This window comes from Dermacentor variabilis, chromosome 4, assembly GCF_050947875.1.
Source record: "Dermacentor variabilis isolate Ectoservices chromosome 4, ASM5094787v1, whole genome shotgun sequence".
Taxonomy (NCBI): domain Eukaryota; kingdom Metazoa; phylum Arthropoda; class Arachnida; order Ixodida; family Ixodidae; genus Dermacentor; species Dermacentor variabilis.
In genome coordinates, this window is record NC_134571.1 from 164,082,932 (window position 1) to 164,155,020 (window position 72,089).

At 45.8% G+C, this 72,089-nt stretch overlaps 1 protein-coding gene across 1 annotated transcript; it reads left to right on the top strand.

The window, feature by feature from the left end:
- The first annotated feature begins 28,651 nt into the window (after nucleotides 1-28,651).
- LOC142578404 (uncharacterized) lies at nucleotides 28,652-60,322 on the top strand. Its single transcript, XM_075687794.1, has 7 exons — nucleotides 28,652-29,030; nucleotides 30,778-30,952; nucleotides 37,573-37,688; nucleotides 42,600-42,744; nucleotides 53,324-53,530; nucleotides 55,585-55,710; nucleotides 60,311-60,322. The coding sequence occupies exons 1-7, from the start codon at nucleotides 28,894-28,896 to the stop codon at nucleotides 60,320-60,322; spliced, it is 918 nt and encodes a 305-aa protein (XP_075543909.1). The 5' UTR covers nucleotides 28,652-28,893.
- Nucleotides 60,323-72,089: the final 11,767 nt, after the last annotated feature.

A 72,089-nucleotide genomic window follows, 5' to 3' on the forward strand; every position in this document is an offset into this window, starting at 1 on the left:
ATGCAACCAGCGTAGCTAAATACATAGCTTCCTGCTCGCACTGCCAGCGCCGCAACAGAGTCACCTGACCTCAAGCTACACTGTGCCAACTTGTACCATGGCCTGAAGTGGCTTTTGCAATCGTTGGTATCAACCTGTTTGGAACGCAACCCATATCAGCCAGCGGTAACCGACGGATAGTCACAGCGGTCGACCACTTGGCAGGGTACGCTGAAACACCCGCACTACCTTCAGTATCCGGCGCGCAGGATGCGGACTGTTTGTTGGAAACCATACTTTTACGTCACGGAGGCCCACGTGTCCTTTTGAGTGACCACGATAAGAGTTTTCTATCCGCGCTCCTCGATGATGTCCTCGATGCGTCCAAGACCATCCTCCAGACAACTTCTAGCTCACAGGACGCCTTCATCGCAAGCTGTCCGACTAAATATCAGTGTAAATCAACCCTGACTCCACCAGTTCGCCTACTATCCTGCCATTCGTCACTTTCGCATACAACACCGTTGTGCAACGCACTACGGGGTACTCGCCATTTTTTCTCGTCTACACTCGTCCACTGACGTCTTCTCGACGTTTCCTTTTTTTGAATCCCCGTGCCCTGATCATGATCATTGTGTCAGCAGTTCGATTCGCACATCGTGCAGTGTCGCCACCACGCCCGCGTTAACACCGACTCCAGTCAACGAGATAAAAAGCTTGCTATTAAGTATCCGACTGTTTTGTTTCCTTCCATCCTGGAGACGAAGGGTTTTCGTGGACCAGTGCGCGTTCCTTTGAATGTGTGACAAATTTCAATCCCATTTCATTGGGTCCTACATTGTTCGGGAACAAACTTCGCCTCTGACTTGATGCGTCGCTTTCGTTGTCGTGCCCTTTGACGGCCGCTGCCTGTGCACGGTGATTATGCCTGTATTGCGCTTAAAGCCTTTATACGTCGTTCACTGCCATATGCAGCCGACAGGTTGGCCGCTTTCACGCGTGGGGAAGTGCTGTCAGCATATTTCCCCTTCAACTTCTTCTGCTACGTATATTCATCACTATAGCCAGCCTCATGCGCTTGGGCGCGTGTCTATGCTTAAGAATACGTTGAGGTTGAACAGCGGCTTCGCAATTTATATATAAATATATATATATATATATATATATATATATGTCGAGTACGGTTGTTCAATGGGCCAGATATTAAGGGGGTGATTTTTCCAATTTGGTTTTTCCAATTTCGTGGTAATCGGCTGTACTCCCCGAGACCTACCACAACCTCAACGACTTGACCGGCTTTCGGCACTTCACCCACGTACTCGTTTTGCCAATTTGACGCTCCCAATAATAATCAATTAAATATGCAGGACTACTTATTTTCTGAAGCAATGCATGCTACAGCAGAAGCAGCCGCCGCTGAGCACCAGAGCAGCACTGGAAGCATTCACAAATAGGCTTGCGAGTGTAGGGCATTAAAATGTGTGTTAGCACGTAGCCACCGATCTGCATAGTTTCAGGTACCTATCCGACTCCAGTGTGCTTTGCTCTTATGGAAGCTGCTATATTATTGTACGCCATTCGCTTTCTCTGGCGGGGCGACCCAGACCACCCACTGAATTGTTAGCAAACGATGAAGCCTTCTCCCATCATCGAAGCGTACAGGCTTGTCACACACGTCACCGAGGCACGTATTTTAGCCACGAGAAGCTCAAGAATGTACGATGCCACCCCCCCAATAAGGGTCTATAAAGCATTACGAAAATCGATTTCCGAAGTCGGAGCATTTATACATCACTGAGGGGCTAGTAAATGCCAGCTTACGCTGACTGAATCAATGCCAATCCGACGCAAATCGCGTGCACTTGTCAGCTGCATCAATAAGGATTTATCCGCAATTGAAGCCATGCGCTAATGTCATCGCGCGGCGGGTTTTGCGTCCCTTTTATTCTGCCGTAGCAGTGACAGATAGCGCCACTGTTCCAGTGTGGTAAAATAGCGAGCTCCCTGTGAGCGACATCAGACTAGGCCGGAATGCCTTGGTATTGATAATCAATCTCAAGACCACCGACATGACACCTGAACCTTGATGCCGAGATTAGAGAAAGCCTACTGGACGACTGCTGCACAATTGCCTTCCGTCAAGGGGCGCACACGCGTTTCAAACTGATACCCATTCGGTCCGAAGTGGCTGAAATGCTAGCATGTCAGGCGTGAGTAATGCTGCTGAATCCGGTAGTCTGCGGGAAAAATTCGAGAAGAGTTTCAACTGAACAAAATTATATGCGTCCAAGCTGGACGCAGACTCAGGCCATGACTTGCCAAGAGAACAACTCTACTGCAAAACATTTTGAGTACCCCGCGATTTATGAAGCCCCCTCTTCAATTATCATCATCGTCATCATCAGCCTAGCTACACCCACTGCAGGGTAAAGGGCTCTCCCATTCTTCTCAAACCACGGCGGTCATGTGCTAATTGTGGCCATGTTGTACCTGTCAACTTCCTAATCTCATCCCTCCAGCTAACCTTCTGCCACGCCCTGCTACGCTTCCCTTCTCGTGAAACCCAGGCCGAAACCTTTAATGACCGTCAGTTATCTTCCCTCCTAATTACATGCCATGACCATTTCTTATTCTTGATTTCAACTAAGCTGTCAATAACTTGCGTTTGTTCCCTCACCCAATCTGCACTTTTCTTATCCCCCTTTTCATCGTTCTTCTCATCATAACTTTCCATCATCCTTCACTCCATAGCACCTAGCGTCATCCTTAATTTAAGTAGAACCCTTTCGTAAGCCTCCGGGTTTCTGCCCCGCAGTTGAGTACTGGTAAGACACAGCTGTTATACGCTTGTCTCTTGAGGGATAGTGGCAACCTGCTGTTCACGATCTGAGAATTCCTGCCAAACACAACCCAACCCTTTCTTATTCTTCTGATTATTTCAGTCTCATGATCAGGATCCACGGTCACTACCTGCCCTAAGTAGATGTATTTTCTTACCACTTCCCTTACCTCGCTACCAATCGTAAACTGCTGTTCTCTTCCGCGACTGTTAAACATTACTTTGGTTTTCTGCAGAGTCCCCGCAGGGGCGTCTGCGTCAGCCGGCATTTGGTGTGTTGCGACACCACGTACCCGAGCACACGAGGGTTGGATCCTCCCGCGTATAGCCATGCGCGGCTTAGCGTGTCTGGGGAAAGGGGGATCCTGGGGGTTGAGCCGATGCTGGGTGTTTGGACCTTTAAGGCCTCCCGGCGGAGGCAACACACCTCTTCGGCCTCGGCTTCACATAGACGACGCCTTCAGACTGACCCACCTGGAGGAAACCGGCAGTCGCCTTTTCCTGTCCTCCTCTCCAATCTTCGTCTTTCTCTCCCACTTTTCCATCTTTCCTGTCGTCTCTTCACTTCTTAATACTTCCGTATTTCCTGGCGGCAAAGGTTGACGCTGTTTAATATATCCTGCCTGGGATATATATATATATATATATATATATATATATATATATTAGGTTATAGTGGCAATGCATGGCTGGCGTCTGCAACCTTCTTCCAACCTTATAGCGTCTTGTTGGGTTCGGTGGTGGGTGGCCACCATCGCTGCGGAATTTTCCTGCTCTATATGGCAAATAACTTTCCTCCGCTACCTGATCGCTCCCTGAAGAGGGGGCGCACCGATGAAACATTCACTTTCTTCATGCAACCAAAACAATCTTTTCCAAAGTACCACGTTGTACATAGTCAGAACGATAAGAAAACAGTCAGAATGATCTCACCATTTGTTGCAGCGAAATCTCTCACTGAAGCAATTGGCCCAGGCTATAAGGTAACGAAGACGGGAAGTGACGATCTTCTTCTCGAACTCCACGACAAAGTGCAGTATGAAAAACTGTCGAAAGATGTAGCATTTGGGGCTATTCCCGTCTCAGTGGGCCCACACAGATCAATGAACACAGTGCGCGGGGTTGTCTCAGAAGATGACCTCCTCGAACTGAGCGAAAGTGAACTGCTTGAAAAATGGCAAGACCAAACGTAATCAAAGTTCCCAGAATAACACTGAGGCGAGATGACAAGCAAATACCTACCAAACACATAATAATTACTTTCGGAACCTGCAACCTACATGAAACGATAGAAACTGGTTACTGTGCGCTTCGCGTGAGACCATATATCCCAAATCCGCGTGGATGCTTCAAGTGTCAGCGCTTTCGGCATGGGTCGCAGAACTGCAGAGGACGTGCTACTTGTGCCAAGTGTAATTCTTCTGAACACGCTTCTGACATCTGTACATCAACAAACCACTGTGCCAACTGTGAAGGAGACCACCCCACCTACTCGCGATCGTGCCCTACTTGGAAAAAAGAGAAACAAAGCATAGAACGGAAAGTAAAACTCAACGTATCATTTCCAGAGGCACGTAAGCATTTCTCATTCCAAAATCAGTCTAGTCCTTCCTACACCGATGTAGTGCGCCGGGGGGCAGCGCTACATCTTAAGGCGGCCGCGCAAGTCGCACGGAGTGTGACGGCGGTTACGCCATCAGCCCCCCTGGCGGGAGCAGCCACGGCTCTTCCGCCCCCTACCACGAAGGTCCAGCAGACCTCCGAGCCGGGTACCAGGGCCACTGCTCGTGCAGACAGGCCCGAAAAACCCCCGCGCGTGCCCGCTGAGCGGGCGTCATCTAGCGCCTCTGACGAGGCGATAGATGTAACAAAAACTTCTCCGGCGTCGCAGACGCCGAAACCCCCGCGCGTGCCCGCTGAGCGGGCGTCATGTAGCGCCTCTGACGAGGCGATGGATGTAACAAAAACTTATCCGGCGTCTCAGACGCCGAAGGAACGGCGTTGCTCCCTGGAGCGCGCCAACAAAAAAGAAATACCCCGCATCAAGGAGCCAACCTAAGTGATATCTCTTGACACGCAGCACATAAACACAAACAATATGGATACACAAATATTACACAGGAACGTGAGAGGTCTGATCCAGGACCTCGATGATATCAAAGAACTCTTACACAAATACAGTCCAAAGGTGCTGTTTGTTCAGGAGACACATCTGAAATCTACGCAAACAAACTTTCTTAGGCAGTACGCTATTTTCCGGACGGGTAGCAATAATACCAGACAGAGGCGTTGCTTGTCGGCAACTCCAACTCGGAACTCCTCTTGACGCAGTTGCTATCCAAGCAGTACTATTCAATAAACTAGTTGCTATCACGTCCGTATGCATCCCCCCAAGTTATAAACTCTCTAGCACAACATTTCAAAGCTTTATTGATGAGCTGCATCACCCTTACATAGTCGTAGGTGATCTAAACGCGCATTGCACACTGTGGAGCGACTCTCGCTGTGATGCGAGAAGACGGCTTGTAGAAAACCTCCTGTCCTCTTCAAGTTCCTGCTTGCTGAACAAGAAAATGCCAACATTTTACAGCTCTACAGACAAAAAATTTTCTTCAATAGATCAAAGCATAGCGTCTAGTACAATTGTGCCCTATCTGGAGTGGGATGTCATTAATAACCCTTATGGAAGTGATCACTTCCCCATCGTTCTAAACCTTAAAAAAACAGAGTGAATGTCATGCGCATCTTCCTCGATGGAAATTTGACTCAGCCGACTGGACAAAGTTCCACGAACTAACACAGCTACCCTGGAATGATATCTCTGAACTTAGCTTAGACGACGCAGTAGCATACATAACAGCGTTCATTATTGAGGCTGCATCAGTACGCATTCCCCTAACAAATGGGTCGCCGTCGAAACGACGTATTCCATGGTGGAATGAGGAGTGCAGAGAAGCCAGAAAAAAGCAGAACAAGGCTTGGAACCTCCTTCGTAACTCCCTCACCACAGAGAATCTGATTAATTTCATGGCGATCAAGTCACAAGGTAGAAGAACGCACTGCCGCGCTAAACGCGAAAGTTGGAAAAACTACATTAGCAGCATCAATTCATATACAGACGAGCGAAAAGCCTGGAACAGGGTGAACAAAATAAAAGCCCGCGAAACTCATCCCATACCTTTGTTAAGTACACAAGGAGACACTCTTGAGGATCAGGCAGATTGTCCAGGAACATATTTTGAGCACTTTTCCAGTACATCTCACTACACAGATACATTTCTAAAATACCAACAACTTGCAGAACAGATGAAATTGGGTCGAAGCAACTCATCCCATGAGGTATACAATCGTCCAATTGGAATGGCTGAGTTCTAAGCTTCACTGAACTGTTCCAACAAGTTCGCCCCAGGAAGTGACAAAATAATGTATGAGATGATCAGACACCTACACCCTGAAACCCAAGAAACACTACTGTCACTCTTCAATTCTATCTGCTCCGCAGGCTACATTCCGTTTGTCTGGAAAGAAGCAATCGTAATCCCTATTCTCAAAGAGGGCAAGGACCCTTCTTCACCCAGCAGTTATAGGCCTATAGCTCTGACAAGTTGTATATGCACATTATTTGAGAAAATGATTAACCGTCGCCTCATCCATTTTCTTGAAAGCAACAAGATACTCGATCCCTTACAGTGCGGTTTTAGAGAGGCTCGATCCACAACAGATCACCTTGTTCGCATCGAGACAAATATCCGTGATGCCTTTGTCCACAAACAGTTTTTCCTGTCGGTATTTTTAGATACGGAGAAGGCATACGACACAACCTGGCACTTTGGAATCCTCCGTTATCTGTCTGAAATGGGAGTTCGAGGCAACTTGCTATGCGTCATTCAGAGTTATCTCTCCGATCGCACGTTCCGTGTTAGAGTTGGTAACGTTCTGTCTCGTCCATTTACGCAAGAGGCTGGTGTTCCACAAGGAGGTGTGCTGAGCTGCACTCTTTTTATTGTCAATATGAACTCGATCCAGACTGCCATACCACGTAGCATGTTTTATTCTGTACATATAGACGACATCCAGATAGGTTTTAAATCATGTAATCTAAGTATCTGTGGGCGACATGTCCAGCTTTGTATAAATAAATTGTCCAAGTGGGCGGACGAAAATGGTTTTAATCTAAATCCGAAAAAAAGTACGTGCGTCCTGTTCTTTAATAAGAGAGGTATACTGGCGGAACCCGTAATCAATCTCAATGAAGAACGGTTATCTGTGAGCTGTGCGCACAAACTCTTAGGGATCCTTCTGTACAGTAAGCTAACTTTTCTGCTACACCTGATGTATCTTAAGGGAAAGTGCCGCAAGACTATGAATCTGCTGAAGCTGTTGTCACGCCCACCTTGGGGAAGCGACAGGAGATGCCTAATAAAGTTGTACAAAAGTCTAATATTAACACGCCTTGACTATGGCGCCATAGTCTATAATTCTGCTGGACCTAGTACTCTAAAAATTCGAGGTCTTGTCCACCACTTGGGCATCCGCCTTGCAACAGGCGCCTTTAGAACTAGGCCTGTGCAAAGCCTTTACGTCGAATCCTATGAATGGTCCCTATACTACCAATGGACATATTTAAGTCTTTCGTGTGCTTTGAAGGTAAAATCAGGTGTGGATCATCCATGTCATTCAATTATTCACGACTCCTCCACGGCCAGCCTGTTCCGTAACCGCCCAGGTGTCCGGCCTACTCTGTATCTCCGGTTGGAAGCACTCCCAGAAAAAACAGGGGTCTCTTTTGGAGAATGTCTTAATGGCGCCCTCTCGGCTTCCACCGCCTTGGGAGTGGCAAACTGTCCAATGTGACATCTCTTTCTTAGAATTATCGAAACAAGCACCTGAGGCTCACACACAATCACATTTTATTGAACTTAAAGAGAAGTATTCCTGTGACGAATATTACACAGATGCTTCGAAGTCTCCTGCTGGTGTTGCTTACGCAGCTCTCGGACTCTCATTTTCACCATCTGGGCCGCTAAACCCTCACACCAGTATCTTTACGGCAGAAGCATACGGTATACTCCGCATATATGTGCAACCAAGCGATTATCCTATGCTGGGTACCTGGCCATAAAGGTATACAACACAACGTAGCTGCTGACGAAAACGCTACGTCAGTGAGTTTTAGCGACACAGATGGAAATATCCCCATTCCTGCCACAGACCTAAAGCCCTTTCTGCGCCGTAAATTGAGGAATCATTGGCAAGCAGAGGGGGATACAGAAGCATTGAATAAGCTACACATCATAAAACCAAAACTGCGGAATTGGATAAGTGAGAAAATAGCACGGTACAAAGAAGTACTTCTTTGCCGATTAAGAATAGGACACACTTACAGTACTCACTCCTACCTCTTGACAGGCAGGGGTTCTCCTACTTGCAGGAGGTGCGGCGATAGCTTGACAGTGCTCCATGTTTTTATCCAGTGCCCTGCAACAGAAAAACAGAGGAAAAAGTAATTCCCTTCTGCATATCGGGAAAATATACCACTTCACCCTGCATTTTTTCTTAGTGATGAACCGCTTTTTAAACTGCAAATAGTCTTAAATTTCTTAGCCGAAACCCACATTCTGAAAATAATTTGGCCAGAAAGTTTTAACATGTGATTACCAGCGCTTGTATTCCAGGGCCGTCTTGATGCTCTAGTGTAACTTGTTTTGTTTTCGTATGTCTTTTTTTCAAAACACAACTGGTATCGTCGACGTCCCCAACTAATCAGTGTCAATATTTTAATAGCTATATATTTACGTCATTTACGGCGAAAGTTTTTAGACCCTTATACAGCCATGTCGCACCTACCATAATAAATTCACTGTCCATGCCATTCAGAATAAATCCTTTAAATTACCATTTGTCATGGCGCTCTTTGGCCATAACTGCCCCTTGCACCATTAAAAACCACATATCATCATGGTTTTCTGCAGAGTCATTTTTAGACCTTCCGTTGTGCTTTGCCTCTCAGGTCAGTGACCATGTATTGCAATTGGTCCCCTGAGTTACAAAGCAAGGCCATATCATCAGTGAATCGCTATTTACTAAGGTATTCTCCGTTAACTCATGTCCCCAATTCGTCTGAATCCAAATCTCTGAATACCTCCTGTAGACACGCTGTGAATAGCATTAGAGAGATCGCATCTCCCTGCCGGACGCCCTTCTTAGTTGGGATTTGGTTACTCTCTTTATGGGGGACTACGGTGCCTGTGGGGCCACTATCAATATGTTTCACAATTTTACATACGGCTCGTCTACACCCTGATTCCGTAATACCGGCATGGCTGCTGAGGTTTCCACTGAATCAAACGCTCTCTCGTAATCAATGAAAGCTACAGGTTTGGTTATATTCCGCAGATTTCTCTATCACCTGATTGAAAGTGGGAATTTGATCTATTGTCGAGTAGCTTTTACGAAATCCTCCCTGGTACTTTGGTTGACGGAAGTCTAACGTGTTCATGATTCTGTTTGCGATTATCTTAGTAAATACTTTGTAGGCAACGCACAGTAAGCAGATCGGTCAATAATTTCCAAGTCTTTGGCGTCCCCTTTCTTATGGATTAAGAATATGTTGGCGTTCTTCCAAGATTCCGGTACGTCCGAGGCCATAGGTCATTACGTATACAGGGTGGCCAGTTTTTCTAGAACAATCTTCCCACCATCCTTTAACAAATGTGCTGTTACCAGATCCTTCCCAGCTGGCTTCCCCCTTTGCAAGCTCCCAAGGCTATCTTTAGTTCCTCCGGCGCTATTTGTGCGATGTGAAATTACTCTAGACTATTCCCTCTTTCCTCAGTCACTTGAACCATCTTATCCATATTAGTAATGGTATTGCCGGCTTTGTCTCTGATACATCTGATTCTTACCAATCTGTAGTTTCTTCTTCACTGCTTCTAGGCTTCCTCCGTTCCTGAGAGCATGCTCAATTTTATCCATATTATTCTTCCTTATGTCAGCTATCGTATGCTTGCTGATTAACTTGGAAAGTTGCACCAGTTCTATTCTAGCTCTAGGGTTAGAGGCTTTCATACATCACTAGAGGCGTTTCTTAATCAGATCTTTAGTCTCCTGCGATAGCTTACCCGTATGCTTTCTACCGAAGTTATCACCGACTTTATTACAAACTCCTTAGTGATGCCCATAAGATTGTCATTCATTGCTGCAACACTAAGGTCATCTTTCTGAGGTAAAGCCGATTACCTGTTCTGTAGCATGATCCGGAATTCCTCTATTTTACTTCTTACCGCTAAATAATTGATCGGCTTCTTATGTACCAGTTTCTTCCGTTCCCTCAAGTATAGGCAAATTCGACATCGTACCATCCTATGGCCACTGAAGTGCACCTTGCCGACCACGTCCGTATTTTGAATGATGCAAGGGTTAGAGCAGGGTATGAGGTTCATTTCATTTCTTGTCACGCCATTCGGGCTTCTGCACGTCCACTTTCGGTTATCCCGCTGTCGGAACAAGGTATTCATTATCCTCAAATTATTCCGTTCTGCAAGCTCTACTAATAAATCTCCCCTGCTATTCCTAGAACATGTGCCATATTCCCCCACTGATATGTCTCCAACCTGCTTTTTGCCTACCCTGGCATTGAAGTCGCCCATCAGTATAGTGCATTTTATTTTGACTTTACCAATCACCGATTCCACTTCCTCATAGCAGCTTTAGACTTGGTGGTCATCGTCACTGGATGTAGGCGCGAAGGCCTGTACGACCTTCAATTTGTACATCTCATTAGGTTTAACAAGACCTGCCACCGCCTCCTTAACGCTACAGTATTCCTGTATGTTGCCAGCTATATCCTTATTATTCAAGAATCCGACTCCTAGTTTTCGTCTCTCCGCCAAGCCCCGGTAGCACAGGACGTGCTGGCTTTTTAGCAATGCATATGCTTTATTTGTCATCCTAACCTCACTGAGCCCGATTATATCCCATTTAATGCCCGCTAATTCGACCAATACCAGTGCTAGACTCGCCTCACTAGATAACGTTCTAGCGATAATCGTTGCCATGTTCAGATTTCAATGGCGGCCTGTCCGGATCCAGAGATTCTTAGCACCCTCTGCTGCGCCGCAGGTCTCACCGCCGCCGTGGTCAGTTGCTTCACAGCTGCTGGGGACAGAGGGCTGGGGTTTGATTGTTGTATTCATATAGGAGGTTATGGCCAAGTACTGCATCAGGGTGGTCAATCCTGCTCTGAGGAGGGAGTACGTTACATGTTCAGGTCACGGGTATCATGCCGCACTCCAGGCCTGCTTATGCAATTTTAGCAACACGCGGATTTTTTTTAAATTGGGTGGAAAATTAAGCGCCACCGGCTTTTGATCCACGGTCCCCTTCCACGCGAAGCGGATGCTCTACCTCTACGCCATCGCTGCACCTTCAATTATACATTGGGGCTATGAGAATGTAGTAATGGATGTCGCGGCTTGCTCCTGCCTAAATACAGCCTTGCAGCTGCCATGTATGCAATCAGCAAATTGTAAGAACAGCTTGGTCTTCCTGAACGAAAGGGTCATACGATGGATAAAACTGGAACCAAAGACATAGTACATAGTGACGCCTGCTCTACGTAGACATGGAGACAACGATGAGGATAGTGCTTTAACGGACTCCGTATAGTGAGACTGGGGAAATGCAGAGATGAAGACGTCTTTGTTCTGGTGGTTTTGAAATGCGCTGTACCGCCGTCTTGCTTAACGCATTATTGTCTCGTGTTCGCCTTAAACCGCGAAACTGGTGTAGGTGCGGGCTACATGACCTTGCCTGATGCTCTATCTTTAATTTATATAAATGATATTCATCAGGGTATAGACTCAGAAATCCGGTTATATGCCGACGATTGCGTTCTGTATCCGCCATTAATATGTAAGGGTGATTGTTATAAATTACAAAATGACTTGAACAGGATTGAAAGATGGTGCTCAGACTGGCAAATAAGCGTAAATGCCTCGAAAACTAAACTTATGAGATTTACTACTTGCAGTGAAATTACGAAACATACATACTTTCTTAATGGTGAGGCTCTAGAAACTACAGAATCATTTAAATATCTAGGTGTTCATCTTTCTGCGACTTTGTCTTGGCATAATCACGTGGGTTGTATTGTTTCCGCTGCATGCAGATCTCTTGGCTTCATTCGTCGAACGCTTCGTCAGGGTAATTGTGATACTAAGCTTCTTGCATATACCACCGTACTTCGGTCAAAGATTGAGTATGCCTCATTTATATGGAACCCGCACCAAACGCATCTCATTAACAAATTTAGAATCTTTTCAGAACAAGGCAGCGCGATTTATTATAGGTAACTATTCACAACATTCAAGTATCGCCAAAATAAAACATGACCTAGGACTCATCCCGTTGCAGACTAGAAGAAAGATATCTCGGCTAACTTTCTTCCATCAGCTTTTTCATAACCCAAATATATTCTCTCAGGCACACATCTTACCAGCCAAAAGAAAATTCTCACGAATTGATCACGAATTTAAGGTCGAACAGCCATTTGCACGTACTAAAGTATTGCAGTTTTCGTGTCTGCACTTAGCCATTTCGGAATGGAATCATCTCCCAAGTAATATAGCTGAAATAACTGACCATATTATAGTCAAACAAGCACTTAATGAAACATTCGTGAATTAATAACATTAACATTTCTTCCTGCCTTTCTTCAGATGTCATATTATTGTTTGTATAATTTAATAATTCTTGGCGTATGATGTCGAATTAGTAGTGATGTAAAGGTTGTATAGCATGTATTACTTCATATAAGGATATTCGACTTACAATGTATTTTGTATATCATTGCATATTGTATATCAATTGTTCTCCCCCCCCCCTATGTAATGCCCAAGCTGGGCCTTTAGGGTAAATAAATGAAAAATGAAATTCTCCTGGGAGCTGTTCATCCAGGCCATCTCTCCTTACAATGCCTGTGCGTCACTTGAGTCACCAGTTCTAGCCCTTACTCCCGAGCTGCACACCCTACAGGAGCTTTTGACCGGGGTTCTCTAACTCTGCCAATGGTGGCCGCTAGCCCGGCACAGGTTCCACGAGTTCTACAATACAGCTCTACACACAGTTAGTCCCACGTAACCCTGCTGCAACCACTGCTTCCCGATCGCTTTCACGATGGTACAAATGAAGACGTTGAAGAATGACTTGAGTAGTGCGAACGTGTTGCCAACCTCAATGCGTTTCCTGTCCAACAGGAGCTCACCCACGTGTATCTAGCCCTTGACCGTAGTGCTTGCACGTGGCTTGAAAACCGGGAGAGCAACATCACTTCATAAATAGATTTCCATCGTCAACTGATTGAAACATTCACGAGTGTTGATCGACGGGACCGCCTCCAGCAACAACTTGAGTTACGCATCCAAACACCGAACGAAACCCTACCAATGTTTGCCGTAGACATGACCCGCCTATGTCGTAGAGTTGACCCTCACATGCCTTAGGGAAAGAAGTTGCGATACGTTATGTGTGGCGGCAAAGAAGAAATACTCGCCCGACTTCTGCGCAATCACCGAGTACCGTGGTTGATTTTATAAAGGAAGCCACTGGTATTGAACGCGCAGTGCATCTAAAGTGCAGGCAGTAGGATCGCTTGCCCATTAGCACTTCAATCAACGCCGCGCAACAGCCATTAACAATCACAGCTCCCTCCCTGTTCTAATTCGGGAGATTCGCGAAGAACGTCAGAAGCTCTGGACACCGGTAGTGAGCACACCGGTGACGTTAGTCGCTGAAGTCGTCCGTAATGAAATTAGGCAAGCGTTCTCGGCAGGCGATCTTAGTCACTAGCAGCGTGCCATAGGTTACGCCGACGCTCTCCGACGTCAACCCTCTGGGACGCCCATGCGGTGGAACCATCAGCCGCCGAGAGCATAGTCTTGGTCCCCACCAACAGAGAAAACTTTGAGACGTCCGCCCGTTGTTGCCATTCCCTCCTACCGCCAGCCGCAGCCAGCTGCATTCTGGTAACCGCCACACGACGAGACTTCGAGGCCTCCGCAGATTCGAAAAACGGACGTATGCCACGCTTTCGATAGGCTACGGATAGACTGGCGATAACTGCGGAGGCTTCGGCCTATTGCCCGCCTTTTACTGGCACCGCGACACCTCTTTCCGACCTCGTCAATTCCGACCTGACGGTCGACGCAGCCATGACCACATGCTACGACGTGACGATACTGCTTTGGAAGGCCCGGCCATAGCGCGCGCTCTAAACGAGGCCTCTCTGCCTAATCACCAGACTGATTTCGGCCGACGGTCACGTGGTCCGTCCACTGCTCATTCATTGTCACCGAAAGAACGTCCTTCTGCTGACCTTTCGGGAAGGAGTTCGCCCAGCCCACGCCGAGAAAGCAAAAGCGGCGTCCTCTTGGGGTATGGTTGCGGGCCGACATCAAGGCGATTAAAAGCCCCCTATAACGCCCCTGCATGACGCCGTGAAACCGACAAACCCCGATACCGACGAAATTGTGAGCGCAAATTTCATTGTGTCCGTTGACGCACAGCAAGTGACAGCATGAGTCGACAGGGTGCCGATATTTTAAAATGAGGACAGGTATAGTCGTTCGCCTTAAGAACGTAAAAATGCCCTAAACGGAGCCTCATGCAAGGGCTGCAAAATTGAAATGGATAATCGACTATTTAACGAGACATCCGTAATTATATTTCTAACTAATTACCTTAAGCTACATATTGCAATTTACACCTTATAACGGGTGAGACTGCAAGGCATATCCCCTTGGAAAGGATTGTGCGGATGACACCATTTACGAGATATGCGCCTTCGAACTTGCGGTAAAAACGCACTCTTGTTCGACTTAGTTTTTTAATAAGACGTCGTTTATGCTTTAAAGCACAAAAGTAAATGGAAATGTATTTTTCCGCAAAGTTAACAAATGAGTATCTCGAAACTGGTGTCACCCTGAGTACTCGTTCCAAGTGGATCCGCCTTGCGAACTGCCGAGCTAGAATGTTCAAATTGCAATATGTGCAATGAGGTAATTAGTTAAAACCTAATAATTGATTTCTTGCTAATTAGACGATTATGTATTTCCATTTACTGTGCGAGTAATGTCCGCCTCTTCAAGTACGCCAGTTAATGAAATAGAAAACATTTTGAAACCGTTCGGTGAAACGCATGGCAAAGGAAGTGTTTTTAAACGGTATAGATTGTTTGTAAAACATAATGAGCCCCGCGAACATGGCAGTGTTGCGGACGCGTTCCTGCGCCTGGCGAACATACTTTGCTTCTATTAGCCTAAGCCTTAGAAGAATAATTAACGAGAATGTATAACTACCATTTTTATTTCTGCCTTATGGGCAGTCGTCATAATGACTAATTTAAGACAGTGACATCTTCATCTACACCAATATTTTAAAAATCTTGAAAAGGGCACCTAATTGGAAATATTTTCAAGAAAATTCGCAAGCTGAATTGAGACAATAGTGTTTCAGTTAGGACTCCGCAATAGTTCTGCGCACGCAGGAAACCGGCGGTGACGACAGCGCGCACGCGCAGCAAGCAGTCGCACGCACGGTCTCTTGCGTGCGCCCGCCCGCAGCACCTCAAAAGCTTGCGTAGCGTCCTCTGCAAGATTTGCGGGACGATCTCGCGTGTTCACGCGAGCGCATTTCTTTATATGTCGCTTGCCGAAGAAATGAATCCGGCTTGTGATTTGAGATGGTGGCGGGTGATATTGGCTACACAGTTTGAGAAGCTTGTCATACGGTGTCGCTGAATAGCACACTGCTGGTTCCTTCGCGTGCAAGTCATCAATCCAGACCTCACATTTTGCTTCCGGCCAACTATCGCCGTTTCGTGAGCGTGCCCTTCTGTAGGTACGACCTCGCGCGCTGCGTACGTGGCTGGTTTCAGACGCCCAACTTAAACGGTCTGTCAGCGAGACTGAGCGCGTCCCGCTGCGTGTTAGATGGCAAGACGCCGGAAAGGAAGCGTGGGGCGAACTTTTAGTGACAGCACGTCGCAGCCACTCCTGACCCGACACACTACACACGCATGCGAAGCGAAGCGTGTCATATCAGTAGGACCCGCGACTGGCCATGACGGGCAGTTACAAACTTTCCTCGCGCTAATATGCACGGGGAGTTTACGACCGATATGACAGCAGGGCCGCCTTTTATGCACTCTTACGGCACTCAGTTTCGATGTTGTCAGTGTTTACCCTTGAAAGCTGATGACAACTATCTTGAATCTGGTGCGAAGGTTTCTTTTGAACATTGAGGTTGCACGAAAATGTGACGGCTTTCTCTTCTTCTATTTGTACAACAGCCGCTAAGGCACTTACAAAGAGAAATTGATGCAGTTCTGTTTATTAGACTTCCGAAGCTCACGTTATTAACGGCATGGTATGTCCGCCTCTTCTAGGAAATTGCGTGGCAAAATGCCCTGTTTGCTGCACTTATGCTTTACAGCGAAGCTGTCTATGGCTACTTGATCTACCCGTTCTCTGTATGCCGGAAACTCTTCCTGCGCGACCCTATACGCCTGCGCGAAAAGAAATTAAAACGAGAGGCGTGCGATTAGCCAACGCCACCTAGATCGCCCAAGACCTGTTTACGCCGATCCATAACGACACGCTTCCTGGCCCGAAATTTCCATTGACAAGGCTGGCGTGATGAAAGTGGTGATGTCACAAATACTGTTGCCCAATCGGGAGCATCCCCACTATATTCTATGGTAGTCCGGCAAGGTAAGCTGACTTAGAGGATCGGAGTGAAGAGGCCTTCAGCTATCTAGACAGCTTTAAAATATTTGGGCTAGAAGTGACGTTATTGTTCTCCGTCGTAGCCGAGTGCGCACGCAGCATTTCTCTCCGGCTCTGAATTGGATAGGCCACGCATCATACGTACTCCTTAGGAGCAGGCAGCTTTCGATCAGCAAAGCCTCGAGCAGAACCGGGAGGGAACTCGTCTATGCCGTGCCGATATTGCAGCCCGGACACAAGAGCAGGATAGGGCAGCCAGGTACAGTCGCGATCAATTTAAACGTGATCGCGCGAGCATCGTCCGGCTGGCCTTCCAAGCAGCATAGCGGCCGATTTAGGAACTGCGAAGATAAAAATTGCGCGGCCTTCTTCCCCTATTATGCTTTTCCAGGCTGCAACCATCACCCCCAAGACCAACTCGCTACATTTTTTGTGTTTCTTTCCCTTTCATGGCAATGATCTGTGTGCGTCGCTTCCTCACGCATATTTTGGCTAACAATGACGCCTCAGCGAAAAAGCTCATAACGCAATCGAAACGAATTCGCAGGTTATGCCGTGAACGGTGACGGGAGTGACAGCTTTTCAGGGAACACGAAAAGGGAGAGAGAGGAGCTATCTGATGTTTCCCTCTCGACCCACGGTGATGACGTAACGTGGCGCTGCTCCTAGTTTTCGTCGCCGCTCGAGCGGTCACCTTCAAATTGATTGCGACTGTACATAAATAACTGCGTACCGAGGACACCACAGCCTACCAAGCCCTCGTTCAATGAATCGGCGGGATTAACCAGAGAAAACCGGGACCACACTTTTCAGTTTCTCCGGTTTACCTAGAGCGCGGAGTGCTTGGGCGGTGATCTTTTTAATAAAATGTCTGCACAAAAGCAAAAAAAAAAAACTTTATATTGGAAGTAGCGGTAGTTTGAGCATCATTAGTAGCATTTGCGTAGGTCGCGGGATCGAATCCCGGCCACGGCGGCCGCATTTCGAGGGGGGCGTAATGCGAAAACACCCGTGTGCTTAGATTTAAGTGCACGTTAAAGAACCCCAGGTGGTCAAAATTTCCGGAGTCCTCCACTACGGCGTGCCTCATAATCAGAAAGTGGTTTTGGCACGTAAAACCCCAAATATAAAAAAATAGCATTTGCGCTTCGCTGCTTGAAATGGTAGTACGTGCGTCGCTTGAGCTTCTGAGCAACAACTTTTCGCATGGTAAGCACAATTCAAATCATGGATCCGGGACCTCTGAGAGGTGCAACGTAATGCGAATGTTCTTCTGTCGCATTTACCTCTAAATCGCAACTGCATTGGTTATTTATTTGTTAATCAGTAGCAATCCCTTCTCCGGCGATATAAGCAGATTGGTTTACAAGACTACAACAGCAAACAATCGCATAAAGCATGAAATTATCAGTTGGAATTTTTCTTATGTTGATATTTAATATTTATATACCGGTATATTTTGGTATATACGCGTATTTCAGTTATTTATGTGAACGAGTTTAGTTGATAGTCGCCAGTGTGTCTGCCTTTTCTTCTGCGTAACAGCCTTTTTCTTTTTCGTTTTTGAGCGAAGCTTGCCACAAGACAAGAATACCAATCCAACCACTAAAGCATGATTGAGCAAAACGCTCGAATTTGCAAGTATCAATCTTGGCGAATCTCAGGATATGTCAGAAGCCGCTAGTTAACAGGAATCGCATATATTTATTGCAATTCTCTGGCACGTAAGCCCGAGGTCTACGGAAGGTAAACATGTGAAATACCTTACACGATAAATCTATCTTTGTGTTAAACCCCGTATGAGATATGTTCAAAAGCCGCGCTACATTATCAGAGAGAGTCTCACATCTTGTGTCTAAGCATTGAGTCTGACGGACGGTGATTACAGAAAAGGGTTCGGCCGTACGAGCAAACAATACCTGACAGAATTTTTATTGGTCTCTGAGGAATTATTGGCTAGAACTACGCTGCTCATAGATGACTGCTGCAATTATATCGAAGTAGCTACGTGAAATTTCAAGCACCTTCCTTACTGGTAAGATTCGTTAATGTAGTAGTTGCTCTATTTAAAACTGATAACTGCATATGTATAACGTATGTGAACCAATGGGTAAGTATTGAGCGGTGTGGTAATCATTTTGATGTATTCCTTTGGGCAGGTGTCTATAAATTGTTCTCAAAATTTACCATGTAGACTCGTACCAGCACTATTTCTATCAACTGTTACAGTGAGAATTGGCAAATACAGACTCACATAATTTCGAGCGAACTACGTAAATGTCACAAAAAGGCCACAGTAGAGGAAAAGACAACAAATTAAATGGCTAGCCTTGCGCCGTATGCACAGAATATTTGTCAATTTGGGTCATTTGTCCAGCTTACGCAAAACTTTTGTCAGGACAGTGCGGTCAACGATATTTCAGTAACAGTAAATATAGCAATTTCGAAAACAACATTCGGGGTTGACATTGCGAAATCCTACCTGAACGCGATGGAAATGTTGACGCGGTATCTTTAATATATAGCGGAGTCAAGACAAGATGAAAGGAGGGGACATGTAATAACGCAAACGCACGGCCTTGACCTGTTGCTAAAATGTATCCTGGGCTGTTTGAGAAATATAACGACATTGCAACGCGATAATGCAATGAGAAGGCCTCATATTAAGTTTTATGGTATATATACCCCATTCTCACTCCGAAAACGCTCAAGACAGCATTGTCTTCGATGGTCGAAAACTAAAGGCTGAATCGCATTACAAAGTTTCCTTTTTTTGCTTGTTTTTGACACGAACAGGAGATCAGACGAAGACAGTTCCACGAAGACAGGCACGCCCTGGAATACCAGCAGGTCCTGTAGTACCGGCCACCCCTGGAATGCCCCTAAGCCCGGGAGCAGCGACAAAACCTGGAAGAACGGCAGGCACTGGAGTACCCGCAGGCACTGGAGTACAGGAAGACCCTGGGGTAACGACGGGTACTCGACCACCAGCCCGTCCTGGAGTACCGATAACCACCCCGCCCCCGACCACTAGTCGAATGTTAACAAGCAAACCTACAAGCTCGCCTACCACGCCGACTACAACATCTACTCCAAAAATTACGACTACAAGGTCTACTCCAAAAATAACGACTACAGCATCTACTCGAAAAATTATGACTACAACATCTACTCCAAAAATTACGACTACAAGATCTACTCCAAAAATTACGACTACAACATCTACTCCAAAAATTACGACTACAAGATCTACTCCAAAAATTACGACTACAAGATCTACTCCAAAAATTACGACTACAAGATCTACTCCAAAAATTACGACTACAAGATCTACTGCAAAAATTACGACTACAACATCGACTCCAAAAATTACGACTACGTCAATACCAACAACGACAACGAAGATGGAGCCTAGTGAGTTGCGGTTTGACTTTAAGCTGCTTGCGTCTATTTCGTTCCAAATAAGTGACAAACAATGCTGCATATCGTGGTGCGTTGTTTCCACCCTGAGCGTACTGCCCAATGGCATTTCACAGTCCAAACAATTAGATGCGGAGAAAAGAAAACATTCATTAGGTATTACAGACGCAATTGTGATGGTATATAACATGAGCTAGCTAAAACTCATTATTTACTGCCTAAAAATTTTAATTGCTTCGCCTTTGCATAAGTGTCCTAAACTACATTCCAAGGGTTGAAGTAAATTCCCAACTTTCAAATAAAGCATCGACTATTGCGCGATTTCATTGAGTCTTAGAATTGATTAGTCTTTAATCGTAGATACGAATATTGGGGAGCTATAACGTTAAGGTATTCCAGACTTCCACAATTGGTCAAGAAAATTTCGGGCTACTCTCCTCACCCCTTCGCTTGTGTGTCACGCGACGTCATGCAAACAGTAATAACGCCCCACGCTGATTATGTATGATTAGACCGAACGAAAAAAAAATAGTTACTTATGATTTGATGCCTTTCTTCGACATTAGCGCTCTGCTATTGGTCAAATATTATGGTGCTACACCCACATCACCTTCTGTCACGCGACGTCACAAAACAGCCGAACACATCGCGGTAAAGTGACGTGTACAGGCTAAAGACATAATTTTGCCAAACTAATCTTTTTTAATAGTTGTAGACTGCCCCGTTACGAAAGAAGTAGGAGATAGCTGCACGTCGATCGCGCCGGGGAGATGTCGGGGAGCATGATTTACTTGCGCAAAATAAGTGATTTTGATTGTCGGTGTGACGTTATCAAGCCCTGTCGGCCCGTATACGAGGTTGCTTTGCCAACTCTTTGCTGTGGATCCATTCTGGCGGCATTTTTGATGTTTCGGTGCATGCCGCCGTGATTTTACACCAGACATCGCATGCTAAGGGGAAGAGGACCAGTCGAAGGAGTCAGCACCACCCATTATCTATTATCACTGTGCTGACTCGGCCCCATCGAAACCCTCCCCAATTGAGCGTGCCCCTCACCTCTTGGCAGCAAATCAGATAAAGAAACTGCTCAATGTAGGCAATGCTATTCCCTTTGAAAGCAAAAAAGTGGTCTCCTATAAACGAGAAGCGTGCTTGATTTGACTTTTCAAACAACGCTGTTGGTTACCAGCCGATCCTTGCGTCGATGATTACGTATATTTGACATAAGGAGATTGGAATAATAACAGATTGGAATAGTTTTACATTGTAGGACCGATGTTTGCATAGTTTTCAAATGTGTCAATGAACGCGCTGTGATCCAGCATAAAACTTAAGCGAAATTCTCACAAATTTATTCTCGGCGGCCACAATTCAGGTAAAATATGAGAAACTATCTATTGGAGATAAAATCATTGGAGATAACGTAGAAGGCACGTAGTGATGCGTGCTAGGTCACTTTGTCCATTTACCTTTGATTAGACCAGTACACATAAACCACCAGCATTCCCACTCAACCGTGCGCAAATAATGGCACTGTTTGCTCCTAATGCTCCATCTGCACGTGTTCATAAACAACGCCTCATAACTTGTAATCTAATGAACGAAACTGCTAGCGCTTTGAATATACTAGCATGCGTGATGCATTCACGTAAATTAGAAAACAGCTCCTCACTACCCGGCACCAATTCCAAATTATTCGATATTCGATGGGATTCGCTTATACGATTTGTATCCCATTTAGCCTAAAGAAACACTTCCCCTACACCTACAGGTCTCATTCTTCCTATTCCGAAGCGAAATACAAATGCGGGCTTGCCTGTGGATCTGCATGGTATTAGGCGATCGAGATGTATTTTCTTACACTGCAATACCTAGGAACGTTTGGAGCAAATAAATTTTGAAGCAAATAAATTTTGGAGCAAATAAATTTCATAGTAAACTTCCCAAGGTTAACACGAATCTTCCTACTCCTGAGACACTCGGTAAACATGGAAACAATATTCCTCTCAATTCGTGCATGCTATGGAATTTCTCAGCACCAACAATGCTTGCAGTGAAGTAATCTTTGTGCTAGCAGGCAGGGGGATGTTCCGAGAATTTAACAGCTCGGTGTGTTATGTTGCACCTTTAGGGGTCCCTTGAACTCAATGAATAAATGTAGTTATTTCACGGAGGTTGCTTAAAGTAGAACTATATCCAGGTGGCATGTCTGATTTCTCTAAAAAAATACAAGTGAAACCCGACAAATCTGATTTTTACAATATTTATTGTATCTGGAATAAGACTTAATGTGTAGCGGCTCTAGTAAGCCAGGTTATTTATTTGAAACAGCCCATTTAATACAGAAATTAGGTATGTCAAGAAAATAGATGCAGGAAGTTTGAAATCCGTAATTGGGCATCAATATCATATACAGCATTTCCTTCAGCTTCTTTTATCACTGGATCTAAAGTGGACGAGTTTGATTTGTGCGTCTGCCTCATGGAAGCCGGGCCTGCATCGTGTATCGGCCGGGCCGAGTTAAACATGCCTCACGCTGATAGATATAAGTAGTCGAGTTTGTCGACGCTGCGTAGGTTAGGCACAAAAAGACAGCACTAGCTTGGACAACCCGAGCGCTTTTCCAATTAATCATGTGTAATGCACCCACAAGCTTTCTTGAACCCTTCGGCGTTGCGCAATATGACCTCACTGGCTATTTCTTGCGTACCTTTTCTAGGTTGGAAACATTGCGTAATCACCGCTGAAGTGCAAAGAAGCAGTGCACGTTAAAAAATGTAGACGGCCGCGCTTCGCTCATTTCCGGCGTTTCGCTCGAAATTTCGCACCGAAACTATCACTCTTCGCGCAACTGCTTCGTGGCGCCAAAACCTCTTATCTTGGTCCCGTGCCTGCGACCTTGCGCCGTTTTCTCACGACGGCACCTTTTCGTTATTTTGACCCTCAAACTCCTACCGACGTACTGTCGGCCAAAAAAGTAAACGGACCACGGCTTAGGTGGCCGTAGCGGCTGCGGGGCCACACCGGGGCGCTGATATCTCGCTCCGCGCGCTGACGGCGAGAGTGCCCCGAGTGACGCCAGACTTCGCCCTCACTCACACGCGGGGCCCTGTCACGCTTGATAAATTTCTAGTGCACCGTTTGTTTGCTCTGGTGCTGACGGTTGCGACGAAAGGGGCAGTGCATTGACGGTAGTCTTGCACACTGCGCTGTACGAACGAATACGAGTTACAATTCTTGTTTTGCTCATATTCACCTTAATTTTCATATTAGTGCATGTCGCTGGCATCCACTGCTGCTCGATTTTAGGCTACCATAACGCAGGTATCCACATGGGCGGGTACGGTGACGCGCGCCCTTTCACGCCGGTGCGATAAGTTACAGGCGCCAAGCTTCACTTAGGGCGCGGCTTCTCTGTCGAGATTACTTTTCCATCATTGTCTACAGCAGTGGATTTATGATTATATCAACGACGCCTATGAAAACGGCTTTAATTAGCTGGTACAATGCCTAGGCCGTTATGAAACTTTTCAACAGTACATCCAGGTAGAGATAATTGGGAAGACGAATCGAAATAGCTAGTAAGTCGTGAAAGTTTATTCACAGAAGCATTCCATGCTTTAAAGGGGTTCTCACTGGGACGAAAAGGTGCCGTCGACCTTGATGACTTGGCTTACTCGCTCTGGCATTGAGTCGTAGAGCGTCGCTGCTATAGCTTCGGACGTCAGCGCAGCGCTTCCCACCAGCTCATCGCGCCGACGTGACAAAGTGCGCGTCACCCTACACTATGAGACAAACGTACACCATTTGGGGTGTATATCTGCCACAAAACAATGATCGTCATCTGCCTTGCTTGCATTTCCTTTCTTGAAAACGCTGCGCCCGCTATTTTCCTGTCGGGAATGCTATGTCATGCTGACGACGCGCATGCCGTTCGTTACTGGGAAGTACCGGGCATGCAGCGTTAAAGAAAGGAAATGTGGACAGGAGAGGTGACGTTTATTGTGTGGCAAGATACAACCCAAAGGGTGTGGTTTAGTTGCGGCTACTTGCTTAATGTTCCCTAAAATTGAGCAGCGGTGGACGCCAGCGACATGCACTAATATGAAAGATTAGGCGAATAAAAGCGAAACAACAATCAGAACGGGTCTTCTTTCCTTGTCAGTGCCGCCGTTTGATACCCCGCGGCCACCCGCTACTGCACGAGAGCGCCATGTGCCGGACCACCGGTGAAGCACGGTCCCCTTCGTCGCGATTGTCAGCAGCAGAACAACCGAATGGTGCACTATAAATTTATCAAGCAAGATGAGGCCCCTCAAGAGAGTGAGGACGAAGTCTGGCGTCACTCGTGACACTCTCGTCGTCAGCGCGCGGAGCGAGATAGCAGCGCCCCGGTGTGGCGCCGCATCCGCTCCTGCCACCTAAGGCGATGTCCGTTTACTTTTCTGGTCGATAGTACATACCGAAGCAAGTGGTGTAGTCCTAGGTGCTGTTCGCGCATAGCGTCATCCTGGCCAGGCAGAATACGTCGTGGCTTATGCGAGCCGCGCGCTACCAAGGCGGAGGGCAACTACAGCGTCAGGCAAAGGAGTGCTTTGTCATCGCCTCGCCACTTGACAAGTGTCGCCCTTATTTATAAGGTCGCCCTTTTGACGTAGTAACCAACCACTATGCGCAGTATTTGATTTTGTATTTCAAAGATCCATCTGGCCGCCTCGTTTGCTAGACTCGGGAATGCAGGAGTTCGAGATAAGCGTGGTGTATCGGTCCAGGTGGAAGTATTCCGACGCTGGTCGCTCTTTCCCGCTCTCCACTTTCGCTAGAGGCCACTGTCCCCCTGTGAGACCACGTTTTCTTCTCTTGACTTTGACACTATTGCTATCGAACTATATAATGACCCCAGAATTATATCCTTTTCGACCTTCTCTCGGATACCTCAGCAGCTCCGGTCTTTTCAGCACTTCAGCGCCAAGTTCCTCATTTTGCGATCCGTAGTAAGCTTCTGAGGGAGACACGTGGTTGTTCGTCATCCCGGGAGCCTTGAGATCAGAAATTTCTTCCTCTTTCCATCCCGACCCCCCGTGTGGCCACGCTGACATTTTCAAAACGTATGAGCGACTTGGGCACTACTACTACTGGCGGGGGATGTACACCTTCCTTCGGAACTTCCTCCACTCTTGCCGTGAACGTCAGCAATGCAAATCTTCGCCTCATCTCCTAGCCGGTGAACTCCATTACCTGCCATGGCCATCTCAACCTTATGATCGTTTCGGTGTCGATCTATATGGCCCACAAACCTTGAATACGTCCGGCAAGCGGTAGATTACAGTTGCCGTCGACCACCCACTTAACACGCTATGCAGCGACTGCTGCTCTCCCAGCTGCTACTGCGTAGGAAATCGCCAGTTTTATGCTACACCGAGTTGTGTTTCGTCATGGTGACCCTCGTGAACTTGGCAACCGAGGCCGCACCTTCCTCTCTGAAATCATTGAAAAATTGCTTGCTGAATGCGCTATTGTTCATCACACATTTACCACCTACCACCTGCAAAGCAGTGGTGCCATGGAACGCCTTAATTACACCCTTGGCGACATGCTCGCTATGTACATCGCATCCGACCACTCCAATTGTGACCTAGTTTTGCCATGCATCAGCCACGCTTACAATGCCACAACGCAAGCCACTACCAGCTTCTCCCCATCCTATCTTTTTTGTGGTCGTCATGTTCTAAAAGAATCGATACCATTCAGGTCTACTACTCAGACCCATCAGAATTCCTGCCAATTTTGGACACCGCAAGGCAAGCTATAGAATGTCGTCAGTTGGCCCGCCGCTTCACTTCGGACTAAAAATCAAAACACGATGCTCGCAACTTCACTCCAACTCTTCTACGGGAAACTGTCGTTTGAGTGTCCGTATCGACCCGCACACGAGGACTCAATTCAAAACTTCTTCTTGAGTACGATCAACCATACCGAGTTGTGCAGCGAACTTCTCCTGTCAACTACCTCACAGAGCTACTTAGAGCCATCGGACGTGCGTCGTCGTAACCGCGAAGTCGCCAAAGTCCGGCGTCACAAGTCCTAACATGATTCTGCGGCCTCATCTTGAGACGAAGTAGCCAGGATGGCTCCTTTTTCCCAGGGGTCATTGTAATGAAGAACGGCTGGACGTAGGCAGCAGGATTGCCAACAGCATCGCCTGCCGCAGATATCAGAGCTTAAGAGACCGTTCTCAGTGAAGCGCTCTACCCGTCATTAGCACGTCGCGTATTGCACTTCCTTTACAATATATATATATATATATATATATATATATATATATATATATATATATATATATATATATATATATATATATATATATATATATATATATATATGTACAAGGTGTCCCAGCTAATGTGGACCAAGATAATAAATGTACGCAAGAGCTCTATACAGCCATCGTACCGACTGCATAGTAGGCGTAGTCGTATGTACGCACGGCCTGGATTTTTTTCATCATGAAGTATTGCTTTATTATTTATTTTTCATTAGTCAACATTTATTTTATTGCTTGAATCGCAAGCATATCGATTACAAAGTTGTAGGGCACCTTAAATAACCTCTGAATCAAGCATTTATTTCGTGCTGAAATGGTCCTGGTTGTTTTTTTTTTCCAAGAAAAAAAATATCCCGCAAAATACGCGAGATACGAAATAGATGCGCACTCGCACGCCGATACTCAAGTTGCCTACAAGCTACCATTGAGATATGTACGGCTGCATTCTCTTATTAGCGCATCGTACAAGGCTCCACTACGCTTATCAATGCGTCAGCGGCGTGTTCTCTTGATGCCGCGACCATGACATAGCGTAAATCATACAACGAGCTGCCGCCGCTAGTAAAGCCGTGTATCCGCGGCTAATCGCTTGGGAACGCTTGAGTAGCGGCCCGCTAGCGCATAGCTATTTCGTGTTTTCAATTTTTCGCGCGCTTTTGCGTTTCTCGTTAAAACCAACGAGACAAAGCTGAGCACTAAACAAATGCTTGATTCGGAGGTTGTTTGAGGTGCCCTACAACTTTGTAATTGATATGTTTGCGATTCAAGAAATAAGGAAACAAGTTCACTAATTAAAATTAATTAAGTAAGCAATGCTTCGTGATGAAAGAAATACTGGCCGTAAGTACATACGACTACGGCTACTATGCAGTCGGCACGATTTCTCTAGAGGTCTTGGGTATTTTTAAAATTTTGTTCCAAGTTAGCTAGGACAACGTATATAAAGCGTGTGTGGGCGTGTGCACCAGAGAGTGCGTGCGTGTGTGTAAGGGTTTGAGGAAATCTACAGATTGGGAATAGACGAAAAGAAATGTATACGTTCTCATCTGTTGTCTATATAGACAGTCTATACATGAACGGTCAGCAAGAGTAAATAGAGACTGTATCGACTTTGGTCTTGAGGTAGTCTTGAGAGTAGGCAAAAAGAAACGAACATGTTATCGACTTTCTTCTATAAGAGACCTATAAACGGGAGCATCTATAAACTGGGAGTACGCAAAAAGTATGAACACCTTATCGACTGTCGTCCATAGACAGCCTATAAACGAAGAACGAACGATAATTAATATACACAATATCGACTTTTGTCTATATCTAGTGTATATAATGGAAGTAGACAAAAAGAACTAAACATCTTATCGGATTTCTTCTGTAGACAATCTTAGACAAAAATGAACAATAAATGGAGAATTTATCGACTTTCGTCTATAGCGAGTCTATAGAGGAAAAGTGCACAAAAAGAAACAAACACCTTGTCGAATTTTTCCTATGGACCGACTATATAGAGAGTACGAGTAGACAAAATTAGATACAAACATCATCACCTTTTCTAACAGTCCAAATACCTTGTATTAACAAAGAAGTAAGTCTATAGAATAGCAAAATTGTCTACAAGAAGTTGATGTACACTCTATCGACCGCCTAAGCTAATTTTTGTAAGGGCTCAGCGACATTCAAGTGGAGCTCGGTGATTTTTCTTTTATACGCTCATTATATACACTAATGACGTGGCTCCACCTCCTTTCCATTGGCTGCACCGTCACGTGCCCAACGACGTACGCTCTAGGCCAAACGTTCAATCAGCCAGATGGCTTCGGCGTGACGTGTGCAGTGACGTACGCACGAGGCACACGTTTAGGCAACCAGAACCGTGGAGCCGACCTGGAGTCATGCAAGCGTGCCCTTCTCGCCCCTCGAAATACTAGGGTCACTATCCCACCCAGAGCGACATTTAACGAATAGTCTTTTCAATGACATCAACTTGGTGTGTTTACATGAACATCCCTTAGGAATTTGACGTCAATTCGAGCACTTGTGCCAGCAGCCATTTTTGGTGCCATTATTCGGTCGCGCGGCCGGCTACAACGGCAGATTTTCGCGTATTGGGCATATAGTGTTTTTGCCTTGTGTGGACATTTCCGATATCTGTTCGAACAGATGTCTCTATTCGCGCCACGCTTCGACGCGTGCCATCTGTTCTGCACCCTCTTCGCACGAGTAGGCATACCGGCAAGCGAACGTGTAGTTTGGCGTTAAGAGTTTATGTGCATGACAAATAGCGACTGGCTCAATAGGGCAGGGGAATGATGCCGATCAGGGTCATAAATAGTTTCTAAATTCTTTTACTGGAAGCATAAACACGCAAGTGAAGTTGTAGAATAGTTGTCAAATCTGCTGTTAACTATCGCACTAGCGCGCGCTCTAGACCAGATGTTTCTTCTCCCGCAGAGAGGCCACTGCCGCTCGGCTCACTCATTTGCACGCTAGAATCTCCATTTCGAAGAGATCTTTTGGGTGTCCCACCGGACGGGCTTTGCTCGATTGTGATGGCCTACCCGTTCTACGAACCTTTTGACTTGGAACTCTTCCCAACAAAGTATTACTCGTTCAAAGGGTTTGACACCATCGTGGAGAACGCCGCAAAGCAGAAGAAGACGGAGTTTGGAATCGGCATCACTTACAAGTACGTGCTGTGATTGCCTTAGCAGTGTAATGTGAACTGTTATACCTTAGCCAATACTTACTACACTTCGGCGTGCGGTATTACTGAACTGCACGATTAGAGACATGAGAGTATACGTCAGAAGGAAAAAAAAAATTCGAGACTATTCGTACAACCTCATCCATCAGCCAGTCCATTATCCTCAACAATTGTTAAGCCGCTTAAAGTGAAAACCGGCCTGAAGGCATGCACGTTTTACAGCACCTTTCCTCACGTGGCATGGACATCAAAAATTTCCATCCCACACGTTTTCCCACAATTGGCCACGTGCTTCTATGCGGCCAGTGAATGAAAGAACCTCGCCACAGACTAGTAGTTACTATAACCACTACAGTGTCTGCAAGCTAACATACATAGGCTCCTAAATGATTTGAAATACAGCTTGCACAAATCAATTTGGTATAATAATATATTTGGAATATTCCGCCGTACTCTTAATTTAACTTTAAATCTACAAACACGACTACATTGTTGACAAGGCTTCTACAAAACTGATGAACGACCACCGATAAGCAGGGTTTACCGTGAAATCATAGCTGGCATATTGCATTTGCAAAGATTTTTCTCATCCGACTTAATACTTCAAGCTGTATCAAACAGAACGCATGTATTATGAATGCCTAGCCGCACTGTTGGAGACACTGACTAAGTCTAGCAGTTTTTCTAATCACCAAACTTTTGAGTGTGGTGCGGTGCCAACACGTCAGATGGGCGATGCAAACATAATGTCTTGCTTTCGCGATTTCTTGTTCTCACGTGCGCAAAGACTAAAACTTGTAAGTGTAAGCAGTTCGAAATAATATTTCATACGTGATCTTTCATTCGGGATGTATTTGGAATGTCTCATTTACCAACTGATTTGAGCACGTTAGGACAAAAAACGCATGCAACAGAATGGTTAGGTGACTAAATAATCAGAGTACGACTGCTGACAATGTCTTGGATAAGGTGAACGGACATGCCATATGAACTTGCCGAGGCTTATATAATTTAAGAATGTGGCTAGCATTAGCTAAAACGTCTGACCATATCCAAAGGTTATTTCACAAGCACGCATTGAGAATATCGCACGTGTTACTGTAATGCATTTAAATTTTCACTGTCGAAGCCGGTACATGGAAATACAAAGAAGCGTTTACCCTAAATCGAGGTCGGTGCTAGAGACACTTTGAACTGGAAACTCTAATGAACGATCCCACAAGTATTTGACCGTACAAGTTGTTGCCTGGAGTCGATTTCAATGCTTCGGATGAGTAATTGAAGTGTTCCAATTAAACACAGCAATTCCTGTCACTTACAACTTGGCAAAGGAAAACTAAAATTTCGAACGTCAAATCACCTTAGAGTATATTTAAAAAATTTGACTCCCCTGATTTATTTCACAAATATATTTCTTCTTTGATGTACTTCACTAAATCGAATGATCAATTATTTCGACCAATTTCATTCAAATGCATGAATTGAAATGCATAGTTAGAGGCAGACATTATATCCAATCCCTCGCAGTGAACCGCTCCTGCTTGAGTGAAGCTATGGGAGTCGCAAGATGTCGGTAGAGCTGTGTCACGACTGTTGTAAAGGATAACATGCTTATACAAAGAAACTTCAACGAGCTATGCCGGATACTTACTTAGATCACAAGGATAATGTAGCCTTCGTGAGATCGGTGACAGCAAGATTTATGTCTATTCATGTTTTCCACGTTTAGGTTTTGTAAGAGCGTTGCCAACATGACAGCACTTGCCAAAAATCCCATGACCAAGACAACATTGGACTATTTGTGGACTAAGCGGTTTTACCACTACGGACAAGTTAACCCTCCTCTATCAAATTATGGCGGATCCATAAAACAAGTCAACTTCGACTGTGCCAGTGGACTACAGGTTAGTGTTCTGAAAACTTAAAAAGCATGTCTGTTCGGCCACTGGACCCAGTCCAGCGTTGCACTGCCAAGTGAAAATGGTCATCAGCCACACGAAACTCATGCCTGCGTAACGTAAAACACTGTGGGTAATCTGGAATAAACGTAACTACAGTACATACCTTACAAGGGTGATGGTTTGGGATAGTTGATTTCGCATAAGACTGTGTGGTGGAGTGCGAAGCCGGTCAGGGGAACCATGAAAAAAACAAGGACAAGCGCTTACTGTCAACTGAAATTTTATTGTTTGACGCAAAAGGTTATATAAAAAAGCAGAAGGAAAACGACATAAAAATTATAAAACATAAAGATGAAGCTGCCAAATACCGATGTCATCACCACTCACTGGCCGCACTGCCATTGTCCAAGAATGCCAATTCCTTTCTTGATAAGTCCAGGGATGGCTTACGTATGCATGGGTGTATTTGGCGTGCCATGATAACCGATTCAGCGATGATGCGCGTTCGATCGACCGACAAGTGAACGGTGATGACATCTTTATCTTTTTCTTTATTTTTTATGCCCCATTTTAATTTTTATGTCGTTTTGCTTCTGTTCATTTTTCCTATATAACACCTCGTTTTTCCTATATAACACCTATTTATGGGAACGTTCTCTATTGTCACAATCAGCATGGGGTCCATTTTTATATGTACCTTATTCTTAAATTTTCCTTCTTAGGAATAATAAGATCACAGTTATCAGCTTTATTATCATTCAGCATCAAATGCGACATTTTAACTGCGCACATAAATCGCTATATCAGCTGATTGTCCAATCTAGCGGAGCAACCACTTAAACAATTGACCACATTTTCATGTAGTCGGTAGTATACAAGGCATACTGCGTATTAGCTGCGCTGCGGGTACTAGTTACATTGAATGCTGCTTTTTATTTTGGTACACCATAAAAGGTGGAAAGATTGGTGCTTCTGGTTTAGCGCTCCATTGCATCGCAGTCTATAAGAAAGTCTTTGTGCTATGCTCCGGAATATTTTGACCACCCGGGGTATGTCCATCTGAACCCTGATATAAGTTCCGATGTGTGTCATGCGTTCCACTACTATCGGAGCACTAACATTTTTAACGCCTGTTGCCCAACAAGACTCTGTTTTATAAACAAAAAACTCTCTTCCACAGCCAATCCTTCGTTTTGTCGTAAAAGCACTTGTTAGTGACTTACGGCCAACATGCCTTATATAATGACCTCCCCATATAATAATTAGTGGCGCGCCTCCTGAAAACCCGCTATCTGTTCAATATTTCTTTTAGCTAATCAACATTCTCATCGAGAAGTTCTTTAAACATGAAAGGATGTCATAAAAAATCCCGCGTATTTGTATCTTACTCCAAACAACTCGCACATGAAGAAGTGGCAACCAAGCGTTGATGCGAAAGAAGACAAAGCCGACGCACATGATCGTGTAATGAGTTCGATTATTAAAATTTACGTCTCCATTGTGTCAGTTTGTAAGGTTTATTATCAACTTATTTTGAATCCCATTCGTATCGTATATGATGTGCCAATAAGTGGTCCCCCCCCCCTGGTCTTCACAGCAGCCTTGCAAAGCACGGCATTCTTCAGAAGTTTCGACATCTACGCATCTGTGTTGGTCGACTCCGTCCCACTACGTGACCTCGACACGCTGTTCAGACTGCCGCTTCTCCTGGTGGGCGTGAGGCGGGTTACCACTTTCGGCGAGACTTGGAATCACGAGTTTTGGCCGTCTCTGCATTGTAGGAAACTCTGTGGTCTTGGCGTGCACGGCGCGTGCTGTGTTCGAGACGAATGGCGGCCCGCACACGCGCTCGAGAGGCCGCGCCGCTTTCGCTTCCACGCATGCGCAATGACGGCAGTGCACGTGTACACTTAGGCGCGCTTCACCGACGCAGCTTTCACGCGAGTGCCGCAGTACCAGAACAGTGAGGTAGCTCTATGCGCGCGCGCCCTCCCGCCCCGCCACGCGCATTGGCGTGGGCGCATCGTGGCACCCTAACGAACTTGGGTGCACCGCACAGGCGTGTGGAGGGCGCGCCATAAACATGGTTGCGGCACGGCAAAAGGTGACAGTGATAGAGGCCCATATACAGCTAGTTACACTCCCCGCTTACAGCTAATTACACTCCTCTTTGTTGCGGTAGCAATTACATGGACACTCGTGGATGATTTCCACCATCGCCTTCGGCGTCGCAGCAGTATTCCCTCTGAAGTCCAAGTGTGATAACGTGAGAGGTGGTGGCATGATCTCGCCCGTTCAATGGATGACGGCGGGGAGCGAATGCGCCCTCTGAAAACACGTGAAAATGCGTAGCTTGATTGCAACATTTCGTTAACCAGCGAAACTAACAGGAACACAAGGAAGTGTCGTGCAAAAGGGCGTGTTGTAGGGGCGTATCGATAATTCACAGATTACAGAAATATCCACCCGTAAGACGACTGGCATGCGTCGCGATTAACAGTGGCCACGCTTTACCACTGCAGAATTTGCTAGCGTTTTACGTGTATTTTGGCGTCATAGTAGAAGTTTTCCATCACACAAAACTGTGCAAGAAGAAAATCCGCGGGTAATCTTTCCATTAGTGCACAGCAGAGGTCCATGTCATGAATTTTGTGAATGAGAGAGCCAGTCAATAATAGTCCCCATATAATTCCCTGTCCAGTTAAGTGAGCGAAGTTTCTAGCGTTATTCATCACAATCAAAATGTTTCAATTATACTGGCACTTGAACACGGAATATCTGTGTCCAACACTCCTATTCGGCACAAAGATCAGAGTGGCTAATTGCTAGAATCATTCGCTGATGTGGAATTACTAACTAATCCAATGCGAAACTGTTAGCATGACCAAACGTTTTGTCACCAAATGTTGAATGACTCAAAAACTGTATGAAGAGCGCCCCTTCGCCCCCTCCCCCCAGGAAAAGGAATAATCGCATGTGGAAGTGGTGTAATTTTAATAAATGCAAACAAACGTCGTTTGGTTCGAAGCAGCCGCATGTTACGATGGGGCGCGTTACGCGTGCTCCTCAGGTGTTCGTATAAAAGGTCGTCTCAAGGTCATGGTAAGCCTGTAAACCTGTGCAAAAACACAGCGCGATTTATGTTAATGTTCACAGCATTTTTGAAATATAGTTCTAATGTACTTATTGTGCTGGTTAAGCGAAAATAGTGGACGTTACTGAAGCTGAATATGTAAACTCAAATAGCTATCAAAAGTTACATAATAAAGTTTACAACTAATAACTCTGGCGCATGTGTGCAGTAGACGAACTGACGTGACTGATTTCACAAGGCGCATGCACTTACACCAAATGTTGAAGTTTCTAGATAAACACTGTCAATTTTACAGTAAGGATCCACAGTACTTCCTCGCACCTTTTTAACAAAGCGCGTTTTCATGTATTGAAGGTAAAATATTACTAGACCAGCATTGCGTTTCATCGCACATATTCGGAAGGCATTTCTTGAAACAGGTGTCAATGGCAGAAGTCGATAAAAGTGGATATTGACACGCGTACTTATCTTTATCGGGCTACCACGTTTCGCCACCTAACAAATGTTATCGCACAGCGCGGGACGCGCCTGCATGCATCCGAAGTTTCTGGAAAGCTATCGATGCTTCTATCCCGTTGTCTGTTGTCGCCGAACCTTGTGCTATCAGATTTCATCGCGTGACGCGAATGGCGTAGAACTTTGTGGAAGGCACGCGGGTCCCAACGATTAGTCTGGAACATTCGACGACTATTGTATAAAAGCCGACGCGCTTGACCCGCTGACCAGATTTTCGACGATCGCCGACTGTGTTCGCCGCTATCGTTGTGCTATAAGTGTAGCCTGTTTTGTGGGCACCGGTTCGCCCAATAAAATTTAGTTTTGTCGTTCACAGTGGTGCTACTGTGTTCTTCAACGTCACCACTACGTGACAATATGACATTGAATGTCACCGGTTAGAGCTCGTAAATTGCAATCAGTGCGGAAAAGTTTTTCATTTAGGAATTAAATTTAAAATAAATTGTTTGAATTATTCAGATATTTATTCTAATTTCTCGCGTTAATATTGTTCGCCGTTGAAAATAATCTAGCTCGTGAAGTAGAATTGTGGTATATGCCACGCCGGACTATACAAAGATTCTGGCAATGATAAAAAAAACGCCGTAAATTATGTATAAGGGAACGCATGCCGGTCCGGCGCTATTAACACGCATTTCTAGCACAGCGTGCTGGCTTGCCTTTAGCAGAGTTCTATGCGCCGAAGATGCCCCGGTGAAGAACAGCATACCTGTTACCGACCGCACCGCGAGGTCACCCATACGGCAGGGATCCAGTCGCGTCCGCAGTGTCCACATTTCAGTGGGGGCGGAGGGCGAAATGCAAAACGTCCGTATGCGGTGCGTTCGGTTTTGAGAGCCCCAGGTGGTCACAATTATTTGAGAGGCCCCCACTGCGGCGTATCTCAATAGGGTATGGTGGTTTTCCCATGTGGAAACCGCACAATGTAACCATTTTAAGTACGAGGTCGCTTAAGGTTTCGTTATTTTCAGTCGGCGAGATTTAGAACATTTACATTGCGGACTTTCTGCACGAACGGTGATGCGAATTAAGGTAGCCTAACAATGTTAAAGGCCAACTGCTACGTCCGGAAGCTCATTCGCGCTAAATTGGCTATAAGGAATAACATGTAATAGCAATGTAACCTTAGCAAAGCTTCCGTGCTGGTGATTGTCTAATTTTCTGTCAGCGCTTACATATCGCCTAAGAAGGCTACGCGTGAACATGGCTGGGAACCAATAGTGATTCGGTTGTAGCGACAATCCCGGGACCGTACTCGACTGCCGACCTCTACGTTGCGCCTCGGTGCCCAGGTGCATCGCTCGATTAACATTTGCAATTTGATAGGTGCGTCTCACGGCTGGCCTTTTTTTTTTCTTTTTGCACACGTGATTTGAGTAGCTGCAAGAATGAGAGATTTGCGCGGGAAGGGACGTCAGTAGAGTTTTGTGGGGGTTTTTTCCGAGCTCGGGCTTGAAGCCACAGGCTCGGGCCGGACTCGGGCCCGCTCAATAAAGGGCCTAAGTCGAGTCTTAGAGCACACGCCAGCGTTATGCATTACAACGTCCAAGGCATTCTCTGCCAAGGTGAATGAAGGGACACGTGCAAACAGCTGGCTGTTAGTACACCTTAGCAAATAGAATAGACAAAGAGGTGTTCTTATTTGTTTCTTCTCCACGAAAAGTAAGACTGTTTCCATGTACGTAAAAATTATTTATACAAAACCCGCTCTTCAAGGCATTTCCCTGTTACCGTTTTTTGCGATTACACTATTACAACTATCGATACTATTATGCTATTCGAACGCTAACAGAAGGGGTGTTGGTGTCCCTTTCTACTTGTGCGTTAAATTTTTCGTCTAAGGCCGCAAATTTGCCTGTTTGTATATATATATATATATATATATATATATATATGTTTAGTACTTACACGCCGGGCCTGGTCACGCAGTAAGCACCCGGGCGGCCCAGGTGCTCCCTGAGATTACTAACACAGGCCAGGGACGGGCCCGTTCTGAGTTCGGAGTGGGGCCCCATAGCTTCATAAAGCGGGCCAGGGCCGGGGCGTAAAATCAGGCCCGTGCAGTGCTCAAGCAAGATTGCCGACAAGTTGCGTAGCCGTCGGGTGCTCCTACATGTAGTCGAACACAATGGATGGCTGCGCACTACACAACGCAGCGTAGAAGGAGGTGGAACACGCCTATCGCGACCGAACTTTCAATGCGGAAACGTGCACTGCGCCGCAGCAGGAAAGCCCGATGCTGGCCAGCCAACGCACGCAAAACATGTAAACTGCTGAAAACCAAACAGCACAGGTTTAATTTCGCGAGCACTGTCAATTTGTTTGGCAAGCATGCTTGCCAAACGCTATGTCGGGATTGCTATAAGTCCCATAAGCAGCGATGGCGCACGAAAACGAAAGTAAGTTGTATTCAGGGAAGATATGCTCCAGAGACGCTTTCTGGAGGTGCGTCATCCTAGAGACATTTCACGTGTCTGTACGTCGGACGCGTCGAAGACGACGAACGACAGCCTTTCTGACACCGTGCCAGAAACGCTGTCAGCGATAACCACACACTGCATTTGTCAAAAAAGTGGTGGGGTCTGGAAACCTATGGTTGTATGATGCATCGGCACTATCTTTCTTTCGTCTGTTTTGTCCCAACTATCGCCTCTACACCTGTGATTTTACGGCGCATTTGTATGTCACTAGGATGGCGGAATTTTGTCGTCTCCGTAGCGGAAAACTTAACCAATCAGCGCGGAAATCTTTCGCCGCGTGCGCCCGTGGATTCCTTGCAGTACCACGCTTGCAGTACCAGCAAATATATACGGATCTTTCGAGCATAGGTCACAATTTCCCGGCAAGAATTGTAGAAACTACAGTACCTCTCACGGACTATTCCATTTGTTGTCAGCTGTGTCTCTTTAGCCGACATGTTTCACTGTTAGCTTTTTCATGCGTTTCCTGTGTAGCCTGTCTGGGTAAAACTTGTGGGCTCATTTAAAATAATATACATTTATTTTGGTCGCAGATGCTCTTCAATTTGATGAAAGACAAACATGACAACGTCAATCGGCCAAGTTACATCATACTCTCCTTCCCTTTGTATGCTGCGGGAAATTTTCCAGACATTGGCAAGGCATTAAGGTGAGCGGCGCCCAGTAAAATCAAAAGCATGAGGCATATTTAGCAAAATACGCTGCCCTGCAACGCTATACCGTATTGCGGCATCTTTATTCTTAGAAGCCGCTACCACAAAGTTGGGAGCTCTGTGTGTGGCACCCAATTGCTATATTCTTACAATGACCAAGTGCAAAATATCCTCGGTGTGCCTTGGTGAGAAGAGAGCACTCTAATGACTAACTGGGGAAATTAGAACTGGAATTTTGGACGGTTGCGTTCCGTGTTGCTGCAAAGCCGAGCAATGCAGTTCAGGTTTGAGTAAACGGCTTTGTGATATTTACGTGCTGCACTAACCGCTTCATCGCAGCCGTCCAGCCTGAGTAAATGAGATAGCGTGTTAAAACGCTCAATGACCTCCCAAACAGTTCTCCGGGCTTTATTCCCAGACTTCGCAACGAAGTTCCTAACCTTAACAAATGTACAGTTTTCGTTACTTTCATGCTTACTACCTCGTAGAGATAACGCACCTATCTACCTACTGCACAACAACAACATATTGTTATTATTATTATTATTATTATTGTTATTATTGTTATTATTATTATTGTTGTTGTTGTTGTTATTATTATTATTATTATTAAGTTCCATTGGGCTTGATGGGGCACGTAGAGAAAAACAAGCTACGTCATGCTTTACTGACTCTCTCCTCCATACTTCAACCAACCCCATTGACGCTTGTCAGCCCATCTCGTGCTGTGAACAGCCTTCATATAGCAAGTTTTCAGAGTACGCTCGGCCGAACGCAAGCTTTGAACTTGTTAACTCTGCCTTATACAAAAATAACTTGGAATATTCTTTGCCCCAGTTTTGTTAATTTCAGCGACCCAGATTCCATCAATATTTTTATTGCGTGTTTATCCTAATCTAGTTGTCTTAAATGGACTACTGTATTTATTCAATATCCTTTTAAATAAGTTTAGTTGCGTTTTGTGTCTTAAAATTCTCGTTTTTTTTTTCGTTCCCGTTCTATGCAGTTGTGTTCACTAAATAAATATTTCCGCAAAAAAATTTTGCAGCTCATAGTACAAAATTTGTATCTACCCTTGGCCAAAATTAGTTCTTTGATACCCTACAGGCGTTTGTTTACGGTGACTCCGGCGTATGCGGTCTTGCAAATTCTGAAACCCGTACAATACGTGCAGAAAAAACAAAACGATACTGATTTTTCTTCCTGCCGTTCACTGTGAACGCTACGCGTATTGTAAGTGATATGCAATGGCGCGAACATTATAATTAATATCAGAAACCTATTAGTCTCACTACGAACACAATTTGTCGTCGCCCATTGTTTCTTGTACCAAAAGCGCAATGAAGTGCACTGTCGCGCACCAACACTTTCACGTCCCATGCATAACTTATTCCGCTAATATAAATATGCCATTGTGTGCGCTAGCGAAAACTAACAGGCAGCTTTAGTTTCACGTACGCAGAAGCTTTCCACACGCAAACGCTCGAGTTCTATGTGCTCTACGCGCCGCATCCGTGAGACGTTTGCAGTTTAGCGTACGCAATAGTCAGAGAGCCTTGCAAACCCATAGGTCGTTGCCTCCGTATAAAGGGCTCTACTTCCGCATGTCTACTGGCGCCCTCTACCGGCAGACGTGAACACTACTACAGTGAAGTTCGTTCAAAAAGAACCCCAATCGCAGTCGACGCGTGATTCTGAAACCCCGCGAACTGCGCGTCCATACTAGCTTGGGCTGGCTCGGGCTTCGTTCTCTTCCTGGCAGCTCGTAGAGCCCGTCTCGCATACGTGGGACGCGCGACGTAAGGACACCGCTTTCACGTAGGTACGTCAGAGGCGACGGGGCTCCCTACATTCGGCCGGCGTATGCGCATTTCGATCCTGCTAGATATTCACGTACGTAGCACTTCTACCGACGTCAAACCAAAATTGTCTAACAATACTCTGCTTTTTTGCGTCTTTGCATGTGGTTGAACTGACGTTGGTGTGATGCACCAAGCTAGAAAGACAATCATTGTCATGAAAGGGAATTGCGTTCGCAATCAAGTCTTCATTTAAGTTGTTCTGACCCATAACTTTTATTGAATTCTGGGATTCGCATTTGTAGCACTAATGATATGGCCCAATGTTCTTGGCCGTCTTGCTCCTTATTAGTGGTCTTAGTATCATTTGACAATTCAGATACTTTCTGCGTTTGTTCGTTTGAATCTAACCACTTTGACCCAGTGACCGAAGTTCACTACCGGTTTGGGCAACTAATTATGTTCTGGCTGCTGATTTGCCAGCAGGCAAAAAAAATTGAAGGGCGCTTAAGCTTCGCTTTTAGAAGTGGAACACAATTGCTTTTAAGATCCCTGACTACTTCTCGCGCTTGCCGGCAACTACAACCTACGTAAGCGTAATGCTAACGGGTAAACGCTGGAGGCGAACGCTACGCACGAAGGCGAGCTTTCTGGTAGAAACGCGGCGGCCTCTTGCGTGGACCCATCGTCTGTCACTATTTCGCACTTTTAGCATTTCTGTTTAAGAACGTATACCATAAAAGGCGTGCACTCTCGGTGTTTGTTTCGTGATATTTGTTTACACGCTGCCATTCTCACCATTCTCGAAATCCCGAGGAATAACTTTGCACAGAATGTAAGTCAAGGTGTGAGCCACTTCGGTGATAGAAGAACTTTAGTGCCATGCTGAAAATATAAAGCAATTTTCGATTACGGTACGGCAACGCCGACTACCACGCCGACACAAGATTTTCTGCCATACGGAGCCCTTAAGAGGAAGGTTTATCTAGGGCGCTCCTATCTAGATGCACGTAGAACGAGAAGTCGTTTTTCTCGACGACCACTGCGGCAAACTTGGCGAGGTTTGCTGCATTTACCAGAAAACTTGAAATCTAGTGACTACTGGTTTCAGAAATGTTTGATTAGGGCCCTCAATTTTAACGCGATAGCGTTAAGGAGCTCGTGTCGCAGAAAAGCCGGTGTCGTCGGCGTCGGTTTCGGTGTCGGCGTCCGCGGCGTTGGCCGTGAGCGATAAATCACGGCAGGCACTTCATAACTAAAAAGCAACTTCCAAGATGGGCTGGGTGGGAATCGAACCAGGGTCTCCGGAGTGTGAGACGGAGACGTTACCACTGAGCCACGAGTTCGATGCTTCAAAGCGGTACAAAAGCGCCTCTAGTGAACGCGCTGTTTCTAAGGCTCAGGCGTGCGTTGCTTGCTCAGGCGCACATTTCGTTGTCGCGCCGAACGCTGCGTTGCTCGACGCTCACCGCGTCCGATGCGGGGCGCGTAGTCGCTGCGCCGTAGCCCATTGTCTTACACCCCTTGGCGGGTGGCCGGGAACGCTGTCGCGTTCCACTCTTGAAGGCGAAGCTTAAGCGTCCTCCAATTTTTTTTATTAAAACTTGGCAAAAATCACAAATTTTCAGAAAACGAGGCTATTAAGTTTACAGCTCCGTTACTCAGCAATGAAAAATGATATAATTTCCTGAATTATTATCATACCACATCTAAAGTGGACAAAGTTCATATGTTACACATGCATATCAACACATTTAGTAATGTGTGAATAGAGCATTTGCTGAACCCTTGTAAACAGGGCAACAAATTCACGTAATACATAAATTGGCATATCCAATTTGTCCGCTTTTAATCATCTTAGGTATGCAGTTTAAAGAACCGCAATATCTGTTTTTGACGGAGAGCTATTATTTTTGTAAACATTGTGCTTTTCTTTTTTTCTAACTTCCGGATTTCTGAAAATTCTTTCAACAAAATTCAGGCCCTAAATCGAAATTCCGCTTCCACGATGACTGGAGTTTAACTTTCTTTATCAAATGCAAACACGTTATTAAAATCGGTGCAGGGGTTATCTCAGAAAAGCGTTTTCGCGTTTTACATGTATTTGAATGCGCAGCGTCGGAGTTGGGCTGGAGCTAATGCTTCCTCTTAACGCTGTCGCGGTAAGACGGACAACTGCCTACGCGGCCGAACTTACTGCTAGCTGCGGCCTTGCCTGGCAGAGATATTGAGACACCGGTTTGTGGTGCTGGACATTTGCCGAAAGAACAAGTTCAGCACTACGTACTTGCTATTAGTACGCGCACATTGCTGACCAATCACCGCGAATGGATGTAACAAAAGGTGGCATAAACGGTGCGTAGCGTCAAACATATTAATGCGATAGCGCCACATTCGCAACTGACATCACCATGTCAAGGGCGCCCGCTTCTCGGATAGCCATTGCAACAAAGATTCATCCACGATACTAGGAACTGCGGGTTTTCCAGGGAGTTTCAACTGGGTTTCGGTGGCTACCACAGCATACACTGTGTCATGTTATAATTCGGCTTTGTTGATGACAGCGAGGTTGCCACTTCACGCGTCAGCATATGTGCCCATAATGTTGTCCGATTCATGTATGGATGGGCATAAGTATGCAACAGTCGTAATTATTTTTACAAACCGTAAACATATTACCGGTAAATAAACGCCAATTATCGGAAATATCACTATCGCGTTCACGTCGCCAATATTCTGCAAGGGATTGATGTGCCGCGAATTTTTCGCTATTTTGCCGAAATTGCTTGGGGAGTTAACCTTTGAGTGCTGTAGATACTGCATTGACCATTGACTGGCATTATTTTTACACTCAGAGCTATTGGTGATTATCACGAGTAAGTGCTAACGGGAAAAAACGATTACACTGCGGGTGTGCATGCTTTCCGCCGGATAGAGTTTTTTACGAGCACATCTAAAAACGTATTCTATAATGTTGAGCAGTATTTTGTTAAAGCTATCTGAATTTTGGCAAATAATATAACGCTCCGACAACGTTCAGGGCTATCTACTCAAAGATAGCGCTCACCGGAAGAAAATGATAAGAGCTGACAACTTTCCTTGACGCAGGAATCCTTCAGTGGACATTTTTATTGCTGTGGGGTACCACTCGGATCGAGACAACAATTACGCTGACTGCCATATGGTTTCACCAACCTTGCTGAGCCCGCGACTTCTCCCATCTAACCTCTACAGCATCTATAGCGTTCGTCTGGTAAGTTATTTCATCCGTCACCTAATTTCAGTCGTGGCAGCTATTGACGATTGTGCGTTGTAACTGCATTGAAACGCCCAATAAAGTTTTACGAAGTTCTTTTGCAGCTTCAACTCAATGTTAATAAGCAACTTGCATTTCATTCTTTTATATGGAAATGAAGGAGTGATGGCGAGAAAGGAAAACACTGTCGTCGTTGGAAGAGTTCTGTTTGTGCAAAGTCACGCGGACGTAAGCACAATATTCAGGTTTAGTGGCATCCCCTTTGAAACCACGTATGGAGTAGTCACATAGATGGCTTGACTTAATTGCGCGTTGCATGTGCCGCATTATATAATTTTAATTATCTCTTACTTATCTGTGATTATTGAAACCTCTATCTTTATATTTTAGATTACTATGCTTGTAGCGACTCCGGTTTCATCAATGTCTTCACCGCATGTCTGACCCTCTTCGGAACCCACCTACTACAGAAGACGTACACTCTTGCTGGCTTAATATTTGGTCCCTTCATTTCAATGTTCTCAGCGGCTTCAGAACCATGGTGCAGTTTATACACGCCTAATCTTGTGCCAAATATGTGCCGTGGTGTGCTTTTCTTTCCATAGGCAGTAAAAGGGGGCGCTTTCTGCACTCACAAACATATTTCTTTATGATTTGTTTTTTTTGCTCTATTTGAAGGTATGCATGTTCTTTTCTGTGGCCAGCCTTTGCATCTAGTTGACTGTTCCTGTTTGCCTCACTTCCTCTTGATTACTCTTGCTTATCAATTTGATATTTATTTCCTTGCCCGGTACTTGCCTGCTAATTTTCTTGAGCGTTTCTTCTATTCCACGTTCACGCCTATCAAATACACATATTTATGTGCATCAGCCGCCCATTTCTTATCGCCCAAATTCTGGAGTTTTTCTTCAAAAGTAACATTGCACGGCGTTTCTGTGGCTTTGAAAGAAGTGCGTCCCATCTCACCCTCGACTTTTTCATTTGGCATTTCACTGCTACCACCGAATACCAGCCTATGGTTAACATCACACTTAGGCGGCATCTATTTTGATCAGCAGAAAATTCCGTTTGCGAACACTAGCACTGCTACTAGTAGTCATTTGCAAAAATATTGGCACCTCCTAATATTATTTGGAACCCCAAAGTGTTTCATTATTCCTGTGTTACGCTTCCCCTTCGTCCTCCAATTAGGTTAGTTGGTGGTTCAGTTACTAGTCCCTTCGTTTGTGTAAACCCACAGATATTTATATTTCTGGAGGACGCGTATGCCATTCTTTGTAATTGAGACCAAGTTGCTATTCGCCTCTTCAAGAACAGCCATAATTTCCAATTTCTGTGCGCTGAAGTTAAGGTATGGATATGTCCCCCCATTCACGCATGTATTCCCAGGGCTCTGTTTATCGCTTGCATTTTCCGTTAGCAGCAATATATCGTCGGCATAGATCCTCCCAGGAACCTTCAGTTGCAGCCTGTGCCAATTACAAACGAAGATGATGAAAAACTAATTGACTGCTTGCCAGTCGTGTTTCCATGCCTTTAACATGTTACTGGTGAGTGTTGCCTACATACAACATATTGATCACGATGTTTCTGGCTAAATGGCTTCAGCCAACACTGAATTACAGGCAGCAAGCGTCGTTTATTGGTTTAGAGAAGGACACTGGATGAGGAAGAAGAAAAGGAAGTTTTTTTGAAAGCAAGGTCACACGATACAGGTCAGTGCAAGATATCCAGCTGCACTGGTGAAACACGTGTGATGTAAATGAAATGAAGTGTACATTGATGGTTCACATGCGATTAGGGCGGGCTATACAAATTTAAAGCGAAGCCTTAGGTGGCTTGGGGTGAAGCGCACTTCCAGTTTCCTGTCTGGTGTTTTTCCGCTATGGCTGAAAAAGTTTGCACAATATATTTTTCTTCTTCTTCATTGTCCTTATTCTGCATGTGTCTTAAACATATAGGTAGAAAATACACATCCTTTTCTGGGTATTTGTATGTCTTGTCCTTGAAGGGCTAACATGGAGCTATCATCTTCAAAGCGATCTGCGATGTCTGCAGAATGTGAGAAACACTGGAGACCGAAAAATTTTTCACTACCCCATGCGAAATTTTCACTAAGTCTGCATTTATGGCCTTGCAAGATACGATTTCCACTGGGTTGTTCCGTTACCTCTGCCGCAATATTTACACAAATTGTCGCCTATGCCACCGTGCTTGAGAATACACCATAGAAATTCGCTGTGTACGTTGTGGCAAGCCCCGTGAACTTCCAGAAAGCTGCTGTCCGCCCTAATGTATTACAAAGAATTATCCTCTACTTCGCTTAGCCTTAACCCATATTGAGGTTACCCAATATTTCATTTCTCGCCAACCACTTTGACACCTGTATTTCGAGATGACATATCCAATATATATATATATATATATATATATATATATATATATATATATATATATATATATATATATCACCGACATTACTCTGTCATGTATAAGGAAGCCTTATCCTTACACATTTTATTCCGATAGCACACCTCCTGGAGTGTGCGATATGGACACTCCAGGCGGATTTTCTCCGTCGACGTTGGTGTCGGCATAGCCGTCGCCTTGAGGTTTCTTATGAGTGAATGCGCGTGAGGGTGAGCCGGCGAACGCGGTTCAATCTCGTGTGCGTGAGCGATGAACGCGGCCCGGATTCGTGCCCGCTCGTGTGACGTGCGACGGAGGGGGGTGAGGCGAGGAAGGAGGGGCGTTCTTCGGTACGCCGGTGTCTTCCTCGCGCGCCGCTCCGTACAGAGGGGACACAACCGCGGCGTCTCCTACGGCGTTGTCCACGCGAATCGCGGACTCCGTTGTAGACGCCTTTGGCGGACGCTGTAGGGACGTGTTGCCGGCGCTCGTGTGTCTTGAAAGCGGCCTGTGCCGTGGCTAAAATGCGCCGCTCTCATCTTCAAAGCTATCTGCGATGTTTGCCGGGTGCGAGTAGTTCCAGTAGCTTCGTATGCGCTGTGGCTTCGACGTTTCGGGGGTGTTCAAGCGACAGATGCACGAAGTTAATTGGCTTCTGGCTGGTGCCGCGATTCCTAACTTCAGCGTTTTCACAGACAGTTTCAGCAACACCGAGCGACGTGTGTTCATGCTTATCTGTGCGCGCGTGACACCATGCTGGTTAATTTAGTTGAAACACGTTGACGGACAAGGTGATTCGAATACATCATAGAATGTGTCAGCACAACTGAACAAGGACGTAGAAAGAAGCAGACATGAAGACAACGCTGTGTCGTTGTGTCTGTTTCTTTCTGCGTTCTCGTTGAGTCACGCTTAGACATTCTATCCTTGTTAATTTAGTTAGTAATCAAATGTTTAAAAGGTTATACTGCCGATAAATCTACTACCCTTACTTCGTACAGCCAACTGCTAATTTGTTATCGCAATAGGTGCTAGGCCTTTTAAGCGGAACTGCGAATTTTTATTTATTTATTTATTACAACATTGCCTTTATGCAACCCAATTGAAACTTTCTTTGATTTAAAAAAAAAGAACTCATTCTGTGTTACTGTTTAGATCAACATTTAGATTATCTGTATAGCACGTGATGGCTCGTTGAATAAATGTAGAGCATGTAAGCTTTGAAATGGGTGTCATGCGCTTAACTTTGGTGTCGTCATGCAGAGGGAAGGTACCATTACTCGTCCATGCATGGATCGCGCGAGAAAGTGGCGCAGTTGTCGCGGCATACCTAACGCAGTCGATGTTTTATTTAGAGCCGCACGCGTCGTGCAGAGAGCCGTTGCTCGGCAGTATATCGGTCAATCCGAGCAGGAGTAGTAGGGCTTGAGAGAGCTACTAAGGTAGAAGTAATAGATCATAATCATTCAGGTGGTCACGATATGGTGCAGGTCCTACAAATGTACAGTTTCTTGCAGGCACTTCACCCTTTATTGGCTATGGCCTGCTTGCGTTCGACTGTTTCACCCGTACGGTCCAGAATTATCATGTAGAGAATCGGGCAGCGAGACTAAGAGATTTGGAACCTCTTTGACCACAGAATAATGGGTTCGTAATATAGGGAGCGCCATCACAGGGGATTAAGGCAAGCGCTGGAGTCCCTGTCATATATGAGTGCGGCGGTCTTGAGTGGCACGGGGAGGCTTAGGGCACCACCAGTAAGGCTGTCTTTTTGTTTACAGTAATACACCAGCATCTTCTGCGAAACGAACGAGCCCACTACTAAGAAGAAGGGACCACGATGGTGAAATCAAGCCGTGAGAAGCCAACTAGACGTAACATGAGTTAGGCACATGAGCATTCTAGGCCATGAATTACTGTGTCTTGTGCACTTGGTCATTCGGTTTCTATACCCTGTTGCTAATGTGCCTTTGCAGCACCTATAATATTTTTCACTTAGCCAACTGCGGCCGCCTCCCTGAATGTGCCTACCCAAACTCGTATGAACGAACTACTGAGGCTCATCATTATTGGTAAACTAGGGACATTAGGGGTAAAAGACACCGTATAGCGCACAAGCTGTTCACATTTCGTGGAAGGTTTTGAACAGATTATTTCTTCGATACAACAAGCATGGATATCTTTCCTTGACTTTGTTCAAATTCAATAGGACATTTTTCCAAATCATCCATACATGGAGCTACAATTTACTCCTACAAATGCCAAACCTAATATGAAGAACCCTGCGCAGGCATGCAGTGAATTCTCCATTTTCTCGAACTTAAATTCCACTTGAAGTAACTTTCTTTATACACTGCAGACTAGAAGTTATTATTATCAAAAAGCTGTTTTCGAGCCGGCCCTCAGTTGTTGTAGGCTGTAGAATTGGGGCCAATGGATTCGCTGTATATTCGGCAAAATACTTGCATCAGGCTGAAAGGTGTAAATCTTACCAGGTCCTCTAACCCTTACTTGACGGCAGCACCAATTTTTGAAATATTTTATCATGTTTACCTCATTCTTTAGGTACTATTACGCTGCACTAGTGGGAAACGAACTTCCCGCTAGTTCTGTTGGTGAGAGGTTCTTACTCGCGTTTGGCTGACACTAAACACCAGACGGAAATCTCAGTACATTCGCTAGTAACTTTTGCTTCTCAGAATATGCCTTTGCTTACTTGCTACGGAGTACGACATCATTTGCTTCCGTTTAACCACCACGTGTGCTTCTGTCCAAAGGTGACCATAAGAGACGATAAATAGCCCGTCCTGACGAAGCGGCTATACTTGGTTGTCAGAGGGTCACCTGTGTATGTGGGGTGCTCGTAAGATGAGGTTTGCGCTTCACGGTATGATTTCGGCGCTCTTACTTTATTGCCAGCATCACTAGTGCCACTGCCAGGGTCGTCGCCGAAGGCCCATCCTAAGCGCTAAGTTCAGTATAGCCTGCAACTGAATATATCAGATCAAATTGAACTCGCAGCAAGAAGATTTCATTATACATTGGTCCGATGCGGCTGCTAAAGCACCATCAACCGCACGCGCATCAAATGCGCATCAACCACTCATCAACCGCGCATCAAATCGCGCACCGCGCGCGCATCGCAAAGGGTCCCTTCACTCCTCTTGGCAGGAACCCTCTTCATCAGGCCTATTGGTGAAGCACAGTAAAGAATGCAGAGGTCAGGCGTGGAACATAGCATACTAGAGCGTTTGAGCATGTGTGGAAACCCTGTGAACGCCACCGAACTGGCCGTTTTACCTGTTTAGCGGAGACGCAAACGGGAACGCCCTGCATGGTGCAGTGACTTGATGGCACAGAGCTCAACCACACTAACGCAGCTAATATTGCAGTGACCAAGTGTATTTCACTTTGTTCATCGAATAAATTTTCGGCAGCAACACGATTAGGCAATTGCCGAAAATTTAAACAGGCAGTGGAAGCAGCTCTGTATTTGTCTGATTGAGCCTCGAGCTACCACTTGGCTGTAATATGCAGGCTGTTCGGGTTTGCGCTTCCAGTGATCCAGTAAAACCCCACTCCGCTGCATGTACCTGTATGCCGGATACAGTAATGCACAATAATAAGGTAGCTAAACATTAAAAATATTGCCGTGCTCTTCATCTCTGTGAAGGATGACGAGCGAAGTTGTGTCTTTGGACATCTTAATGACGAATTGCACCTCCGTGGTGGGTCGGCCCGGCATCGCACTAGCTTGGCGATCTGCCCACCTGTCTACACACGGGCACGATCCTGGCGGAACTAGTACTTAACAGTTTCTCAGCAATTAGGTGTAATTCGCTGTAAAATTGGTAACGTCTTGCCGTTTCTTAATTAGGAAGGTGAGGATGCTGGAGCCAATCTTGATGATGATGATATTTTGTGTCTCTGCTCGCGCGTTCGTCCTCGTCGTCTTACACAGCTGGCTGGCTCTATCTTAAATGCGATCGCCTTACGCGAAGGAGAGATGTACCGTTTTCACGTTTGGTAACCATCTAAATGCTTGGGCATTTAAAAAGTGCCTCCATTCCACCCTTTGAAGGCGTATGTATAGCGAAGCTGCAGACGAAATGTGTTCGCGACCGCGTTTGCACTCTTTCCGTTTGTGCTTCGACGCCGCGGTGATCACCGTGCCAGTCGCATCGTCTCTTCTTTGCATGTGTAGCAATCGGTGCCTTCCCGGTGGCCTACAAGCGTTCCACTGTTGAGATTACCGTAGCTTCCGCGACCACGTTCGAAGGCGTTCGCTTCAAGTTTCGACGCCGCGGTGCCTGTTACTGGCCTCCGTACGCTTGTCTGTAACCCCCGGTCACTAAGTGAAACGTTACCAGAACCTTTTTGAACAGAGTTCGCTGTATTGTTGATTACAGCCGCAGCACACGCTGCTCAACAGATGCATCGAGCAGAGCACTCACGCATCAATGATAGATACATCGTGTGCACGCAGGTGTGCCGAACTGCAGCATACATGCTCATTTTAAGTGGGTACTCTCCCTGGTACCAAGTTCATTATTAAACTAATTCAATTTCTCTGCATAAATTGCTCACAACATATGTAACGAACGGCTTACACACAATCTGCAAACATGATAGCATCAGATTGATTTTGCAATATAAAAGAAAACATAATTCCGTTGCCCTGAAACTTCTTCCACAGCTGCCTTCCAGCTGCGGTTTGTTTTTCTGAGCAAAACTCCGCCCGCCGACTTGAAAAATCCGGGTCTACAGCTTCGCGGTAAAAATTCGCCGTCAATTGCGAAACTCTACACTGTAAATTTTGATCGCAGCTGTTGTTTTGAATTCGTGATGTATTATGGAAAAGAATTTCATTCTGAACGTCAGTATCCTCTCGGCGGCGGTGCTAAACCTCTGCTCCGGCAGCTGGTTTAGCAGCAGCGGCAGAGGAAGCATTTTCACCGCGTGAGTAGCTCACTGTTCAGACATAAAGCGTGAAAACTGGAACGTGTGGCTTCCGCCGAGCGCATTCTGTAGCAGCAGCGGTGCAGGCGAAGTAGCGCATGCTCAGTCCGTACGAAGCCCACGCCAGTGCTCTGTTTCCATGTTAGTTTCCACATTTCTTTAATATGTGGTATCGGTGGACGCGCCCGCCGCATGGCTGGTCGCCGCGATGGAGCACGTCTCGTATATTACTCCACGTCCCTCCTCAGCTTTTCGCCATAGTGTACTCCTCCGCTTTCCTCCTCGCGCTTTCTTCGCTCTCGCCTTCTTTCAGGCCCCCCTCCGCGCCGCGTTCAGTCTTTTATCTTTCGCGGTGCTTGTTAGCTCGATTACGCCGAAGGACGCCGACGCTCAACGCTGGAACGTGCGCCTAGGAGCTGTACTCTTAAAAAAATGCTTTTACGCCAACGTCCTGCGCTTACCTTTGGTCGGCCATCCACCAGTCATTACCTAAGTCAAGAAGGCTTTAAGGAAACCCTTTTGAAAATCTCCTTGACCGAACGCTTCTCTAATGTGCTGGATAAGCACCTGCAGGAGAGTGTTAGTTTCATGGAGTGGGGGAGTGCGCCTGTCCGTCGATAACCATGGCTGGATGTGAGCAGAGAGGTGGAGAGCGCTGACTGCACCTTACGTTACATGTGAGTGCAATGTCATAGGCAATGATCTAGGGACGGCTCTAGGGCGCCCAGGTAGGCCTTGATTACCATAGCGGGAAAGTTGAGTCACTATTGAGTTTTAAGTAGGCGGATAATAACGCTGTCTACTCGCAAGGGGCTACTAGACAAGAGGAGACATTTAGCGCATATATATAAAATTTGTATGACAATTAGTTGTGAGAGCTTTAACAGATAAGTATGAACACTTCGTGAAATTACTAGTTGCATAGCTTTAAAGTGAACAAAATTGCACCCCCCCCCCCATCTCGCCATCATCACCATATTCTTATGTTAGCCAAATTTGTATTCAGCTGCAAAAAGTAAGGACAGTAGTTTTATTGGCTGCGCAAACTTGCAAACATTCGCTTACTAAGTAAATTATTAAGCATGGTGTGAGCACTCACAGGCAACCATGAACACATCCCATTGAATGACCGCTGACATTAGCATTCAAAACGCTTGCGGGAGGAAGTGCGGCAGCCGCCGCAAGCAAAGTGGCCTTCGTGCTGTCGATCGCTTCAACGCTCAGTTGTGAGAACACCGCACACGCAAAGCTACGAGCCAGCGGCCCACCTAGACGATGCCCCCAAGGGCGATCACTTTCAAGATACAGCCAGCGTGCCCGCGCGTTCTTTTCGAAGCACAACGCCTCCCTTACTTCCCCTCCCCTCTGTACCTCCCCTCTTCCATCGTTTAAGTGGAGCGGCGCCTTCCACCCCTCCTTCCACATTTCTTCCCATACGTGTCGCCTTCATGTCAACTTCCTATGAATCGGCAACCGGCGTTTCAAAATCATTCGCTTACCAACTAGGGGAGTGGGCATCCGTGGGTATCTTAGTCCGTTGCCCAAAGTTACGCATCCTGGCAGGCCATCACTATCTACTCTAGGCACGTGACCTCGGGGTGACGGACAAGATTACGGCCGAGTTTGCGCTCATGACTCCGGCCTCTGGTACTGGACAGAGTCACTGTCCAACTATAAGCCCTCATGCAAGCAGGTCATCCGTGGTAATTTCGTACGGCCACAAGAGAGGCGGAATCATGGTGGAACGCTTGATCTTGATAGGTGCTATGAGGGTAATAGAGACGTGTGCGTTCTCCGATGATGCTTGCAAAGAGCTCTGTTGTTTTAAGGGAGCATTAATTTCTTGCTGAGACGAATTATTTGCATAAATCCGCCGCCTAGATACCGCTCACAGCCAAGGGTGCTGTGGCGAGATTGACCTTGGCACTCTTCTTACCGCTTTGTGTCCTTCCCTTCCCCAAACCCTGAATAATGCTCCTTAAAGGTTGCAAAAAAGAGCCCTTCACAATCGCTCTCTGATGGATCATGAAGGGCGTGTCTCGATGCCCAGTGGATGGTGGGAGATAAGACGCAGTCGCTTATCTTTATATAAAAAAAATCGCCTATTGGAGACTGAGTTGCGGTGGGTGCCTAAAGCGTCTTGTGCCCACTACTGAAGGTGTATGGACGCGCCGTAGTTGCTCAGTGGCTATGACGTTGGGCTGCTGAGCACGAGGTGGCGGCATGTAATCCCGGGCATGGCGGCCGCTCTTGGAAGGGGGCTAAATGCGAAAACATACCCGCCGTGGTTGCTCAGTGGCTATGGTGTTGGGCTGCTGAGCACGAGGTCGCGGGATCGAATCCCGGGCACGGCGGCCGCATTTCGATGGGGGCGAAATGCGAAAACACCCGTGTGCTTAGATTTAGGTTCACGTTAAAGAACCCCAGGTGGTCAAAATTTCCGGAGTCCTCCACTACGGCGTGCCTCATAATCAGAAAGTGGTTTTGGCACGTAAAACCCCAAATATTGAATTGAAATGCGAAAACACCTGTGTTCTTAGGTTTAGCTGCACGCTGAAGAGCGGCGTGCCTTTTAATTAGAGAGTGGTTTCGGCACGTGAGACCCCACAATATTTTTGAGCTTGTATCGACACTAGGGTGCTGATATGCTTGCTGCCTATACGACACAAGAAAGGATTCCTCCTAGGACAAGGTTGCCTGGAGGTTGCCTGTTCAGGCAAAGGGCGTGATCTGTGTCGCGCGAACGTATTTCCCAATGGCAGAACTTTTCGTCTTGAAAGGCTTCGTCTTCTTCACTCGCTACGGGGCGAGTGGACAAGGGATCGATACCCCCATTTTAAGACAGCATTACGGATACAAACTTCTTTAAATATTCACTAATGTCTGCAATAAATATTATAGCGAGTTCATGCATTTGCCTCTAGAATCTGAAAACACTGAGGTTCAACTCGAACACCTGCGTATAGTTTAGCTGCGTCAACACCATACGGTGTGATTACGTACGCCTCCGTATGCCGTTGACTATGTATACATGACACTAGCTTATATTTATACTCTTGCAAGATCGACGCGCTGCTTTTAGGAGCGCCCAAACAACGAATATGGAAGTTGCAACGTGCTAGTACGTTTTTTTTTGCTTAAACATCTCGATCTTTTAAACCGGTAGCCTAGGAGAATTTCATTTGCCTTTGCTATTTCGAATACTTAGGTCAGCGTCATGCACACCTTGACGAAGAACCGCGCGGCGTGGACACCAACCACTTCGTTTGCTGTGTCCGTTGGCCTGGAAGGTCGTTGGTATAGGCCAAAGGACCGAGACCACGACCCCAACGGGCCCGGGAATTACCAGCTTGGCATGCCGTGCGCAAATGAGTTACCTTTCGGGCTAACGAAGCAGACATCAGAGATTATGCTGGTGAGTAGGTGGTTTGCCACCGTCGTAGCGGAGCCTTAAACATAGGAAGTTTCTCTACTTGAGATTGGGAGCCATCAAGTGGAGCAGGGAGTGCACTGTGTTATTCTAGCGATTCAAGAGCCGTTCGAAGCCCACCACCGTGTCCGTTAGCAACGCAGGCTAAAACTCCGATGCTTCAACTTGAGACAGTTGAACTATGCGTGCAGTTTCATTTCCACGTAAAATTGTTTATTCATTTCAACGAAAGACCCCATTCACATCCCAGTGACTGCTGCTATGCTCTCTTTGTGGATATCATTAACCGTAACATCGCGCTTTACATGTCTCAGTTTAGTTCGTGCTATAGATGGATAGTTTTAGCCATTTCTATATGGTCATCGTATACAAAAGCATAGACGATCACGTCCCACTCTCTACTATACTTAGGCTTAACGTGTTACTTGTAGCAATGTGTCATAACGTCCACGTCTTCTTTTTATGTATTCTTTATATAAGATCCAGAGTGTCGATTTTTTGTGCGTTGCTCTGTATTTGTTCTGATTTGCCTTTTTTATCATCTACGTAAGGCTTTCTTTAGACAATCCAAAATTAATTTGGAACGCCTGGTGATCTTCTTGAACTCGGCCCTGGAAACAAAGACAGTGAATAATATGCTGGTGCAACGAAAGTAGATGTTACTGTATTCAGTCTCTGCTTCGTTCCTCTGAATGGTATATATTACTCTTTAGTTAATAATTACAACAGGCAGTTGGTAAACGAGTCCATGTTATACCTATATTCTAAGCTGCTGTAGTCTGAACTGAAATGATGTCAACGTGGAATAATGAAGATTTGTCCGTATTCGGATGAGTTATCATTGCGGCGGAGTGGTTGTTATACATTTATTACGCAGTCTCAGAGGGAACACTTTTTCAAGTTAAATCACAGGCTCACAGTGCAAGCACACGTTATTTACTGGATCCAGGCATTGGAACAAACCAACGCAGCTATTTAACCATTGGTTGCAGAACATGGCCTTTTGAGTTATCGCTAAAGTATTACCTTGCCTTCAACAAACTACTCATGTCTAGCAATGTTCGGTGCCATAAATACACAGACGGTTCGATTTACCCAAAGCCTAATATCTCTGGGCTCTCTAACTGACCATAAATTGACAAAACGGCAAATGGAGGTCGCGGAGACGTATATGTATAACAGCAATACTGTGCATAAAGTAAGAAAATCTGCAGACAGACATGAAAAATGGCCTGCACACCCACGTATGTGTGCTTGATCTTTGTGTGCGTTTATTTTTTCGAGCCGTGTCTGGTTCTCGGTTGCATATGCTACCTTGTCGAAAATCTTAACCAAGTGAAGTTAAATGAAAGCTGAGGCCTAAAACTCAGATTCTTTATACGATGTTAAAAAGTAACTTGCAGCGCCAAGTGATTGCGTTTCAGAGTCACTGTTTCCATGATCATTAAATACACTCTGGCTTCGTACTCTGAATAGGGAGACAATTATATATTATTCATGCTTCGAGCCTATGAAAGTAAGCCTGACAATCCTGTTTCCTGATGTTTTATCCTGCGTAGGAGTGAATTTATCGGCAACATAATTTGTTCCAGTGATGCTAGAAACTTGCTACATATGTCTTAGGGATGCTACATAGCGCGCAATACTTTCAAACAAGCCTCACTTTCTGAAGTTGGTAGCATGCGCCACATTTTGCTGAGTTGAGCATAGATAGTTTCAATCGAGCCTGGCTGCACAAGTGTACATAAATGAGCTAGGGAGTTATTTTGCCCTAATTGACAGAAGCATCGACTTCGGAGAATTACATCTCTTCATGTGTATATCTGTCAAATGCATTAACATCGCGTAACGGGCGCCTACGCCGAATCAAGTTAACAACGAGCGTCTTGGTTACCACCTGTAGGCGCCAGACGGCGGAGCGGGACATAAGGCACAGAATGAAACCTTTGTTGCACTTGCGATATGACAGGCGAAACAGTACATGCCGGTCACTGGGCAACATTCAAATGCACTGAAAGTTCTATTTCGGTTTTTGACAGGCATGTCGTGACCAACGGTACAACAAGACATTCAAGATCGACCAGACGTTCGAGGCGATGGTGGGTTTCGACAAGCAGCACGGCTTTCTCTTCACCTTCGACACAGCTGAAACACTACGGGCAAAGGCAAGTCATGTTCTCATTTGAAAGCAGCAGATTTACCCTCATTTAATTTTAGCCCTGCACTACGGACTTGAACTGCGTGAGCATTTGTCGCCCATGGCGAAGTGCAGTATCACCCTCTAGTGTTGCCCGTTGGCTACGTGGTTCGCCCTTTGACCGCGAGTTCTTGGAATCAATAGCCGGCGGCAGTTGTCGCATTTCGTCATTGATGATACACAGAAGTGCTCGCGTAGCGTGCTTAGGCAGCGAGTTAACGAAACTTAGGATTGGAAAAACATTGACTAGCCCACCGTTATAGCGTCCTGTACAAAGAGATGTGCAGTTTGAGAGTATATATACTTGAGAATTTCAGAGCTGAAAGTACACCGCAGCGACGAGATACTACTATTGGACTTGCTCCTCCCAAGGGCTTACAAAACGTAACTGCAAATGTGACCGCCGTCTCAAAACTTACATTTTTAATCTTCTTTATGAAATAATGACGAAGAATATAATACCGTATTCCGCAAAACGTTTTTTTTACTCATTGCAGACAGCATCAATCTTGTATTTGCGCTGTGAAGTTAGCTTCCGACAAAGCCTTGATATCGGCTATTTCTCAGTAAATATAGAGTAATTTTGTTCCTGAATAATGACGATGCCTCCGACGTTTTGTACGTTCCAGGGAATTACGTACCGTTGGTCGGGTAGAGGTCTATATTGCGGCTCGTTGGCCGATGCAAACTTCAAGATGGCAGATAGATGCGCCATTGCGTTGCAGTACATTCATAGTTTTATTTAGTAGCCCGGCAGAGCTTGTGTTGTTCTCCGAAGTTATTCATGGGTAAACGGTGAAGTACAACACAAAGTGGCTAAAGCAATATTATAAATAGAGGTTAACAATTATCAAGGCAGAAACCCCAGTCACAAAATTTTTTTTTTCGCAAATCTATGTGAATCTCAGCAATTGATCGATCAATGACAGGGAATATATATAAACCAACTCTTAAGTAATAGGGTTCAGTGAGCTGACATTTTTTACTGAGGGCGCCCACCCGGCCTGCGGTACAACGAACATGCCGTCGACAATAGCTGCCTGAACCGTAGAAACGAAACATAGAAACAAAGGCCTAAACAACCGCAGCGGTAGTCTAGCTGTAGAGATTCCACCTCTAATATTCAGTTTAGTTCACAGTGCCGCCGGAAACCCACCGGTGGTATCTAATGCGTACAGATGTGCCCTGGTCTGGTGTTCCGCTTCTCCTGGGGGTTTCGATCTCGACAGGGAGGCACAAGAGGTTTCCCGAATTGTCTCTGGACGCCTCTCATCCAACCACAGATGGCCTTGTTGAAGAGAATCCGCCGCGGTTGCGGGAAGCAAGTGCTTTCGACGAGCACCTATATGTAAAATAGGTAGAAGCGCGCTCCCTGCTCAGCCGTCAAAGGATCTCAACGATGCTAAGGTGCTGTTTGTCCCCAACCCCAAAGCGTCCCCACCTCAATAGGCGCATTTCGAGCGCCATATGGGGAATCTTCGCCATGAGGGCGGCCCAAATTTCTTTTTTGTTGCGCTCACGGCGGTTTCGACGGTAATTGGGTGCGCACGCTCCTTTCCCAAGCGTATCATTACTGGAGGAAGCCTAACACCCGGCCAGTGTACGCTTGTGCAATGGCCCCGACCACTTCATTTGAAGCGGTCGGGGCCCCGCGACGGTGGGAATCAAAGCCACAACTAGCCGCAGCCGTGGCGGACGACCTACAAATAGAATGATGCAAATGCAAGACAATATTAGTTTTATGTTATTGGTATTTTCTTTTCAAATCAAGGACTTGTACCTTTGTTCTTTTATTTGACATTGATGCCGAACCTGACGCTGAACGTTGGCCTTCACCAAGGTAAAAAAAAGTGTGTATATTGAAAGGGCTCCATTCCACACTATGAAAGCGGTTCGACAGCGAAGCTGTGCTATCACCTGATCCGAGAGACCAATTTGACGCACCCTTGAATTCAGTTCTTCCAAGCCTGAGAACAACGCTGATGTGTATACCGATGTAGCTGTTGCTTTCATTGCTCATCATATTCGCGCTGGTCTGCAAGCGTCCTAACAATGCGTGGTTTGCATTTATCAGGAAGCGCTGCGTCCTGCGCAGTCTGAGCACGACGTCGTTGTGCACATTGACGTTGCTGTTCCTTTCGTCGCTCATCATATTCACGCTGCTCTTCAGTCGTCCTAATTGTGCGTGGCTTGCTTGGGGGAGGAACCGCTGCGCCCAGCATAGCTTGACCACGAGGCCACTGTGCATATCGGCTTTGCTGTTCCTGTCTCCCCGCTCATGTTCACTGCGCTTCGGGAGTTCTAAGTATGAGTGGCGCTTTCATAGCGCTATCACAACATAAATGAAACCGGTTGGTACGTGGGTTCTTTTTTGCATATAAAAGTGTAGTGACGTCACTGCCTGCTTCGTATGTGACAGTTGCCAGTTCCCCACAAGTGCAGCTTATGCACCCGTAATCTTTAACGGGGATTACGTGTGCCGAACACTATGCCCAATGACGAGCCGTTTGGTTCTTTTGTTTCATTCCTCCGCACGGCCCACGCCGCCGCTGCCGCGGATGGATGGGTGGATGTTATGAGCGTCCCCTTTGGAACGGGGCGGTGGGTTGAGCCACCAACTCTTGCTATTATACTGCCTAATGTCTTACCTAGGTTAAACAATGAAAAAAGAAAAAAAGACGCCATGAACTACCACGCCCAAATTTTCTGATCCCCTTTTGTAAACTGTGCTGTTGTACGTTTCCGTCTTTTTTCGTTTTCCTACTTCCACCAATCCTCCAATCGCCTCTTCCTAATGCATATTCCGGACATGTTTACTTTTCAACTGCTCCCGCTAGACCCAAGGGCTTCAAGGAGGCCAGTGGTGCCTAAATAGACCGCTGGGTAGACGTCTTCACATTCTAATAAAACATGCTCTGTCGTTTCCCTAGCTTTACCGCAGCAAGCACACGCTTCTTTTTCCTTCTTATATCTCGCTTTATAGGTGCGTGTTCTAAGGCATCCCGATCTCGTTTCAAAAAGTAATGAGCTTCCCCTTGAGTTATGATAAATGGTTCCTTTTCTGATGTCGTTTTTTCCTCTTAAATAGTAACTCATGGCAGGTTTCTTTTCCTTTGCCGCCATACATGAGATTATTTCAGCCCCTCTGACTTTCCTCTTGACCTTCTTTGTTGCTGTGTCGCCCACCCTACAGGCCGCATACTTGTTGGTAACTTCCTAGTTCTTTTCCTCCACTGTGAATCAATGTCTTTCCTGTTTCATGTTTCTCCCGCGGAGGAACGGCGCTGAGCGCCACCTGGTAGTGGGCCAGGGAACCCAGACGTACACGCGGCGCGTGGCTTTTGCTGTGATTGGTTAAGTTTTTGGCTACGGAAATGAAGAAATTCCGGAGTCCTAGTCATATGAAGCTTCATTGTAAAACTGCTGTGTTAAGTTGCAGAAGAGCCTCACTGTAAAACCACACATACGTAGTGACATGCCTCAAAAATGTTGCGCACCATGCTACATTTATGCTTTAATTTTTATGGTGTCGAATGAAGCTTTTATAGACCATTCATGGCCTCAAGTATCGGTCTTCTCATCTGTTGGTGTGGTAGGCTTTATGGTTTACCTCTTTAGTTTACTATATTATAAGGGAAAGGAATTGTGATTTAGTGGTGTGATTTAACCGCATATGTGAAAACGTGGGCATAGTCGGGGCTATGAAGTAAAGATTTGACCAAAGACTAACGAACTTAGAGATGCTTGTTGATGCGCCAACCACAGGTCCTCGCACGCCTATTTCTTCCAAGGTAATAGCCATCAATGAGTCCGCCAACGGAATACAATAGGTTAGAGATTTCTACGAGCACGCTTTAGATTTGGCCAAGTTTTGTGTAGTATGCAACTACACCGTACTCATTATTCTGGCACGGATTTCTAATTGGATATTTCTTACTTTGTGTGGCTTTTGCCACTTTCTCTAGTTCTAAATTGTTAAACCAACGAAAAACGTTTTGTTTGCTCAACAGCACTTGTCCTGTGAATTCAGGCTGTTTACTCTCGCGTCGCCGCACTAGCGAAACGAGCGACGAAATTCTCATTCAAATTAGCAAAATTTGCGTAATCTTCTGTTGCCATTTTATAACCGAATTGATTTTTTCGCTAATATTCCGAACGTTCCCTTTTCTAAGTAAATATATTGCTGTGGCATGAGCCAGGAAAGAAGGGGAACTTACCTTGTGCCGCCTATTGGCGCCATTTTTCACCTGACCTTCAAAGTCGTCCTGCAAATAAACAAACTTCAACCGCAACGATTAACGCTTGAGATGGAGGCGCCGGGTACGTCGACCAACGCGACGCTGCTGCTGCAACAAGTTCCACACCGAAGTCGATCGACAGCCTCCGACACCACTGAAGATCCCTATGTCCCACAACAGTGACCCACAGCCATCTCTCGCTGCTCCGGCGGGGACAACCGGCGCCTGGAAAACTCGGCGAGTACGTGGAGGAGTGGCTCAAGCGTCTGACGAAGTACAGCGGCTGGAACTCTGTGGCTCAGCTAGACAATTTCATCCTCTTCCTTGCAGACACTGCGCTAGTGTTCTTCGAGAACCATGATGACACATTCACAACGTGGTACAGCATCGTTACTGACGTCACAGAGTGCTTTGGAGACATGATGAAAATGAAGCGGTCGGAGCATGCGTTTCTTCAGGGTGCTGAAGTCCCAGTTGAGACGAGTACTAGATATATAGAAGTGATCCTGAAGCTATGTGAAATGGTCAGTCCTCGAATGTCCGAAGAGGACAAGGTTCGACACCTCCTCAACGTGATTGCCGAGGATGTGTACCATTGCTTAATTGGAAGGGAGAGTCTCAGCTTGGTCTCCAACCTCATTATGCATTGCCGCACATTCGAGAGCTTCAAGTTGCGGCGTACTACGACAATGTTAGAGAGGTTGGCGTATTTAACAATGGTTGAAAGTCTTCAGGACTAAAGTTTTCAATCTGGCCTTGCGGCAACTGTAAGGCAAATTGTCGGCGAAGAACGTGAAAGATGCACCAAAGGGCCAGATGTCGAACAACTTCGTTGTGCTTCCTTCCTACTTCAAGAGCATGCATCTGCTGTGTCCTCATTTTCTGCCATGCCAGGCGTTGCCGACTGTCGTGCCGACGACAGCATCGACGTTCCTTTCCCGACGATATGACATACAATCAACGGATTTGTAAGGCTGCCACTACGAATCGGGATTCGGAAGATTGCATTTATTATTTTCAGCGCCCCAAGATGACCCCGCAGTGCTCAACGTTGGTCGCGCATCGCCTGTTTGTTATGGTTACCAGTCACCAGCGCCGTTCACCGTCACCACCACCACTAGGAAACGTGCAGGCGCTGCTGATGGAGGCAAGGTTGCCGGGCAATCTGCTTCTCTGCGAAATACTCCTCTGCCTATTGTGTAGATGAAGAACAAAGTGTGTGTGTTAATTGATAGTATGCCTGCAACTGCATTAGTGGATACCAGTGCCACCGTTTCTGTCAAGAGTGTGATTTCAAAGAAAGGCTGGGCCGGAAATTTATGTTTCCATGGAATGATGGTGTGACGTTTTGTGGTGTTAGTGGACAGTGTATTATCCTTCTTGGTATTTGTTTTGCAAGTGTGTTATCAGAGGAGACCTTAAAACAGAATTTCTTGTACTGCCGTGGCGCACTCATGATGTGATTCTTGGTATTTACTTTTTTGAGGTTGGTGGTGCTTCCGGTAACTGTCGAACAGACATAAAAGATTTTAAATAGCGCGCACTCCCCAACCTTGCCGAATATCCTTACCAGAGAAAAACTATTTTGTTTCTAACAACTTGCTGCTACCGACTTGATCGCTGTCACATGTCTGTGTCATTTTCGCTGCTACCGACCTCTTATCTTTAAAAGCGCAAATCGAACCACTTTCGTCGAGCTGCGCGAAAAAAGATATACTTGTGGCACGCCATCGGCGGACAGCAGTGAATGACACCTTCAATTTGTGGGCTTCCAACTGTTATTCCGTCCCTGCTGTTCTCCCGCACGATATGGAGCTTGCTGAATTTGACGAAAACACGTACTGCTCCATTACAGTTCAAAGCGAGGAGCACTCTCCTACTAGCTATTCCCACCGATGCACTTCTGAAGAGTAGATACTACCGATAATTAAGTAGTCGCTGCCCTCACAGGAGGGCCACGCTCTCGCAAACGTGTTGCCGGCACATTTTTCTGTGTTGGATTGACGCAAGATGACAAGCAGCCTTCACTCCCGCGTTCTCGCGCTCGCCAGCGAATTGACATCGGATATGCACATCCCATTCGCCAACAGTCTTACCGCGTGTATTCGACAGATAGGTCTATAATCGCTGAACAGGTGAAAGACATGGTGCGGAAAAATGTTGAATGCAAGGGTCCTGTAGTCTCTGGGCAACACCATAAACCTCAGAATGAAAAAAAAAGATGGATCGTGGCGGTGCTTTCTTTCAAACAGGAAACCAAACGCAGTCACCAAAAAAATGGGTAGCCGCTCCAGAGCATTGATATCATCACCGATTGCTTACATTCCGCAGCCTGTTTTCATCACTGGATTTGCGATCAGGGTACTGGCAGACATCCATGCATGGAGGTGATATGGAAAAAAACGGCCTTCGTGATAACCACCCGGCCTTTATGAATTTAATGATATGCCGTTCGGCCTTTTTAACGCGCCAGCAACAGTCGAACAATTTATGGGCACTATCCTCCGAGAACTTAAATGAAAAATTTAATTGTGCTCCCTCGACGATGTGATGATTTTGGCAGCACTTTTGAGTGACCATGCCGGACGTCTCCGTCGTTCTCTGTATTCTATCGAAAAAGCGGGCTTGATACTGAATTTCAAGAACTGGCGGTTCGGTTAAACCGAGAAGTTACTACTTGGAAATCTCGTCAACAAAACGCGTATGAGGCCAAATCCACGAAAGATAGGGGCAGTTAGCTCCTACCAAGCACCCAATAGGTGCGGGATTTGAGGAGTTTCTTATGCCTTTGCTCGTATTTTCGTCACTTCGTCTCACGGTTTGACGACGTGATGTACTGCTCCCCATGTCTTCTATAAAAACATGTCTCTTCTTCAGGACATCGGGTTGCGACAACGCATTTCGGCAGCAACATTTCTATTAGCGTCGGGGAACATCTGCGTCACTTCGAAGCAGCCTCGCTTACGGAAGTGCACGCTGATGCAAGTAGCCTCGGCAACGAAGCGGTACAAGTGCAACGTTATCAAGGAGCTGAGCACGTTATGGCTTATGGTAGTCGCTCTTTGAATAAGGTGGAACGCAATTACGTTATCACCGAATAAGAATGCCAGGCAGCTGTTTTCGCTGGCTCCAAATTTCGGCCCTGTATGTGCTGACGCCCGTTCACTATCGTGACCGGCCACCGCTCGTTATGCTGGTTGTTGAAGGTTCGTGACCCCAGTGGTCAACTGGCACTCTGGGCTCTTCGACTGCAGGAGTACGACATTATTTCCTACAAATCTGGAAGTCACCACGCAGATGCGGACTCTGTCTATCCCGTCTTCCTCTGACGACGAGGGAATGTCACGAAGGGAATATTGATGAATGTTTTGCTCCCATTTATTCTAGATCCCCAGACTCGATTACTTTCAGGGTAGATCAATATAAAATACTAGTTTTCAACCGCTCATTGTAGCTGCATTGCTTCAAGGAGGCACAGTTCAATTTTTGTCTATCACGGCGCGCTTTAGAAGACCAATTATTCGGACAAAGGCGCACGCTTCCGTCTGGTGGTACCGCCGAATCTGTGAGCGGACATACATACATACATACATACATACATACATACATACATACATACATACATACATACATACATACATACATACATACACACACACACACACACACATACATACGTACATACATACATACATACACCCATACATACATACATACATACATACTTACATACATACATACATACATACATACATACTTACATACATAAATACATACCGATAGTGATGCACGACGATGCGACCTCTGACCACCTAGGGTTTACCAGAACTTTGAACCAGACACAGGAGCGTTTTACTGGCCCAGAATACGAGACACAGTCAAGCAATACGTCGCCACTTGCTAACAATGCCAACGCTACAAGGGCCGTATGATGGCTTCAACGAGTGTTCTCCAACTTGAGTCAACTCCTCTTCTGCGATTTGAACAACTGGGTATCCATATTTTGGGCCTATTTCATGATAGTCTAACGACAACCTGACCCAATACGCCAGGCACCCATTCCATCTTCAACAGTTGCGTGCGTTGCAACGGTTTTTCATTAATTCATTATTCTTCGGCATGGTTCCCCATGTCTTCATTAGCGATCGCGGCCGTCAGTCCGTCGGACGCCGTAGAAGCACTGATTCGTCTCTGCCGTTCGCAGTACCGCCATTCAGCGCCTTATCGCCCTCTGACAAACGTCGTTGTAGAACGTACGAACAGAACTCTAATAGCATGCTGGTCAGGTATGTATCTTTCAATCACAAAGACCGGGACGACGTTTTCCCCTTGATCACCGATGCTTTTAAATCTGCAAAGCATTATAGTATAATTACAGTCCTTGTCATCTCCTTTACGCCCTTTCACCGCCAAGCTGCATTGACACAATACTACCGTTGGACATTCACAGCGACTTGTTGCCAAGATGCCGTCTGCTGCTGAAGAAGCCCGGCGTATTCGCTCATCTTCGTACTGTGGAATAGTAACACCGATCGAAAGAGCACTCTGACAACCGACATCAGGCTGTCTCGTATGCTAAAGAAGACTTTGTATGATTGTAGACCCCGAAACTTGAACAAGGCTTACACGAAACGTTTTCACTCCCACCCCCCCTCCCTCCCGGGCCCTCTCATCCCTGTAGATCACTTGAGCGACTTCACGTACGAGGTGGCACGCTTGACGTCAGCTGGTCGTCGGTCTAGCCGGACCCAGTTGTCACATGGTGCTCGTCTTCAGCGATTTCATCCTACACTTCCCAAAAATTTGGACATGCCAGGCGGATTTCGTCGGCGAATAGGGGATTATTGCGGCACGGGCCGGGCAAGGAGGAGAGGAATAAGACGTTAGCTGGCGCAGCCTACTCACGCCATCTTTACCTGACCATCAACCTCATTCTGTGAATAAACCCATTTCAACCGTAACCGTAACAATATGCTGGATGTTAATTCAACTACTGCTAAAAGTGATTACAGTGTGTAAGCAACCGCAGTCTATTTTCCGTGATCTGGAATAAATGGTACTATACATACAACTTACGTGTCTAGAGGCAACAAAATGTCTGGTCGCCAAACATTTTTCTGGGATGCCTTCTTCATCTATCCTGAATTCTAATTATCCGAAACATGAATCATAGGGTTTTTTTTCAGTTGCTAATATGTGTCTTAAAAAATTGCTCAATATGATAAATAATAAATATCGCACTTGTCCTGAAAACACTCAAAATGGGCCTAACTGTTGAAGGTATTTCATCGGCACCGAGAGTAGCGGTACTGAAATATTTTACTTTGCTTTTACCCGGCGCTTTAGCTTAGTACACGCTCTGAAACGCGGCTTACTATTGCCCTGTATATACAGCATTCTATAAATGTGAGTGCAGGGAGTTGTAGTTACAGCGTCGGCGAGGTGATACGCTACCCTAAAAGCAGGTTTTCTTATAGGGAAGCCATACAATCACTTGCTGTTATTTTCAACAAGTGCGCCATAATGTAAAAATAATATGCGCGTAATTGTTATTTACATCAGGGCGCCTAAGTGTGTCTGGCGTGCTAGGAGTCTCAAATGTTTCAATATGAATTTTTGCGGTAAAGAAACAAGTGCGCAATTTGTCAAACTGTCGAACGTTGTGAGAACAATAATTCCTGAAATAGGTGGAGGGGGAACGTGAAGCAAGACCGGATCAGTTATTCTTGTTTTTTTTTGCGAAAGCATCAAATGCCTCAGCAGAAGGCCGGCGTCAGCAGCGGCGAAGCGGCACCAAAATTCCCCTTGGCTGCGACTCCGTGTCACGAGCCCGCCTGCACACCTTCCGCGATAGCGCGCTAGGTGTGGCGGCGTCAGGGGAAAGGGAATCGCACCAACACACGTGTCCAGTGCTCCTCGACGTGACGGTGACGCGACGCCGCAGCGCCATATGGCGTGTAACCGGCGAGGTACTCGGGTGACTAGCGCAGTGTTTGCTGCCGTCTCTCCGTGGCCCCGCTCTCTCCCTCAAACCCACACTGGGCTTAGCTACTGCGCAAACCTGCCGGCCTTCGTGGTCGCTCCTGCTTCCTAGGTCTCTCATCGTGCAAGACGTCAGTGGCATGCGGCGCCCCTGATTTCCCTTCAATATCATCCAAATTAGTCCGGTTTACAGCCAACGTGCTAATGTGGAATCTATACAAAAAAGTAATTCGCACCAATTAAATCCGACAACTCGATTTGGTAGCGTGTTTCAAAGCTCGAAAACATTACTCACCGGACAGAACTCGAGCAGCCGCTCAGCGGCATTCAAGTGCACTTTGATGGTTTCGCGTTGTTTCGCTGCCGACGGAAATGACAACGCTGGAGCACGCCCGGATGGTGACTTGTTCCTCATGTCCATAAAAATGCTCGGATTTTTCGTCTGTTACATTTGTGGTCTATCTCTTAGTCGCCTAATGCAAAAAAGAAGATAACCGACAGTTTGTCCTTCGGAGTAGTCATGTAAGATGTTGAATTGAACGTTGATAATTTTGGGATTTCCTTATTTTTTTCAACAAGGATAAAATTTGAAAAGAAACAGTTTCCCCGCAGAATTCTTTTGTTGTCAAGCTTCTCCTTTCCGCGTCTCTAAAATTTGGCCAAAAAAAGGGAGTTTGGGAGTCTGCGAAGCACCTGGATCCAAGCACGTGGTAGCAAGGACTTTCCTTCAACCAACCCTTGAGCTCCCTCGCCTGTCGCGTACTGCAAATTCCCCCTTCTTCTGCAACATGGAAAATAAACTGGTCCGAGTTTGGAAATGTGCCCACCATGCTACGCAAAAGGCTCGCAGAAGATTGTGTGCAAAAGCTTGTGTGCAGAAGGCTTCGTCCAATGCTCAGCGAAGCGTTGACGCGGCAAGCGGAAATAAAACGAGCACAAATTGATACCAATCTGATCATAATGTCACCATATTCTTGGATAAAAAAATGCTTGCGACAACTATAAAAATAGGCAAAACACTGCTTTCTTGTCCCTCTTTTCCGGAGTTCGAGACAGAAAGGGTAAATTGCTAAACCAGTTGCTCCATTGGACATTTCTTTGTGGGCGGCTGAGAAATCTTACGTGCTTTTGGTCTATTTCTTATTGAAATAAACTCCTGAGTAGCTCTCTTCTGTTCTTCGGAGAGCTACCTTCTTTTCTCATGCTCTCTTGTGCACTAATTTTCTAAAATTGATTGAATTTCCTTTGTTTCTTCGTTTCATAATACGTAGAAGTTAAAGCTATCCCGTGCGCCTCATGATGGAGGAAAAAAATGTTTTGCGTACCCATATTTTTCGAAGGTTGCTCGGAGGCGCTTGAGTAGCGTCTTCCAAGTACCCATCTATTTCATTATTCGCCTATATCGCTGGATTTGGCTTTTTCTTCGAAAAACAACGCCCTCCCCCCCCAGGGCGCACTTCACCGCGAAATAATGCTTGATTCAAAAGTTAGCTAAGGTGCCCTCCAACTCTGTAATTGACATGTTTGTGATTCAAGCAATATAAGATAGATTACTAATTAAAAGCAATTAATAATTATTACACCGTGATTAAGAAATACTGGCTGTAAGTGCAAACGACAGCCGTTACTATACATTCGATATGATTTCTCTAGAGCTTTCCTTTTTCAAATCTTGCTCCTAGTTAACTGGAACACCCGGTATACAGCTTTTTTATCTCTGGAAATAAAGATGTGCTCCTGATCAATGTTTGATCCGCCTTGCCTGGTATTTTTCTGTGCCACAATACCGATGAAAATATTGCAAGAAGCCGCTTGCCCTTCCAAGATACTTTTGCGCTGACACATTGAGGACAACAATGAGTTTTAAATGTGGAGGTGTGAAATACACGTTTGCCCTTTGCCTCATATGGCACAAAGAAAAACAAGGTCTCATGGCGAAGTGCTGTGTACCTCAACGACCAGGTAATCTCATTAGCTACCTGAAGCTTGTGTTCAGTGAACTTCACTGCAGCTCGACACGACTCAACCTTTTATCAAGTCAATCATTATTTCGGTGACCTATGTCCTCAAATACATGATGATACTGCAGACCTCCTTATGTACTGTCGACACTGTAACATTACGGCAACATTACGTAAAACAACGTCAGATGCAATGATTAGGATAAGTGAATTGGGTAACGCCACTTTCGTCCACACGCAACCGGGCCGCGACTTGTTAATAATCGACAGAGCAGTGAATGCGATCCTGTGCACTTTTCATTTAGCAAATACAGGCAGTTTTGAGTTTGTACTTATTGGCGGTTTTCCTGTACTTTTACCATCCTAATAATCGCATATTATTCTCCACGCCGCGCTGACGCCAATGGACACATTGGCCTCTTAACTGTTATATTTTGGACTGTCGTAGGTAATCCGAATGACAACCCTTTCATATTTTTGCAGTTGTGTTCTGCGAAGAGAACCGCCACAGCTGCGACGTTTCACATCGCTGCTGCCGCCATCGGAGCTGAAGACCACGTTAACGCGTGTGGATTAGGAGCGTTGACACGGCTGCGCATGCTCAAGGCTCTCGCGCATTTCCTTGCGTACAACTACACCTACGCCGGGCATTACTACGCATGCAGCCAGGTCAACCCTTAGATAGAGCGAGACTGACAGGTCACTTCGCAGTGCCTACAAGCTGCGCTGCCATTTTTTTTTCAGAGTTTTTTGCCCAATGGTGAAGAAAACCGCCAGTGGTTTTTCATGCCAAGATTTGTAATCAATAAAATTTTCTGAGGAGATAAGAATCTTGTCAACACTTATGGGAGCAGCTTTATTTGGCGAACGGCGCAAAGATAAGCTTCTGCGTTGCACCATCTCCTAGGAAACTGCTTTTCGTCCTATCTCATTGCTACCTGCAAAGCCTCTTGCGATTGGATCAGGTGTTTTACGATCCGACATTCCCCAATTTTTTTGTAGTTATAGAGGAACAAAAAACAACAACATATGATTGCGAATAATTTCGACAACGTAATAACGTGTCATAATTACTGTGTATTGCGAGACAATTCATAGTTAGTCCGTTCCATATAATGATGAATGGCTGATAGTATTCAATGCTCAGTGTGGTGGTTGTGGTATTTTAGTATTGTCAGCACGCGATTGGTGAACTAGCTATCAGCAACGTCTGTTAGAAAATAATTACACTTCCTACTAAACCACCGTAAAGAAAAATTGCAAAGTTTTTTAAACGACCAATTTTTTGAAGTGATAAATAAGCGAGTTATACAGCCATATTACCTCGAATATAGGTCAATTCCTATATTCCACTCGTCGAGGGGTAAAATTTGAATGTAAGTCAAGCGATATATTTTTTAGAAGAACGGAAAACTCGAAATAAGACGCACCTTTGTTTATTATACACCACACCTCTCTACTCGATGCCACAAGTGACATCCTCGTCGGATACTTCTAAGGCGTCATCGGGATCCTAAACGACGTTGGCCTCTGCGCCGTCGATTGCATGAGACGGGCAGAATGATCCCCAGGCAGGCTTTGTGGTGGGTGGGATGGAGCAACTCTATAATATAGGCAATCGGCTGGCTCTGATGAGGTCGATATATCACGTTGGGCCGTATTTTATCAAATATTTCTTAGCACCCATTAGTTGAAAATGTCTTATCATCCTTAGAGCTTTTCGTAGTGACAGCGCTAGCACGGTGATGAATAATTCCAGCCTTTTCAGAAGCTTCCCTAAAGACAGCCATGAATATTTTTTCCCTTTTTAGGGCGCTACAATAACCGTTTCCTATTATAATCGTCTACCGTGCTCCGCGGAAGGTTTTATTCAGTGGGAACTTATTGCGTATTGGTTTGTAAGAATTAAAGTCGTGAAACTGCTAAGCGACTAGGAGAGAGGCCGTTGTGGATGGTTCTGGGTTTTCACCTCTCGGATTCGTGCAAAATTGACGGGATTTTCCATTACGCGCCGCAGCAGCTGCAACTCGAGCGGAGATGTGCCTATGTATTTAAATGGACACATGGACAAATTGGTTTAGCACTTTCAAACAAAAGACATGAAAAAAATAATTGTGCAAACTGTCTCTGTTCATCCTCCATTAGCACGATATGCCCAAAGATAGCCACAATACTAAGTCATATTTAATGACCACCATTCCAAGCACACCTTTTGTTAGAACATAATTACTTGCAGTTAGTTGTTGAAACACGAAAATGCGATTGTTATTCACGTGCGCGAAGCAAAACTATCATTTAAGAAGTTTGCGAAAGGATACTTGCGGGATTTTTATGTTCTACGCAGTGTATGCAGTCCTACCGTTAACATATCTGCAATGGAAACCAGCGGATATCGAAAGCAAAAGAGGCCGCGAATCTACTTAAAAGACGCGACGCATAACTCCTTACTCATAGTTCAATTCAAGAGTTGCGCAACTGCCGAGAAAATCGTCAAGAAATATTGGCAATTGGATAAAAGCGATGGTCAGCACACAACAATGCGTTCTCATCCTCATCGTGTGAATGCTCGTGTTCCGAACGCTACCGTCAAACACCGACACCATGGAGCACATTTTCTCTCTAGTGACAGAGACTGCGTCTGAAATTACATCACCGACGTGCCCTGTGATGAATGACCACGACGCATCTCGCTTATATGGGCCTAGGCTGGACAGTTTACCAGGCCCTGGTGTCGGCCACTGGACTGAATGAGCCTCTGCGCTCAGCCTGCTAACATTGTCACTTCTCACCTGCCTCGGTGGCTTTGAGGCTATGTAATAGCGCTGCGAAGCACGCGTCCACGGGATCAAATCCCGGTCGCCGCGGCCGCAATTCAATGGAGGCGAAATTCCGAAAACGCCCAATATCCCGTGCATTCGGGCCACGTTGAAGATCCCCTGGTGGTCTGAGTTAGGCCGCAGTCCCCCTCTACGGCGGGTGTCATAATCAAAGCGTAGTTTTGGCTCGTGAACTGCCAGAATTGAAATTCAGTCTTTCGCACCATCGGCCTTAAGCTGAACACTTTGTACAGTCACTTCCTTTCGCGAAATGTGACCACTCTTCAAGAGACACGTTCTTAAAGATAAGCTTCAGTTTTTTTGTATCATAACAAATCTTTAACTAGTCTATAATGCTCATGTATAAATTAAGCACTTTCTTGTGCAGACACTACTTGTTTTTATTGAATTAAGAAAGTGTATTACTTCCTGTCTCTGTACACACATTTTGGTAAATTGACGCCTACACACCTTCGTACTCACATGTGAGTGCCAGCTGCCTTTTGTTGCCTTTCATGCGCTTTTGAGCCGGTCGAGTTAGCTGCGCCCAACTTTTTATCGAAAACCCCGCCATAGAATACTTTTCATCGAAATAATATAATTTATCCAGTTTTTTTTTCTTCCTTCGATTGTTCCACCTCCGTTGCTGCTGCTGCGGCTGTTTTGCACGTGCCGTCGGGAGTGGGGAGCTGGGGGTGGTTCAGGACGAGAACATACATGGCAGGAAGATGGTGGAGAGAGATTCGTTTGGACCTTTCCATCTGTTGAATGTGTACAATGACCTCTATAGCTTCCTGGGCGTCACAGCATTAGTCCCTTGACAGTTGTTGACAGCTGTAATTATCAGTCACCCCCGCTAAAACAAACCAAAATATTGTAGCGCTTACCATTCTACGAATGTAGAAGTCCAGAGGAGAGGTAGATAGCATGGTAAAGTGGAGGGGGAGAGGAGGCACACAATGGGCAAAATCGACGCACGCGTGAAACGAGTAAATAATTACGTAAATTAAAGTAACTTAGAGTAATTTAACTTAAAGTAATTGCCATGCAGCAGGAGATGAGTGGAGAGGGAAAAGACATGCGAAGGCAAGAAAACAGTGGTCGCGGGCACACTGGCAGTGCGGTACGCTTCTGCTTTTTCTGAAATATAAATTACGTGCAAATTTGTCGACTGAACGACTGACTCAGGACGTGCAGAAGCAAAGCCGCCTTAAAATACCCTAGGATCTGGGCGACAGCACGGGAGCGGTCGTCCGTCAAATCAACCATGCTGTGGCAGCTGCGGTAGTTTGACGGCCATAGCATTGCTAGAGGCAACCGCAGGTTGAATCCCCACCGTGGCAGCCACAC

Excerpts from the sequence above, each read along its gene's own strand:
- LOC142578404 (XM_075687794.1), top strand. The coding sequence starts at position 28,894 with ATGGCCTACCCGTTCTACGAACCTTTTGACTTGGAACTCTTCCCAACA. Across the intron at positions 29,031-30,777 it reads GGAATCGGCATCACTTACAA|GTTTTGTAAGAGCGTTGCCA; the intron begins GTACGTGCTGTG and ends TTCCACGTTTAG. Across the intron at positions 53,531-55,584 it reads AGACATCAGAGATTATGCTG|GCATGTCGTGACCAACGGTA; the intron begins GTGAGTAGGTGG and ends GGTTTTTGACAG.